This window comes from Phalangium opilio, unplaced genomic scaffold (assembly GCF_054372755.1).
Source record: "Phalangium opilio isolate 3A_F unplaced genomic scaffold, DU_Popi_V2 ptg001706l_1, whole genome shotgun sequence".
Taxonomy (NCBI): Eukaryota; Metazoa; Arthropoda; class Arachnida; order Opiliones; family Phalangiidae; genus Phalangium; species Phalangium opilio.
Genome location: NW_028324262.1, coordinates 51,522 through 123,610, shown reverse-complemented (window position 1 = coordinate 123,610; position 72,089 = coordinate 51,522). Strand labels below are relative to the sequence as shown.

Here is a 72,089-nt window from a genome sequence, read left to right as displayed (position 1 = left end):
TGGCATTTTGCTAAAAGACGAGACTAACTAATTAAATTCGGTCCTAACTGCTACGTAACGACGATTAGTTTTCACTACGGCCTTTTTTCTCGGTTCCTCAGACAACTCGGACCTTCTGCTTCAAAGTCATTCCCAAAGAAACCTTTATGTTTTCTTTATTTTGTTCATAGTTTAAGGTTAGGGGGCCGACCTTTATTACAATGGTTTCTTTTTTCGGTATTTGTGCCTTTTTAACAGGCGTATTGTTAAAATTGTAACACTACAGAAATTGTATTTCAAATGGGACCGGCAATACCGCAACGCTGAGCCGAAAAACTGGATGGTAATTGTTTGGACCTATAGGGTCAGGACATTGGAGGACCAAACATACCGTGGTGTCACGTGTCGAATGTTAAAGCGACCTTCACCACTATACATACTATGACCTGCTGCTCAAGCTGACAATCTTTGAAAACTCAACTTTGAGGAACTTCCGGTCTTTTTAGATATAAAGGGGCTTTCAGTGTCGCTAAGTAGTAGAATTACAGTAGTTGGTCTCGTTTCCTAGCAAAATGCCAACTTATTCTAACCAGGAAAAATTGGGCAGCAAGTTTATTTTGGGTGAAGGTCGCGGTAACATTCAACCATAGAGAATTTTACACATGTGTAAAATTCTCTCTGGTTCAACTAAAGGTAGTGCTTTATGCCGAACGGTCTCCACACCGACATTTGGGTGCGAGGACTTTCGTCATTTCGATAGTGCAAGATCGTGAACGTAGAAGAGACTGTATAGTCTGTAATGAGGATACAGACTTTGACATCGTAGAAAGTTTTGAAGCCAATCTCATGCTTGTAGTAGAGCGGTGGAACAAGAAGTTGCACTAAGCCATTCTACTGTTCGTGCCAGTTTACAAGGGCATTACTACAGGCATAATCATATCCCCCTACATCAAGCCTTAACGGACGAGAAGTACCTAAGACGGCAATACCATTAGTCTTGCCATGCGTCATGAGTTTAGTGGTTGCAAATGTAATGCAAGACACGGACAGTCATCTGGAAGAGTGCCTCAACCACAATGGTAGACACTTCGAATATTTACGTTGAGTTGTTTACTAAACAGTTTAGAGGTTGCAATTTGAGGCCCAGGTTCTAAGACTAATCGTAGGACTGTGCTTTAAAATATTTTGTTGCATTCACGCATATTCTCCTGTATTCTTTGTGTATCTTGCCACTCGTTGTCACTTAAATACAATAAAACATGAATTCTAAACATTTATTTACACCCTGTATAATTTAGCACGACATCACCCGTTGGCAGTATTGGGGGTTGTACATAAAGGAAGCTGTTGGTCTGATCTCGACAACACTGTATATGTATACAGTGTACGAAACAAATATTTTTCTTCCATATTTCAAATACCGTCGTTTTTAAACTTTTCATAAATAAAGTACAACACAATATGCTTATATAGACATCGTCTTCAAGCTCTTCTACTCATGATGCATTTCCTCAAAAATTCTCATTGATATATGTTTAGAGTGTACACAACAAATAAAAAAATTTATTCTACATTTCAAATACTGTCATTTTTGAACTAACTTCATATATAAAGTACAACATTATATGCTTTTCGAAAACTATGTTATTGGATATGAGTTCATATAATTAACTATACTTAAGTACTTCTTTAAGCTATTAGAAATAGATCAACCCCAAATGTATGTCGGTACAAAAAACATGAAATTATTCAAATTTTAATTACATTAAGACTGAAGGGACAGATATTATAAAAAAACGTCTTGGTTTGGACCAAGGCCGAAAAAACAAACGATATGTCTGAGGTTTATCAGTTGACTGAAGTTTCAGATATTGCAATTTCTTTTTAAATTACTTTTATTCCTTTAATCCTTAATCAATATTTAATTCAATCAACTTATTTTTACTGTTAATCGATCTATTCCCTCTAAATTAATTTCAAAAATTACATATCTACGCTTTTTCAAGAATAATTCCATTTTCCGAAAACATTTTATCATGAAATTAATTATTTTGAAGGGATTTCGTGTCGATGATTACTAAGTTGGAAGCACAGTTTTAATTCTTGTTGCCTTGACAAATTTTCAAGTTTGCACCAAAAAAGTTTAAATCTGTTGTAAGTTGCTGGGAAGACTGATGTCAAGAAATTATGATAAAGAATTTATTTTGCTCAAACTAATTTATAAACTTATGTTGTCTACTTAAGACAAAGCAACAACCTCGGTCCTGTCTTGTTTCTTTTAGTAGGTAGCTCTCCTTTTATGCACTGGAAAAATATGATATCGGTGTAAATATAACCAAAGGAAAGGGTAAAGTTTACATAAAAAGAAATACTTCTCAGTTCCGATGACTTGTTATTTCCTGAGGAAATAAAATGGTTGAACACATCATACCTTACCAGAACTGCCATGGACCGATCGTACACAAATTACATAAGGAGAAACTAAAACACTGGGGCGATGCCGCCATTGGGGTCTTCTCCCTCTCGCCTAGAAGCACCGCTAGAGGCAGTGCGAGTTGACTTTCCTCCCGCCTGTAGTGAACTTTGGCACCGTCTGACGATGGCCCTTGGTGCAAGGAAGAATACCCCAATGGTCTCCTCGCCCCTGTGTGTTTTCGGAAATGGTCTCTACGCCTGATAAAATCATTCCGCGTAATACGTAACCGGTGTACAATACAAGTAACGCCAACAATGTAGTAAGGGGTGATGACGTTCCAAATCTAGATTGAGTTATGGCCAAGAAGCTTTGAAGTTCGGAGAGGGAAACTGCAGTGCAACCTTTCCTTCATAGTCGCGACAAAAAAATGTAACATTTCGATATTCGAAGTTAAATGTATAAATTCGCGTCCCCAATATATGCATCCACTATCAAATATTTACATTTTCCTTTCGAGTTATATCAAAGATCGCTTGCTCTTTTTAGACACTTCGTATAATATTTCAAATATTCAATATTCGTCACCCAACACGTACTCCCTTCAAAATAATTAATTTCATGATAAAATGTTTTCGGAAAATGGAATTATTCTTGAAAAAGCGTAGATATGTAATTTTTGAAATTAATTTAGAGGGAATAGATCGATTAACAGTAAAAATAAGTTGATTGAATTAAATATTGATTAAGGATTAAAGGAATAAAAGTAATTTAAAAAGAAATTGCAATATCTGAACTTCAGTCAACTGATAAACCTCAGACATATCGTTTGTTTTTTCGGCCTTGGTCCAAACCAAGACGTTTTTTTATAATATGTTAATTGAGTTTATTTTATTAAGAAGGAAAACCCCGACCCGACCCGATTTTCCGGGGTTTTTTTCGCAACCCGACCCGGAGCCCGACCCGACAAAAATCGCACCCCGTACGATCACTATTTTTCAGTGAGGCTTGTCTCATTTCCTTTATAAAACTGAATTTTTTCTATGCTTTTTCTAAGGGACGCTAACCCTAAAAAGGTAATTTTTTAGGGTTTCAATATTAGAAACGGGTGTCAAGTCATATCTACTGGGGCTTACCGGCCCTGTAGAATTATCTTTACCCCATATGATTCATTTTAAATGTTAACGCTTGCAAAAAACGTTGTATAAAAGCTTTGAAAGCGAGAAGCCTAGAATTTTATTTTGGATGCAGAACACTCGCGTTTACCAAGGTCTGCAGTGCAGAGGATGTACCTCTACGCACATTCACAGTTTATCCGAAAAAGTTGAAAACATCATCAACTGCTTAGAAAACGGAGAATTATAGAAACTTACTACTGAAATTAAATAATCTGGTTGAATACTTTTTTAAAGTGAACCATTAGCTTTTGAGGTCTCATGGCTATCTGACCCATAATTTGAGGGGGCACTTGACATTGGCCCCGATGGATTGGCGTGGATGTGGTGTCCCTAAAGGCTCACACCGTCACAAAGTCAAGAAATAAGTCTCTTCCGATAAGCTCAGTTCTTTAATCCAGCACTGATTATCTTCCATTGAGCTCCACCGTCTTGGATTTGGTTTTAGTAAAGCTATACAGGGTGTTTCTGATAAGTCTGCCATAAATCAAGGGGCGTGTTCTTTGGGTCAAACTGAGTGGAAAGTGTCAAAGAACATGGGGTGTACAAGAATTTGCAACGAAGATATGGCCCCCCAAACATTGGCCCCTAAAACAAGAAAATATTCGAATATGTAGACTAAAACAAATTCAGCCTTATCAACTTGTTTAGAAATAATGAGACAATTTCAATAGTTTCCCTCTAACATCGTTATTGAACTTTCACCTGGCAGAAGTGTATTAAATGAGTAGAAGTATGCCTACTCTAGTAAAGTAAATTCAAAGTATCATGGTACCTTTCGGTTGGTATTACTTTTATTCTTAACAAGTTAACATGGACGTTACAGGTATTGTTCAAAATGTCCACCACCGGCGTTAAGACAAACATGAACCCGTCTTTCGAAAGATTCTTGGACATGTTGGAAGATTCCTGGCATGTTCCTGATTGTTTGACAACCTTCAATAATTCGTCTTCGCAAGTCTTCCTCATCACGGACTTCATTCTTGTACACGATGTCTTTGAGATGACCCCAAAGATAGAAATCGCACGGATTTAAATCCGGAGATCTGGCTGGCCACGCAACTGGTCCTCCACGCCCAATCCACCTCAAATTAAACGTAGCATTAAGATGTTCTCTAACTGCACGGCTGAAATGTGGGGGTGCCCCGTCGTGCATAAACCACATGTCACGAAGTAATGCTAACGGTATGTCCTCGAGTAGTTCAGGTAAAGTGTCTCTTAAGAACGTGAGATATGCTTCACCATTTAGTCTTGTTTGTTTTTTATTCACAAACGTAAACAATAAACGGTGGTTTGCTAAAAAGTCTTTGGGGTCATCTCAAAGATTTTTTTGACATCGTGTACAAGAATGAAGTCCGTGAATAAAAAACAATGCTGACAGTCATGACGCAAACGTAAAAACTAAACGGTGGTTTGCTATAAAGTAACGCGATGTTGTTGATAACGTCACTGTATCACTTCGAACGAACGTGTGGTAGTACAGTATGGCGTATACCAATGCAGAATATGCAGACATGCATCTCATGTATGGACTGGCGCAGGGCAATTCAGTGGAAGCACAGCGGCGATACCAGGAACAATTTCCGCAACGACGCATACCAAATCGTCGTACGTTCGAGGCTGTTGACAGGCGCTTGAGGGACATCGGACAAGTACAATCCAACAACGTTCGAGAGCGAGACAATCCAGAAGACATGGAGGAAATCGAGGAAGACGTCCTTGCCATGTTCGATGAGGACCCCTCGACAAGTACCAGACAAGTTGGACGACAATTACATGTTAATCACGTTTTGGTCTGGCGAATTCTCCGCGGACATCAGTTTCGCCCGTATCATATTCAAAAGGTGTAAGCTCTTAACCCGGCAGATTATCCAAGACGCATCGACTTTTGCGAGTGGTTTTTGGCCAGAGTAGAGGACAATCAATTTCCACGGGTCCTTTTAGTAACCGACGAGGCACATTTTTCCCGGGATGGAATTCTGAACTATCACAACCACCACGAATGGCGCCAATTAAACCCACACGCAACTAGTGTTAGAAGTCACCAACAGCAATTTTCTTTAAACGTATGGTGCGGCATTGTCGGTAATCATTTACTAGGTCCGCATTTTCTTCCACCCAGACTAAATGGTGAAGCATATCTCACGTTCTTAAGAGACACTTTACCTGAACTACTCGAGGACATACCGTTAGCATTACTTCGTGACATGTGGTTTATGCACGACGGGGCACCCCCACATTTCAGCCGTGCAGTTAGAGAACATCTTAATGCTACGTTTAATTTGAGGTGGATTGGGCGTGGAGGACCAGTTGCGTGGCCAGCCAGATCTCCGGATTTAAATCCGTGCGATTTCTATCTTTGGGGTCATCTCAAAGACATCGTGTACAAGAATGAAGTCCGTGATGAGGAAGACTTGCGAAGACGAATTATTGAAGGTTGTCAAACAATCAGGAACATGCCAGGAATCTTCCAACATGTCCAAGAATCTTTCGAAAGACGGGTTCATGTTTGTCTTAACGCCGGTGGTGGACATTTTGAACAATACCTGTAACGTCCATTTTAACTTGTTAAGAATAAAAGTAATACCAACCGAAAGGTACCATGATACTTTGAATTTACTTTACTAGAGTAGGCATACTTCTACTCATTTAATACACTTCTGCCAGGTGAAAGTTCAATAACGATGTTAGAGGGAAACTATTGAAATTGTCTCATTATTTCTAAACAAGTTGATAAGGCTGAATTTGTTTTAGTCTACATATTCGAATATTTTCTTGTTTTAGGGGCCAATGTTTGGGGGGCCATATCTTCGTTGCAAATTCTTGTACACCCCATGTTCTTTGACACTTTCCACTTAGTTTGACCCAAAGAACACGCCCCTTGATTTATGGCAGACTTATCAGAAACACCCTGTATACTCTTTACAGCCTTAAAATGGTTTTCTTCTTTGTAATTTGATATTTAGACTTATCGTATCTTTCGTGAAATTGAAATGAATTCTTCTATTCATTTAAGGATTCGACTATCTTCACAAGGATGAAGTTCTATAATATATTTTAGTCTTTATATTTTACAAATACAGTTTGTAATCAGCTATCCAAAGATTATCATATAACATTCCCTAGGAATAAGGACAAAATGTACAGTTCATACGATTTTATCGCCTGAAGTCTGGCATTTTTTTATTCAGCTACAATGTAGGTGAATTCGTTCTGAAATACACTTGCGTTATGCTAGAGAGACTCAATCAAGGTCTTTTAACGTACCGTTGTAAAACATAACCATAACGGTTTACTGAAAGACGTTGAAAGGATCAGTTAGTCGTCACTGTTAAAAAATTGCTCAAACTAATTTATTTTAGCAAGATTTTGGTGTTTAACATCTTAAAATGGATTCATTTGTTTTGGATGACTATTGTGAATCTCCATTTTGGGTATTTTTTCTTTTCATTTTTGTGACAATAGCTATGAATTGCTAAGTTTCATGCTTTATGATACAATCAGTTCCTATCTCCACAATTCTTATTAGTTGTATTAGCTTACCAAGGCAATAATTATAATAACTGATGCGTTCAATTAACAAATCTGTTATTATTTTTAATAGGACGGCAATTTAACATGGAACACGGATGATCCAGACTTCACTCCTTGTTTCCAAAAGACCGTCCTGGTCTGGGTACCATGCGCGATACTCTGGGTCTTCCTCCCTTTGGAAGTTGTGCTGATCGCCAAGTCGGAACGGCGAAGCGTCACTTGTTCTCATCTTACCATTACGAAAAGTGTAAGTCCTTATTGAACAATGATCACCTTCTCGACACTGATTATTCCTCCTCTCGGGAAATTATTTCAAATCCGAATGTCGAAAAAGTTCCTAAAACGTAGGTACTAGTTTTGATTTGTGTTTTCAGTTCTTGGTTTTGTTATTGGCCGCAATTAGCGTCTTGAAATTTGGAAAACAAATATACTATGGTGATTTCCAAGTCGTTGACAATTTGGCGGTCGTCCTTCAATTTGGAACTTACGTAAGAAATTTAAAAAATCCGTATTAACATTTTGTTGAATTAAATTTGAAGTCCCGTCTTGCAGATCTTGGCGTTATTCCTCATAATGTACGGCAGAGGCGGTGGCACGGTGTTGTCCGGAGTCCTGACAATGTTTTGGTTCCTCTTAACACTAACGCAAACGATCACACTGAGATCCACCATCATGAAATACTATTTGAAAGTAATTTAAGGTTTATTTTACGTTTTATCAGAGGTGGATTAGGGGAAGTTACGAAAGAGGCCGAATTTCTGGATGGGCAAATGCTTTATAAAAGCGATGGGGGAAGATAGAGCTACTCTTTATTTTTAAGCCCCCCCCCCAAAATGAGAGAGAATTCGCGAGGATAGCAGGGTAACGATATCGCCACCTAACGGATTGAAAATAGCGTCTGCTTTAGTATATGATGTCCAAGGCTTACTCAGTCAAGAGTCGTTTATAGTTAGAAATGGAACAATCGTCGGGAGGCGCGGACTTTCCCATTATTAAGAAGTTAATAGAACAATTAAAAAATGATCTCAGCTATTTTGTGACTTCCTCTCAGTAGCGTTGGTGGCTCATATTTTAAGTTCCAAAGCAGGGTAAATTTCTTTCCGTTTAACATCCGATTTCTTTGGTGGTATTGTCACGGGGTTTATTAAAGTCAAGCACTGGGTTGAAACTGATTTAAAGCGCGGCAAAGGCTTAGCTATCTTTTCCGATTTTTCGCTACTTTTTGTCGGTTTTTTATCTATGTTACAACCTACAGACTTATTTCTCATATTTTGTTTCACCATTAAATAAAAATTACATTGAGTTGATACTTCTTCATAACTTTTAGAGCTGTTAATACTCATAATAGGTCGCGAAGAGTTTTCAAGCTTAACTTCGGAGGCCATTTTCTCAATTTCCCGTGTTACTTCTCTTAACATCCACCAGGTAGAGACCTTAATCTTACTCCGTTGATAGAGGGGAGGAATTTTAACCCACCCAGCCGTTCCTCTTCCTCTCTCTCGTAAATAAAATGCCCCCACAGTGAACCCTATGGCTCGTTCATAACTTCCCCTAATCCACCTCTGGTTTTATAATAATAATATTTCCGCAAAGTAAAAACGTGAAATATTTCAGAACGATAGAGATGACTATTTCGGGTTGGTAATTGAGTCGGTAATTTATCCTTTAGTAATAATTACCCTCGTATTACACACACTGTCTGACACCACTCCGAACTTCGAGAAACATACGTTCGCAATCGAAGTCAAAATGGTAAAACTCCATACATTTTATTGTTTATATTAGTAGGAGTTCTAGTTGTCTTTGCTTGGCGTTATCGACTTAGCTCGCAGTAAGGTGCTAATGTCATACTTATGGCACATCTAAATCAAATTTTTATATTAAAATTCCTCAATAAAAAGAGATTATTTTCAAATGTTAAGAAATCAAGGGAAGATGATGCATCGTTTTGTTCACGCATGGTTCATTCATGGCTTACCAGGTAGGCCTAAGTCTTTTCCCGGCATTGGATATACTTGTTGTCCTTGCTTGAAGGCGTTATAACAGCGCATTTCATTGTATTTTTAACGAATTGCAGCGCCCTGTGGAATGGTTGGAAGAAAAGCCTGGTGCCTTCGGATGTGTACGACTTGAATGACTCGGAGCGAGCGCTGACTGTCTCGCGCACTTTCGAAAAACACTGGAAACCGCAAGCTGAGACCAAAAGTGACTGCGATCAAATGGAAATGAAAAGATTTTCGGAGGAACAAAATAAAACCAAATATCAAAGAGAGTCAATAACTTGGCCCTTGTTGAGGACAATCGGATCTTGTTTGATAGCTGGAATGATCTTTCAAGTTCTCTCCGACGTAGTGTCCATCGGTCCAGCCCTTTTGACGGGGTAAATAGTTTCAATGTTTCAGCTGTATAAGAAACGTCATAGCACCATAAGTGATTATTTATGGGAAATCAAAAATATGAGATTAAATTGAAACGAAACGAAAGAGACTGTGCATGGTTTTCACTTAAACCGTCAAATTAAGTTCCATTGTTGCTGTCAGTGTTTTTTTTTTATTTTATGCTCATACTGAAGGGTAGAGAAAGGTCCAATCACATGAGCAATAACATTTTTTTCTGTGGTTCAGGTGCCTGAATGTTTTCATTCCTCTGAATATTCTATAAAACCGATTTTAAAAGAGGTTGAAATTGCAAGTGGTTGGCCACGATGCAACGAATTTTGTAAACTTAGGAACCGCGAGTTAACCAGTTTACTAACTTGCTTTTTCAGTTCCATTATTGATTACTCGACGAGCGATGATTCTTTGTGGAAGGGGATTTTCTACGCATGCCTTTACGGTTTGGCCGGTCTTGCGCAATCTTTGTTGCAAGAAGGCAGCGCTATTTTCCACACCAAACTAGGACTGAGACTGAAATCTGCCACCATGCACGTTCTGTACAAAAAAGTAAGTTATCTTCATAGTGAGACAATGGTTTTTATAATGAAATTCGTCGAAGCAGACATTTTGCTTGACGAGCAGCGATCGACGTGGCCTGACAATGGGCGAAATACTGAACACGATGTACGTGGACGCCAACAGATTCCAAGTTGTGTCGCCGCAACTTAGTCTCTTGTGGTCGGTCCCGGTACAATTAGTACTGTGCTTCGCTTTCATGTATCAAGAACTGGGCTCTTCAGCCTTTGCTGGCATCGTACCTATTGTCATTCTTCTTCCACTGAACTATCTCAGCACCAAGAAATGCAAAGAATTGCAGGTAAATGTTATCAACTAAAACACCATTAGAGCGTAATCGGAACCATAAGAGTTCTCCAGTAAAACTCACCAAAGAAATGTTAAAGGCGATTTATAATAAGCCTTTTCCAAAAGATCGTATTCCAAAATATGTTGAAAGACAAAAATCAATGATGGAATGCATTCTTCCTTCCTCGTCTGAGCACTCGTCCCTGGTGGAAAGTAATTTATAAATATCACGTTGTATCAGAAGTAAATGAACCGAAGTTATCAAAGAATGGATAATTAACTAAATGCATTGGCCCTGTCGAGGGGGGTTGAAACATTGATGCATTTGTTCCCCATTTTCTACTGAGAAAGGTCGTGCAAAGAAATGTTAAAGGCGATTTATAATAAGCCTTTTCCAAAAGATCGTATTCCAAAATATGTTGAAAGACAAAAATCAATGATGGAATGCATTCTTCCTTCCGCGTCTGAGCACTCGTCCCTGGTGGAAAGTAATTTATAAATATCACGTTGTATCAGAAGTAAATGAACCGAAGTTATCAAAGAATGGATAATTAACTAAATGCATTGGCCCTGTCGAGGGGGGTTGAAACATTGATGCATTTGTTCCCCATTTTCTACTGAGAAAGGTCGTGCAATGGTTGATGGGATACTATCTGACGCGCCATCTGAGAGCGACCTTTGGAAATCGGGATTACAAACATTTGGCGTCTGCTACTGCTAGGCTTAGCTCTTCATGTAGTTTTCGATTTAGACTATGTCTGTAGATGAACTGAATTGTTTTTTAAATGGGAAATTTGCCGAAAGATATTTTAGCATTCCTTGCGAATGTTAAGCGGCCTTTTGTGCTTTCGAGACTTGATTCGTACCTAAAATTAATAGATTCTGATACTGCGAAAATCTACGTGGAAAATTTGGTCGCTTTGTACAACAAGCTTAAAATCCAATGTAAGCCTCAAACGCCTATGATTTACAATGCCATTTTCTGCAAAGGCTTATTGTCTTTGTTGCCCGAATCTTTGTTTTGAAGAGCAATTTCTCCTATTTTGCACGTTAACGCTTTATTTTTAGTTGCCACTTTGGGCAATAAATTAAAATTACATTGTGTATTCAGGTTTTCAGTTCTTACAATTTCATTCAGCCAGCTTTCGTTGCCAACTGTTGAACAAACCCCACCTATGAAGGCCGCCATTTTAATTCACTCAAGCAGACTCTAGTCTAAAGTCTCTCTCAACCGTTCGAGTGCGCCCTTTAAAAACGGCGCGATGGAAAGACGTCACGAAAAGCGCAAAAGAGGGTCGGGGTGGGGAGGGGATAATGGGCAATTGCCCTTAACATTAAAACAATAGAGTTTGACAACTTCGGTTCATTTACTTCTAGCCTAGAAAAACAAAGGCAAAAATCAGTTTGCAATACCACGTGTGGTTTCTAATATGCTAAGGTTGTACAGAACCCAACTATAAAGTTCTGAAGAGTGCCTTACAAACTTTAGCATTGCCTGCCCAATTCAATACTCGCGGGATACAGTGACAATGACACTACAAAGTGCCTTTTCTTGTTTAGCTTGAATTATTTCTCTTTCAATAAATCGTAGAAAATCAACGCAATCATAAATTTAAAGCCTTACAGTACAAGAAATTTCAGAATTTCGTTTACCAAAAAAACTAAATCCATCAACATACCTGTCAATTGAAGGTGTCACCAATGTCTATGGAAGTTCGAAAGCAACCTCACTGCATTTTATCGCTTCCTAGAGAGGAAAGGTTTTCTAGACATGTATATGTATACAAAAATTGCTTCTGAAGTCGTAAAACTGGTGGGTTGGGAACAATATATACTCATATGGGACTATCCAACAATGAGAAATTGTGTACTAGCTTTGTTTTACACGCAGGTCTACTAAATAAATAATCAACTGAGTACGTACTGGTATGTAATAACCACACGGAATAAAAACGCAAAGAAATTAGTAGTCTTTAGTATACCTATTCTTTCCTAAAGTTGTCGCTATTCATTGTTACAATAGTTTCAAGCGCTACGTCCTTTCTCTCTTGAAGCTGGCTGTTTAACAGCTATATAATAGGCCACGGTTGTACGAGAAAGAATTGCAACACTGATTGTGGTTAATGAAGTCTTGTCTATACATGTACACAATATGTATACGAAAAGTTGCGGGTCAGGGACGCTATATACTCACACGGGTCTATCAAACGATGCGAAATTCTTCAATTCTAGGACGAGTTTAAAAATGATTCTACACTTCTGAAAACTTTTATATTTCAAAATTTCTTTAGAACCCGACCTTCATACTGAACCTCTAAACGGTAGTCTTGCCTTGATTTTTGAACTATCAAAGCTGCCACTTTTACCAGTCCTCTTTACGAATGCTCTATCCATGGCATCATGTGCACCGCCTTTTCGTATGCATCAGATTATAAAACTAACTAAATAACCGGGTATCAGCGCATAACTCCAAACGGAGTAAAAACCGAGATACCTCAAGAGCATTGGGATAAACTAGCAAAGGAATAAACAGACTCGTCAAATATAGGCTCGAACTTGTTCAGTTCTAGACAGTGGCGTCGCTAGGCCTTTTTTGGGGGGCTATAGCCCCCCCAAATTCCAAACTTAGCCCCCCCAAAATAATCCGTAAACTCTACCAAAAAATTGCTGTTTGCAACCTAATATTCTGTAGCAATATATAAAAAAAATTATAATGATAGATTCGTTAACTTTCATCTCTGCAGAGATGAATTTCAATATGAAACAGTAAAATTTTGAAGAAAAAAAAACAGATGGAGACAAGTAAAATGTTTCATATTCTTTCGAAGGGAGTCCCAATAGTGTGGACTAAAAGCTAACCAAAACTAAAAATAAACTTAAGACGAGTGAAATTCCTTCATAATCGGTTTGTATATCTTTAAAATACGAACAATTTCACGTTGACACAAATTTACGGATAGTTTTAAAGGTCTACACATTTTCCAATGAACCCATTATGCAATTTTTTTTATTAATTTCTAATAATAACTAGTTTGCCCAGATTTAGCCCCCCCAAATTTCAAACCCTAGCGACGCTACTGGTTCTAGATCGTCGTCACATTGGGAAAGGAATCTGGGTTAGTACCGCAATAGTGGAATAGAAATGGATACGGATTGTGGGGTGAACTATTAATGTACACCGTGAACCTAAACTGGGAGAAAGGGGGTTGAAGGGGGTAAAATTGGTTTCTACTTGTTGCCTGAATAACTATTTTGCGCCCTTTCTCCGACACAAATATACTTAATTCAAAAATTAATCTCGTACTGAGTGAACAAGATTCTCACGAGAGAGAATTAAGTTCGTAGTGCGAGTTTGGGAAAATGTAAAGGCGCTTGATAGCCAAGTCTTCCCTCGCTCTCGCTGTGGTATAGTTAAGGTTTAGGCCTACGATTGTCAGTCTGTAATGCGCGAACAATTCACCTTTCGTATACTCCTCCCTGGTACAGCGGTAGCGCGCCTTGATGAACCTATGATCGCGAAGAGCAGATCGCCGCAAAGTTTCTTGTAAATACCTAGGTTCTGTTAAGGTACGGCAGTTTGCCTGATGTCCTTTACTAATGCGAATATTATCATTTACTACAGTGGCGGAATTTCAATGAGTGGTTTCTTTAAGTACCTAGATTATTAGATTAAGCTGATTATGGTACGCCTGATGCGCTTTAATGAGGCGAATATAAAATATAGTGTTTCTGTGAATGATTTCTTTAATTATCTCGCTTATATTAGACTGAACTGATGAAGCTGAAGGATAAGAGATTAAAAATGATGAGTGAAATCTTGAACGGAATCCGCGTCTTGAAATTGTACGCCTGGGAAAAGTCATTCCAGAAAATTGTTCTTGAAATCAGGAAGAAAGAAATTGCACGCATGAAGAAACAAGGCCTCTTCCAAGCAATAAATGCATTTATAACTGGTCTGATACCGGTTTTGGTAAGAACCTAAAAATAATGGAAGCACATAGAGGTGTAGAGATTTCAGCTACGTAATATACTCAAACCGAAATCATAATGTTTATCTCTATGGAGCTTAACATTACGGGGTGGGTAATGTTTTGCGAGTTAGACCCAAGGTTTCGCGACCAAGGGGGGGTACACTTTTTTACCAAGCTAACTTTAAGCATTAGCAAAGGCTGTAAAGGTATAGTATCTCATTTCTCGTAGTGTAAAGTTAAGTTGACCTTTTGTAGGCCTATAGGTTTTAGAAAAATCATTTATACCATGCGCTCAGATTTTCACATATGAAATCGTATAGACTCTATTCTTGTAAAAAATAAATAAGTACAAAATGAGCTTTTAGTATTTTAATTATTCAGGGTGGAACAGATAAGAAGAACACTTATTTCGAGTGAAATGACGCTTTACTACTCTTAAAATGAGGTCCCTCATTCTGATTTGTGACAGTTTCGTATTTCTAGCATTTATCGTACATTCAGAAAAGGTGTCTTTATGTGTGTTGTTACACCTTGTAAGGGTTTTAAACTTCAATTTGAACTCGAGTCATATACGTCCTTGATTTTAGCTGTTTGATCCAAAACGGCGCATTTATATCCGTTTTTCTTGTAAAATTTCGAATCATAACAAATGTTTGAACTACGCAATTAAAACCAAATTTCTCATATCGATTAAACTTAAATTCAAATTGCAATACATATAATAATTTCTGGTCCTTTGTGGGTGTGAAAAAGTGTCGTCAAGGATTGTGTATAAACGCAGTTTTTTAAGGACCGCGAAGCGGAACTCGTTTTTGTATAAATAGTTTTTAGCCACCTCGTTTGATGTACATCGATCCAACGATGAGGCTCTTAATCTCACTGGGTCTGAAGAAGGAGGTGCTGTTTTTGATGTTCTAGAATCTTTTTGGTTCGTCTTTTTAAAGGGAGATTGAAAAGCTAAAGGTCGTGATAATTCACTCCGGTTTTCGCGCGCATCTTTAAGGGCTACGTTTAGCACTCCAACCGGTCCCATTTTCAATAGCGTTCCTATTTTTTGAATTTAAAAGAAATCGAAGGAAAATAAAGAGGATTTAGCAAATATGACGGAAATGTTTCCACACCAGTTCTATTTACAATAGCGCTCTCCTACTGCAATCGAGAGAAATTTTGAAAGACGTTCTTTCAAAGGGGAGAGAATTATGATTTATATACGGGTATAATAGTTCAATGTGGATCCACTGCGAAAATATTAATGATCTAACACTACTATCTGTATGTTTTTTATGAACACACAAAGCAGTAACATAGCCTTACATAAAATGGAAAATTTCATGCTCTCTTTAAAATTTCTCGCACTTTAAGCCATGACCATTCTAAGAACCCAAACAACTTTCTATAAAATGAAACTTTCGGAGTTTATTCAGGGAAAGAACTTAGAAGAAGTTATTTATAAGATGCGATAAGTATGCCTGTGTAAAAGTCTATGTTGTAAACTAGGACTTTCTGTACCTGTATTAATTGAACGTTACGTGTGTGCAATCATTAAAGACAGCGCGTCGAGGGGCTATTCACTAATGACAATTTTCCGTCATAGGTGAACTTCATTGAAGCTTTTGAAAGGAATAGGAATTCATTCGGGGTTCATTGGTGAATTAAAGTGGATGAGAATTACGGATTACGGGTAATCATCGAGGGGGTACTCACTAAAAACTCGTTTCAGATTTTAAACGGGATTGGGATTAAGGGTTTCGTGTAATCAAGGCTCCGGCTACGACTTTAACTCATGTGTCGCACACTCGCGGTCATTGACTGAAGCTCCGTAAGCCCTGCACCCGCCACCGACAGAACCATTTTACGTCCCGCGTTGTGAACGATTCCACTAACCGCAAGTTATTTCGGGTCGCTGTCTCGAAAAGACTTTCCTTTACCCTTTAATATTCACTAATCTTCGCGCCAGTTATTTCTTTGTTTTGTTTTTGGCTTTTTATTACGTTTCTGTTTGTAAATATTTCCGTTTGTACATATTTCCTCACCCGCTTTGTACCCTCGTACTGTTCCTTGAATATAGTACCATGGGGGGTGGGGGTCGTACCCAAGCCCTGGTTGCTTCACGACCCTTTCCTTCGAGCCTTATTTAAAAAAAAAATCATTTTAGTACCGTTATAGGTATGCGCGTCGAGGGGCTACTCACTAAAACTCATTGGCAATTTTGAAAAGGATTGGGAATCAGGGTTATCTAGAGGTTCCGGATAATCATTTTAGCCATATTAAACTGCGTCGAGGGGCTATTCACTAGTGAAAATTTTCTTTCATTGGTGATTTTTATTGATGCTTTTAAAAGAGATTCATTGGTGATTTAAAATGGATGGGGATTGGGGATTAAGGGTTGCGTCTGGATTACGAGGGGCTGCTCACTAGCATCTCTTTGGTGATTTTAAACGGGATTGGGATTATGGCTTACTTAGGATTACGGTGATCTTATTATCGTTAAAGGTTGCGCAAAAGATTACTTTGCCGTTTATTAAGGATTCGATTGATTTGAGTTTTTTAAATTAATACGGATTCATTTAACTTATACTCATTACAATGGTAGTAGAATATTTCACAAGAACATATTCTCGATAGGTGGAGCGATGGGGCTGCTCTAATCTGGCCGGGGTCATCTGGTTTCTCCAATATTATTCACTCGACTCAATAAGGCAGATGTCTCTGAAATCTCTACTCTTTCGCCAGTCTCAAGAAAGGCGATCAGAGACCTGCACGGGCCGAGTTTTTCAGGCCCGACCCAAGCCCGGCCCGGTTTTAGCAATTTGAATAAGCCCGAAACCCGGCCCGAGTCCGAGTACATAGTTGGTTGTTCGGCTCGGTCCGGCCCGGCCCGTTGCATGCATTAACCAAGCCCGACCCGACACATTGCATGAATTGAACAGGCCCGGCCCCTTACACTTAGTTCAGTTGTAATTTTTATATTTTTTTACATAAAATCAATAATTTGAATTCATATTTGCTTTAGCGTCGTGTATTTTTCATTTCTTTTGAAAATTGTTCGTTACATTTGTCCTTAGAAGTTTATACTCATTTAAATTATCTTTCATTTGAACTTTGGATTAAATGATAATCAAGTTCGGCCCGGCCCAAATTTTGAAAAATGAACAAAAGCCCGGCCCGGCCCGTTAATTTCCAAAATTTTAAAATCCCGACCCGGCCCGTTAATTTCCAAAATTTTAAAAGCCCGACCCGGCCCGTTAATTTCCAAAATTTTAAAAGCCCGACCCGGCCCGTTAATTTCCAAAATTTTAAAAGCCCGACCCGGCCCGTTAATTTCCAAAATTTTAAAAGCCCGGCCCGTTAATTTCCAAAAATTTAAAAGCCCGACCCGGCCCGGCCCGTTAATTTCCAAAAATTTAAAAGCCCGACCCGGCCCGGCCCGTTAATTTCCAAAAATTTAAAAGCCCGACCCGGCCCGCCCCGATACAATTTTCAAAAGTGGAAAGCCCGGCTTGAGCCCGGCCCGTGCAGGAGTCTGAAGGCGATAACGCCACATGAGAACACGCTTGCTGGTTGTTGCTCGAAAACTCTCTGTTAAACTATTCCGTGGCGCCACTAACATGCTTGCAAATCTTTTAGACACCAGTTTTACCTATCAGAACTCGTCCAAGAGGGCGGAGCTAAAACTAGCCTTTGGTAACTCCATCCCTCTACTTTAGGAGCAACTAGTTGCATTTGTTTTTTACTTTAAACTAAACCACAGCCGAGATTTGCTTTTACTGCCATATGGATTTTAAATTAATACAACTATTTTTTCTTAATATTTAGATTACTTCACCGTGTTTTGCCGTGTACGTATTAATTGACGACGATAACGTTCTCACTTCGAGGAAAGCTTTCGTCTCCTTTCAGTTGTCACGATTATTAGCGACGTCAATGCTTTCTCTTCCGGCATTTATTAATACCCTAGTTTTGGTAAGAACGGTGTGTCAGGGAGGGTCAAAAGATAAATCTACTATTTTCTTCTATATATTAACTGCCTTTTGCTAATGAAAGGTTTTAAAGTTTCTTTATTTTTGAAAAAATGAAACTAGGCACTGGTGGAAGTAATATAAGAAACTTCCCTCTGGTACTGGTAAATGTGAACAAATTTTTTTTCAATTTTGTAACAAATTTTTGGGCGGCTCAAATTCCTTTTAAAAGGGCTCAATGTTTATATTAAATATCGAGGTTTACGATAAAAATGGTTTGAATATTGCAGGAATACGTGGATGAAAGATACGGACCTATATATACACACCAACTCGGACTGATAAACTTAAGTCAATGCCAATTTTAGGTGTTGCGAAATACAATACCATCGGGGAGTAAACTTTAGCAAGAGTTACAATAATCGCGGTATAACAAACCTTGAACCATCGGATATTAAAATTCCTAGTTTCGATTGGGAATTTCATTTAACAAGGGCAAAAATAATTTTGAAATACTCCGTGTGGTATACCAATCTGATTAGGTTTTACAGCACGCAACAATGATCTAAGGCTATAAAGTTACGAAGAGTGCCACATAAACTTGAGAAATGCCCGCCCAATTCAATACTCGCTGAATACACTGACCACGACACTATAAGGTGCCATTTCTATTTTAGCATACATTTTTTCTCTTTTCGTAAATCGTAGAAGACTGTAAAAACGCAAAGAAAACATTACCTATTTTTTCCCAAAGTAGTCGCGATTATTGTAAAAGAATTGCAACACTGGGTAGATAACCGGGGTTGTTACAGCTTGTCTATACATGTATGTATATATAAGAGCATAAAATCTGGTTCTGAAGTCGTAAAGCTGGTGGGTAAGGAAAATATACACTCATATACGGGACTATCAAACAATGCGAAATTATTCATTTCCAGTAGGAGTTTAAAAGTGAGTCTACACTTCTATAAACCCTTATAAGATAAGTGTCACAACTCCTTTTAGAAACCCAGCTTTATACTGAACTTCAAAACCGTCTTAGCGCCTAGATTTTTGAACTGTCAAAGCTGTCACTTATACCAGTCCCATTCTTAATAGAATTATCCATGCGCTGCCTTTTTACATGCATCACAGGTCTACTAAATAACTTATAGGGAATGAGAAGCTTCGTTTGAAAAACCTCTGATTTATATAACAAAAGATAGACTTAATTTCTGTGAATTCAAAAATATCAAGCTTTTAATTCACCTATTTCTGGTTATTTGGCAATATGCATTTGAAAATGCTTCATATGAAATTATTTGAAATCCACCTTTTATGAAAGGCTAAAACGTTTCCCGTTCTCAAACGTCACAGATATATTTTTCATGCGAGATGGTGCCACTCTATCAGACCCAGAGTTTGGACTGGCGATAAGCTCGAGACGCGTATAGGATTCCCGCGCTTTTTTTCTGACGTCATAGTGATGTCATAAAACGAGCAAACAAGTTCGACAAGACAAAATTGTTGATATATCGAAACAGAGTTTTCGATTTAAACAATACCTTCATTATTTGTGTTTTTTCCGCTCGGTATTTGCACCACAATTCAGCAAACTACATTACCATTTCCAATCCGTCATCACTACGCCCAAAATAATAGAAATCAAAGGTATAGTAAAAAGGCCCAGGTGCAGCTCTCGTGATTGTATCCAATTCCGGCGACTCGAAGTAGAACGGCTTAAAATGGGGGGGTTAGGAAATTGGGGTCACGGTTACGACCTTGCTCATTTTCTCCTGCTTAATCGAGCCTTTTTTAATATTAGGTTTCATTCGATTATCAAGAAAGGTGTGAAATTATAGTTGGCGTCATTAAATAACGGCAACATAATTCATGTTTTAGCACAAAACATTTTCCCTACAAAGAGTTACTGTTTTTGGAAAATGAATAGTACAGGATTGTCGCTTTGACCTTCCCTTTAATAAAAACATGTCAAAATAGCATAAATCCGCTAAGTAATTCCTTACAGACACACGTCTCGGTAAAAAGAATTGCAAACCTGTTGAGTCTTGGGGAAACTAAGCATTACGTGGAGCATGTGGCTAGGGACGCCCAATATGGTATGTCAAGCTATCAGGTACTTGAAAATCGAGATGGGTCGCTTATATTTGTCGGCAGCTATTCGTACACACGCAGATGAATTTAAGCTCAAATATATTGTGGGCGAACTTGTGTGCGGAGAAAGAGATAATTGAAGAACATTAGTATAAACAAAGAAGTCGCGCAAATCAAGATGTTCGTGTGAGCTAGGTGTGGTTGGTGTCTTGGTGGTGGTGAAGATGTGTTAGTTTCCTTGTTTTCAAACTCGCCAAGGTAATATACGAGATGTTACAATGGTTGGATTACTTTAAGTTCTTCTTACTCGCTTACTCAAAGAATTATATTTAAAACTCAGTATTTTTAATCCAAATTTGAACGAACCACAAACACACGCTTACAGGTGATAATCCTAAAAGCTTGTTAGATTTCACACTCGTTGCTAAAAAGCTATTGGAAATATTTTTATTATATACACTTTTGCATAAATCGTCTTCGAATCGTCTTCAATACAGCTGTCGATCATATTAAGTTAAAACTTGAGGGTGTTCGCAATCTAACCGGAAAATTCTTTGATTATGCCAATGTAGTTTCTTTTCCAATACTTCCAAGAGCTGGAAACGGATCTTATCTCAAAAAGTATTCCGACAAACAGGTTTCTTGTGTGTCACACATTATAGCGCCAGTGTATTTTTTTCACTTGACTTAATTTGATTCAAGCCACACTTCTTTTTCGTGCATTCTCCGCTGTTGACAGCCGGCAAACCGTGATTGAAATAGCTAGTCTTGTTATTAATAAACGGTCTGGTTATTATGCAAACGGGACATAACCAACCACACCTAGCTATAGGCAAATTCCCATAGTCGCTTTAAACCGTGGGTCAAAAAGTAGACTTAGCGCAAGAACTAATTTTAGAAAGAAACCCCGCAAAGACTTACTAAGACTTTACGTGGTTTCCAGATTTTTTTGAAGTTTTCTCAATTAGTAAATTTTACCAATTTTAACATCAGTTAATTTCCATGTAAATTTCAGCAATTGAGATTCAGAAGGCAACGTTTCATTGGAACCTGGAAGACGAAGCAGCGGCGGCTCTTCAGGACATCAATTTGAAAGTGTCCCGTGGTTCCTTGGTTGCCGTGGTGGGTCCTGTTGGTTGTGGCAAGTCTTCCCTCTTGTCCGCTCTGGTTTCCGAAATGCAGAAGGTGGAGGGGGAGGTGCGAGTGGCCGGGAGAGTGGGGTACGTCACTCAACAACCCTGGATCCAGAACGCCTCACTCAGAGAGAACATTCTCTTCGTCGACGACATGGACCTTGAAAGATACAAGAACGTCATACACGCATGCGCCCTACAACCGGACCTTGAACAACTACCCGCAGACGACGAAACGGAGATCGGAGAAAGAGTATGTATTATTGAAACCAAAAATGTTGTGAGAAAACAATTCATACTTACCGAAGTGAAATCAGGCGATAAAGGAGATGAAGTCATTGTTAGAAATTTTTTTTGTTTAATCTGGCTTTGGCAATCCTCGGCAATGTCCGTTTATTTATGCAGGAAGAGGTAGAAAAGGTGAGGAATTGCCCACGCTTTTAGAATGAAAAGCGTAGATCTGAATTGCCATAATGGGAGAAATGGAAATCTTGTTTAAAACTTATCAAGCGCCATCAGATTTCCTACAAAAACTCGCACTACAAACTCGTGAGATCTAGTTAAAGAGAAAAAGCGACCGTAGTCTATAGTTTCGAAATCTGTACAAGATTTTTTGTTGAAAATAGTACATTTTGTTTAAGAGAGAGGGTACAAAATGGTAATTCAATATAGAAGCAGTAATCCTCTTGACAAGAGCAAACTTAGTTAACCTCTTTCGACCTCCTTTCTCCCATTGTGGGAGTTTAGGTTTACGGTGTGAAACACCCCCACACATCTCATTTTATACCCCTCCCTGCCATTTAATGACGGTAATGTTTTTAAACAGAGAAAGGTTGTTATTGTCCCAGTCTTCTTAAAGAAGTTTAGAAATAAACATCGAACGCTGGTGATAAAATAGGTGGAGGGAGGCGGAGACGAACGAACATACTATATTTAATTTCATAGAAAGTAACACTATAGCTTGGAACCGCTATTAATCTTGAGAGGTGTCGCGCTTCCCCGTGTTAACAAAGCATATAGTGGATCCTGTAGGAGTGTGGGATGGAGTCGCAATCTCTACACTTCTAACTTAGCCTCTTCACCCTCGGCAACGAAGTCCTCCCAGCGTCCTCAACGTTTCGTTATTTTCGAACTGTACGTAAACGACGGGGGTGCCCCTTTGTCTTGCACGGGGCCACCAATCATCACTTGCGCTCTACCTTAACTCTTTTCTTTATCGGTGGATGTTACCGAACATGTTCATAGTTTCATAGATGACTGCTTATGTTAGTAATGTGTTCGTTTACTAATTATACTTTATAGGGTATCAACTTGAGTGGTGGTCAGAAGCAAAGGGTCAACGTGGCCAGAGCAATTTATCGCGATGACGATGTTTATCTCTTTGATGACCCTTTGGGGGCAGTTGACTCGCACGTGGCCAAACATCTCTTCAATGAAGTCATCGGACCGAAGGGATTGCTTCGAAATAAAGTAAATAACGTTACTCTTATATTTACTATGAAACTGCTTAGCGTCCCCAAGAGTAATTTGGTAGTTCTTTGCTCAGTCGACAAATAACAATTGTATTATGTTTTCAATTTGTTACAGACGAGAGTTTTGGTGACTCACACCTTGAGCTTCATCCGAGAAGTAGACGAGATCTTCTTCATGAACAACGGACGAATAATCGAAAGTGGAACCTATGACGAAATCATGAGTCGCCAAGGAATGGCCAGAGATTATTTCGCGCAACACACGAGTGAAGTGAGCGACGAGAATAAAGAAGATCCGTCGTTAGTAAATTTGGATCTATATCTTCACTTTCTACAGCCAAAAGCGAAAAGCTTCAAGTCATAGAAATTAACCATGTACTGTACAAAATAACAGATCTAAATTCTTTGCAAACAACAGCCATGGGGCGTATACTGTTTGTAGAGATAGCCCTTATTTTAAATCTTTTGAATTGATTCTTTAGAGTTGAACCATGGAGGCTGTCCTGTAAGAGGAGCGGTCAGTGCAAGCCTTCCACTGTACAATTTGTCTCTCCCCACGTCTCGATCAGCTTGAGCGGTGGCTGGAAGTAGCTAAAGGTCAGAACTGTTATAGTTTATTGATTAAACTCTAGTTGTTAATAATTAAGTTTATTCATCGAGCGTCAGGTAGCAACTGACTAGTCATATAACAAAATCTCTCTCAAGAGGGTTACGCCCCCTATCGTCTAAATACATGTATTCTTTACGAAGCTTATCAGATAGATAAACATTAATAGGTCAAATAGTTTTTTAACTAATTATCTTATGTAACATCTTTCCTTTTATACTATTTAGAATTTATTAAATTAACTTTCCGCTTTTCCTTAAATCTAATATATATATTCTTGTCCATATCTTGTTGGGGGTACGCTCAGACGACCATATTTGGTTCTAGGTCCTATCTCCTGTCGTTGCTGTGTGAATGCTGATACGTGTTGAGGTGGTCCTATTCTTGGTGATGTCCGTCTTCCGTGGTGTTGCTGTTCGTTCTGGTGGTCCTCTTGTTGGGTGGTGTGTGGTTGGACTGTTTGCTGGTAGTCATCTTGTTGGGTGTCATGTGATTGAACTGCTTGCTGACTGTTGCACGGCTGGGGCACTGTTTTCCTCGTCGTGCTTCTTATTGACTTTTCTTTATCGTGTCCTTTTCTTGGTTGTCCTATCTTCGTTTTTACCCATTCTCGTGCACTTGGTATTACGTGTTGCAAAGTTGTTGGATGGTTGGATTTATTTTCTTTTCCTTGCGGCGATTGGTAGTTTTTTGTTTCTCGTAAATGCGTTCGTGTTCGGCGAAATACTTTGTTGTCGTCTGTTAGAATTTGATACGAACGGGGCTCAGGTCCAATAGCGGTGATTTTCGCCGGTAACCAATTCCGATGTCCTGCCATGTATCGTACTTCTTGACCTATTCTGAGTTTTATATATCGTTCTGGTCGGGAAGTGTGGTTGTAAAATTTTCGTATTTGTTGTGGTTGGTGTCCTTATCTGTCGCCCCATACACAACTCTGTTGGTGATGGTAAGTCGTTCTTTGGTGTTGTTCTGTACTCCATCAGTACATATTGCAAGTCTTTGCCTTCTTGTTGGGCTTTAATATAGGGATTTTTAATGGTCTGGATAGTTCGTTCCGTCATTCCATTTGATTGTGGATAATGCGGTGATGATGTAACATGTTGAACTCCCCATTGATCTACACTCTAAGAAATGGAAGTGTTAAAAAGGTGTTAAAACGGTGTAAACACCGTAAAAACACCCAAAAGAGTGTTTTATTACCTGGGGTTTTTAGAGGCCAATTTAAAGTGTAAATTCGGTGTAAAATAACACTATTAAAACACCGTTCGAAATTAAACATGAAAAATTATATTACTGCTGGTTTCTTAAATAAGGTCTTTCATTTATTTTTCATTAATGTTTTAATATTAAAGTCAATACAAACAGTAAAAAATTATTGAAAAACGTACTTGTTAAACCTTTTTTTAAAGATGATATTCATGAAAGAAAACAGTTTTATCCTTTAAATAAAATTAACAAAGAAATTGGTAATCTGGCGGTGTTGTACCTTCATAAAACTATGCTAAACGTGTTAGGCGACACTCTTACAGGTGTTAAGCGATACTCTTAAAAAACGAGACTAGGTTAGATACTGGCCTCACAGTAGGGCCGGCTTGAGAAGCCAAAGTGGGGCACTTGCTTTTGTGACATGTTTTATCATTATTTTGAGAAAAATTAGAGTACTAAATGGATTTTTTTTGTAAAATCTGTAGTGCAAATTAGATTAAACGCGTTTCTGGTGCTCGAAAAACTCTTAGTGAAAAGAGATTATTAAATTTAACAAGAACGTCTATGTCTACTGCTTGAATAGTATAGCCTCCAAAACTAATTTAATACCCTATGCATTTGTGCGAAGTGAAAACTTTCTGCCTTTTTCAGAAGTTTATAAACCCGTAAAAATGACTTTATACGCAACAACCCTCGCTTAAAGAGGTATAGTTCTGCATGTGAGAACTTTCCTCCCTATAGGTGATGAAGTTCTCTCAAGGAAGAACCCTGCTATGAATATAGCATTGATTGCTAATAATACTGCGGAATGGCGGATAATCAAAATTTAATTAAACAGGAAAACTATACTCGATATTTGAGTTATGCCTCATGAGTGGTCAAAATGTAGCTACTATAGTTTTTTTTACGTCATCGGTTTTGCTCTTAAGTCTAGGAAAAGTACTAGAATTTCTACCAAAAAATCTCTCACTCTTAAAGGTGTGAAGCGACACTCTGAAAGGTGCTATGCCGCACCCTTTAAGGATTTGCACAACACTAATATGAGAGTAAAAATTCACTTTCAGTGCGATATAAGAGTTAAAAAGGTGTTAAACTGCACCTCTGTTGCACAATTTTATACTTATCTTTAGCACCAATTGCTCAAATAAGTGTTATTAAACCCTTTCAGGGGTGTAAATGTACACCTGTAACGGTGTCAAATTTGGACCCATATAAACTACTTTTAAAGGTGTTAAATCACACTCCAATTTCTTAGAGTGTAAGAAATCTTTAAATGCCGACGAGTTAAAAGGTGGACCATTATCCGAGATGAGTCTTCTAGGCGCTCCACGTTTGGCAAAATGGGGGTTTAAGAACTTGATTATCGCTTCATTATTAGTTGTTAGTTCTTTCGCCTCTACGTATTTTGAGAAATAGTCCACTAAGAGTATTAGGTTGTGCGAGTTTACTTTAAACAAATCCGTGCCCACTGTTTCGAAAGGAAGAGTCGGTATTTGATGCGGTCTCATAGGCAGTGCAGTGTTTGCTCGCTGTCGGTTATTGCAGATTGCACATTGCTGAATGTATGTTGTGATGTCCTCTTGCATTCTTGGCCAGAAAACGTTCAGTTTGGCTTTGGCTATGCAAGAGTTCCTTGATGTGTGGAATGTATTTGTGCCATAGCATATTTCCTCATACCGGTAGGTATAACTAGGCAATGCCCTTTGTATAGGAGACCATCTTCTGTGTGGATTTCACTTTGGTATTGCCAGTATGGTTTTATTTCTTCTGTGATCTGCTTATGTGAGCTCGGCCATCTTTGATTAGTTAACTGCATAAGTGCTTGCATGACTGAGTCTGCTGCGGTTGCCTGTTTGTAACGTTCTTGGACTGTTGCTGGCAATGTGGTCAGTGCAAAAAGAGCCGTTGTCGTGCCTTCTAAAGTGTTGATTGCCGTTTCTTGTTGCGGTGTTCTCGATAACATGTCGGCAATGTATAGTTGCGTACCCGGGACATAGATCAATTCAAATTGGTATCGAAATAATCTCATCCCCCTTCTCTGTAATCTTGGCGATATCATGTGGAGAGGTTTCTTTATAATCCCGAGTAGTGGTTTGTGGTCTGTTTGAATCTTGATTTTTGTACCGGCTATGTAATAGTGGAAATGTTCGCAGGCGTTTTTTTTAAGTGTTATAGTTTATTAATTAATTATCTTATGTAACAAGAACCATAAAATTTTCAATTGGAGATGCTATACGGGACTAAGAGTATACGGCCCCCTTTTCGGAGAATTGTTCTATCAATGCTCCGAAGTGCGACCACCGACAGGGAATGTTCTCCACTAGCAAAAGGCACACACACCTTACCGAAAGATTATGTTAGCGCCCATAGAAGTACCTCTCCTAGATACTCCATAGGTGAGAGTTATTTTCAAAATTGACCTTTAATTACATCTCAGACTGTGATCGGTACGCGGGGGCTAATAACTGGCTCACTTACTGCTCCTCTATACAGAATCCATGGCTGAACATGCTTTGCTAATTTATGAATTTTGATATAAATGATATTTTTGTAGTACGTTAGATATCAAACTTGAGAGATCTCATCTTGCATCCAAAGGAACAGTCTCGGGTGAAGATGATGCAAAGCTCATGACTAATGAGACGCTCAAAAAAGGAAACGTATGTGCTCTTTAATATATCTGGAGAGTTTGAACGTTTCTTGGCTTCTTGAGAACTAAAATTCTCTACACAATCTCGTCATAATGTTAATTATTGCACATTTGCAGATATCCGTATCACAATACAAACAATATTTTAAAGCCTACGGTATAACATGGTGTGTGATCCTCGAAATAATAGCCGCCGGTGGTGTAGTCCTTAATTTCGGGTCAGTGTACTGGCTGTCTTTATGGTGCGCGAACTCCAAGGAAGATTTTCAAACGAATCCAGACTTAAAGGCAATCCGTATATCGGTCCTAGTCGTTCTTGGTCTAAGCCAAGCCATTACCACGTTTTACGCATTCATTATCAACGTCTTTCGCTGTCTACGAGCGGCGAACTGTCTACACGGGGAAATGCTCGACAGCGTATTTCGTTCTCCCATGTCCTTCTTCGACACGACTCCTGTTGGGCGGATACTCAATCGTTTCTCCCAAGATATCGACGCCCTTGACCAGCAATTACCTGTAATGTTATATCTCACCAATAGGGGATTGCTATTTTTTCTGGTTTTCCCGTTAGGAATTGCAACATATTTACCATTATTCGTTATTCCCTACATTGTTGTTGTCGGTGGATACCTTTTACTTCAGGTAGGATTTTACTTTTCAGTCTCCTGTCATAAACACTAAACATAGTCACACTGAAAAACCCTTAAAGCGATGTGTAATGTAAAATCATGGCCTATATCAAGCTAATCTTCGATCAGATAGAGCTCTACTGGGCATGCGCGAATTTCGTACCTTTATCATTACATTGGGAATGTATTCGAAGAATCATTCCATGCTTACAATCATGTCTAATTGCCCAGCGACTACTCCATGAAATACTAACACAACTACATCAAAATATAATTCTGGACACGCCCTTATATAACGGATTGCGCATCCTTTTAAAGATACGGGAAATAGGCCTTGGCTCCAGGACTGTAATATCGCATTTAAACTTATGATTTTTCCATATCTTTGGCAGCGTTTCTTGATGTCGAGCAATCGTCAATTCAAGCGGTAAACGAGCTTAAGAAATTCCTTCTTGTTTTCCCACGTGGGAGGATCTGTGGCTGGCAGCACTGTTATCAGGGCGTGTGACGCCGGAGAGCACTTCGAAAGACACTTCCTGAAACTGATCGATGAATTCACTGCCGCTAACTACATGATGAACATGGCGAACAGGTAATTTTGTAATTGTATCATTAAAGCCTATTTAAATTGCGTCTTTTTCGTCTTGGAGCGACTGATGTACCAGAATCTTTTCTACATTTTTACCTTTGGACTAAAAACCGCTAGGGATGAAAGCAAAACGTGCCTTCCAAGTCGATATTAATTTCTCCAATAAAGTTCTGTTTCTTTCCAGATGGCTGACAGTACGGTACAATATCTTGGGCAATTGCTTGATGTTTTGCACCACAATTTTTATAGTTTTGAGCGAAAGGACACTGTCAGCTGGTTTTGTAGGATTGATCTTGGCTAATGCTGATAGGGTGAGCGCTATCAACGAAAACCAAGCAAATTCCAAATCTTTTCCACTAACCAAAATCTCAGCCAGTTTTTCGTTGAACTTTTGATACTAGTGTGATTGTGACAAGTTGGGAAAACCAAAATATTACCTCTACGAGTAAAGATGAGGACTACAAACTTATTTATGTAGATTTGAAATTATTGCTCATAAATGATAATCAATTTCAGAAGTTAAAATTAATGAACTATTCAAAGCATAGAGAATTTACAATTTTACAGTAAAGCAGACGAAATTTTCATCCAATAAGGGTATGTCTTGCACCCAAGGCAATCATCCAATGGGGAAAAAACAGGAAATTAGAGTATAAATTTTGGCGAGATACTCCGTTAGGTATTGGTAAAGGCTCAATTTTCTACTCCTCAACAGTATACCCTTTCTGTTCAAAGCTAGATTCACATCTGGGTTGGCGTGCAAACACTATCCTCTCGTTTCACCAAAACAATATTCTTAGTTTGCCATCATGACTGTTAGTGTTACATTATACAATAGCTGATTTGTGACTGGCCGCACTGAAAATGCTCGCGCTCAAAAATTAATGGTAACTCCGAAGCTACAACCCCATTACAATAAGAACTTTAACTTATCTAGTAACGACCATGAATCTAACCGCTAATATAACACCTTAAACTTTTTATTTAAATGTGTATTTGACTTTCGGCGCACTCTGAGTCGTTATTGTCTCTTCACGGACACGCAAAAACCAAAACCACAAATTAATTCATTTCACCTCGGCCCTCAATAATTTACTTCTCAGACTAATATTACAGGAAAAGGTCAGGGTACCTAACATAAGACCTAAAATTAACGGCCTTGTTTAGAAGATATCGAAATCATTGATAAAAGTTACTCAGCCACACTGGCCTAATGTATCCAGCGTTTTCTTCCCGCCAAAAAATGTTACCTATATGCGACCTACAGTGAGAAAAATAACACTTCTCCCGGCGCTTACGTATTTCCGGTAAAAAACCGGAAAAGGAGATCAACCAATGAAACTTTGAACTGAAAGGTAGTTTGTATAAGCAGACGACGTTTTAAAAATGCTGTGAATGTTTGCGGTCGGTTCACAGTCGTATTTTATCTTTGAAATTATTTTAATGGGTTAAGGTTGGCGCAATAGGAAGTTTAATTTTTCGCATTAAAATGGCAGAATTTTGGATATTTTTTACAAAGCCCAATTGAAAGAAACTCATTTAAATTCAGAGCGGAATAAGAATTTTTATTCCGTATGCAACGTTCAGAGACAGGAACTATTTATGGTGAGAGAACCAAACTTTATCAAAAAATTAGAGCTAAGCAACAACTTAATAGGCCTAGTCTTCTCGAAAACCTTACTAAACTTTTTAATAATGCGTCTAAAGTGTTGAAATATGAGTTAAGAAATGATGTATTATAGTTTCCAATCCAGTATTACTACTCCTAGTACTTTAGGCTAGTTAAATATCCACTCCAGTATTAAGTACTCCTTGTACCCCTTACTTAGAAAATTGCCAACGTGCTAGCCACCACTCCTCATGATGTAGTCTAAGAGATTAGACGTCCGTAACTTCTTTATTTGTAACTCTCTTAATTAATAATAAACAACTGTTATATTTAAGTGTAGTTACTACGTGATTAGAATAGAACCTACGAGCAGATTATTCAAGAGCTACGATAAACGTAACATGGTGTCAGAAGTCCTACATTCTTTCACGTAAGGAACACGCCGCCTGTTTGCTAAGCCTTGGTTCTCTTTGTTATGCCGGTGGAAGAAAGAAGAAGAGATTCGGTCGCCGCCCATGATAGTGATGCTGAGAGTACTGCGTCTGCGATCCGTACTATATTAGCTCCACCACGCCGAGGAATGGATAACCTCAAACAGCCCGCACCTTTGGTGCTTGAAGGGAACTTAGCCGAAAATTGGCGCCGCTTTAAGTCCAGATTCATGACTTATTTACGGGCTTCCGCATTGGATGACCTGGAAGAGGAAAGACAGGCCTCTATCCTGCTCCACGTGATTGGCGAAGCCGCCGTAGAGGTTTATGACACTTTTACGGTTAATGAAGACGAAGGCGCCGGTTCTCTCACCGGAATTCTAAAGCAGTTTGAAGATTACTGTATGCCGAGGAAGAATATCAACTTTGAAAGACATCGCCTCTTCACATACAGACAAGGTACGCAAAACATTGATCAATACGTTACGGAATTAAAAAGACGAGCAAAGTCTTGCGAGCTGGGAAGCTTAGAAGCGTCCCTTCTCACTACATGCCTCATTCTGGGCATTCGAAAGGAAAGTCTTCAGGATAGACTATTACAAATAAGCGAGTTGGACCTAGATAAGGCCGTACAAATTTGCCGCACAGATGAAACATCTCGCCAGCAGCTGAAAGAACTCCAAGGCGAGAGTGCCACCAAATCGCTTCACGCCGTCCACAAGCAACAGAATCAGCGGAAGGTCGAAGACAAAAGATCTCTACCCTCGCAGAAGCAGCGTCCTCCTGCTCAGGATTTTAAGAAAGACTGTTCTTACTGTGGTTATAATCATCCACCGAGAAAATGTCCGGCGTTCCGGCATCTGTGTAAGAAATGCCAGAAGCCAAATCACTTTGAACGTGTATGCCTGAATACCGTTTATCGAGTCGGCATGTTAGAACAGGACAATCAGAATGAACAGATGAATGAAACAGCACCAGACGTGACCGTTAGCGGTAACCAGCCCGATACTACATTCTTTCTACAAGCAGTCGAAACGGATGGTCACGAAACAACGACTGAGTGGACCGAAGAAATACTAGTTGAAACTGTTCCTATACGATTCAAATTAGACTCGGGGGCGGAAGTTAGCACCATTCCGTTGAAGATGTATCAAGAAACATTCAGCCATCTTCAAGTTCATCCTCCCGTAGCTCACATTAAAGATTATTCAGGCTCCAGGCTTAAGGTTCATGGACTCATGACTGTCAAGGTTTTCCTGCCTGACAGGAATTTCAACGGTAACATAACGCTATGGGTAGTCGACACAGATGCCACTCCCTTATTGTCGTTAAAAGACTGTTTAACGTTGAATCTAATGAAGCGAGTATACGATGTGTCCAGTACCAAACCAAAGTCAGTAGAAGAAGTTCTGGAAAAATATCACGACGTGTTTTCCGGACTGGGATGCATGACGGGCAAGAAACACAAAATAGTTTTGGATCCCGAAGCAATACCTAAGATACACTCGGCGAGAAAAGTACCACTAGCGCTTCAAGAGAAGCTGAAAGCCGAGTTAGAAAAAATGACCGCCCAAGAGGTTATAGAAAAGGTCACGGAACCTACTGAATGGGTACATCCCATGCTGATTGTTGAAAAACCCAATGGCGATCTCCGAATATGCCTAGATCCTAAAGAACTTAATGCAAACATCAAGCGCGCTCATCACCCAATCCCGACGTTGGAAGATTTAATTTCCAGACTCCACACTTATAATATTTCTCGGTTTTGGATGCCAATTCAGGGTTTTGGCAACTTCCCTTAGACGATGCTAGCTCACGTATTTGCACGTTCGCAACGCCGTTCGGGCGCTACCGATTTAAAAGAGTTCCCTTTGGAATCTCGAGCGCCCCAGAAGTCTTCCAAAAAGAAGTCGAAGACGTGTTTGAGGGTGAGTCGAAAATAATGAACTACTTTGACGACATACTAGTCGCTGGAACTACGTTGGAGGAGCACAACCTAAATCTCGAACTAGCGCTACAGAAAGCAAGCGAAAGGCACATAACCTTTAACCGGAGCAAATGCAAGTTCGGGTTGACGGAAGTCTCATACGTAGGTCACATCTTGACCGCGGAGGGAGTCAAACCCGACCCCGTCAAGGTGCAGGCTATACAAGATATTCCCACTCCAACCTCCAAGGAGGATCTCCATCGCCTTTTAGGAATGGCCACCTATCTGGGTAAATTCATTCCCAACCTTTCTGAGTTGACGGCACCCCTTCGCGATCTCCTAAAAGATACCTCTGCCTGGGTATGGGATGCCAATCATGATGTGGTCTTGCAAGATCTGAAAAATGTAATAGCCGAATTACCAACTCTCCAGTATTTTAATATACGCAAGCCCGTCAAGCTTTCAGTCGATGCCTCTCAGTCAGGCCTAGGGGGAGTTCTATTACAAGACGAACGCCCTGTTGCGTACATGTCTAAGGCAATGACAGAGACTGAGAAGCGTTACTCCCAAATTGAAAAAGAATTGTTGGCTATTGTTGTGGGTTTAGAAAGGTTTAACCAATTCACCTACGGACGAGAGGTATTGGTGGAATCAGACCACAAACCCCTTGAAGCCATCTTTAAGAAACCACTAGTCACCGCGCCACCAAGACTACAACGTTTGTTACTACGAACTCAAAAATACAAGATCGCTGTCATGTATACGCCGGGAAAGAATCTCAAAGTCGCTGATACTTTGTCACGAGCATACCCTGCTCTTGATCCTCGAGAAATTGAAGACCTACAGGCTAGAGACGACGTCCAAGTACACAGTATAGTAGCCCAGTTTCCAATGTCACCAGCTAGAAGAGCTCAGTTCGCGGAAGAAACAAGAAAAGACGAAAACCTGACGCTACTTATGAAATATATGAGACATGGTCGTCCCGCAAAACTCCATACGGTGCCTGAAGAGGTCAAGAAATTGCTATCTGTACTGCCAGAACTTAGCCAAGTTGAAGGAATCATATTAAAGGGTCAGCAAATAGTCGTTCCCTATACGTTGCGTCAGTACGTCATGAAGCTCGCTCACCAAAGCCACCTAGGTGAAGAACGCACAGTGGGCCTAGCCAAAGAAGCTGTCTACTGGCCAGGAATGGTTCGTGAGATACAAGCATTAGTTCAGTCATGTCCTACCTGCTTGCGCCACCGCAATTCCAATCAGAAAGAACCGTTGGTTCACCATGAAATACCGTCCAGACCTTGGTCCAAAGTCGGCACGGACATGTTTCACTACGATGACAAGGATTATCTGGTATGCGTTGACTACTACTCCAAATATTTTGAAGTTGTCAGAGTAACAGACACAACGAGTACAGGAGTGATCCTCAAGCTCAAAGATCTATTCTCACGTTACGGAATCCCCGACACCGTAATATCTGACAATGGACCACAGTATTCGTCTGCCGACTTCGCAAAGTTTGTCAAAGAATGGGCATTCCAGCACGTCACGTCAAGTCCCCGATACCCTCAGTCCAATGGGTTAGCGGAGCGCACAATCCAAACCGTCAAGAAGCTACTGAAGAAAGCCAAACATAGTGGTCAAGATGCTCACTTAGCACTTCTAGATTTTCGCAATTCTAAAAATCCTCAACTAGGATTTTCACCAGCCCAGATGATGTTAGGCAGAACTCTACGCTCAACACTGCCTATCGTAGAAGCTCACCTTCTTCCCCACACCGTCCCGCCTGAAGAAGTCATGTCAAAGCTTCAGCGTTATCAAGACAAGGCCAAAGAAAACTATGATCGCCACACTAAACTCCAATCTCAACTCCATCCGGGCGACTCAGTCTTCATATATGAAAATAACGAGAAAATCTGGAACCCTGCCACCGTCGTCGTTCAGCACGACCAACCACGGTCCTACGTAGTCAAGACGAACCAAGGCAGAACCTTACGAAGAAATCGAGTTCAACTGCTACAACCACGAAGGGCTCCCGCGATAGACGTCCCGAACTGTGATCTTCCCACTGATATACAAAACCCCTGTCCAGCGCCACCTACTAGTCCGTCCTCCTCTCCAGAAATTCCCAAGGATACAATGAAGAGTACACGAAGTGGTCGCCAAGTCAAGTTGCCTCGTCGTTTACAAGATTATGAACTTTAGATTAGTCAAAGTTTATTAAAAAAAAAAAAAAAAAAAAAAAAAGGAAGATGTTGAAATATGAGTTAAGAAATGATGTATTATAGTTTCCAATCCAGTATTACTACTCCTAGTACTTTAGGCTAGTTAAATATCCACTCCAGTATTAAGTACTCCTTGTACCCCTTACTTAGAAAATTGCCAACGTGCTAGCCACCACTCCTCATGATGTAGTCTAAGAGATTAGACGTCCGTAACTTCTTTATTTGTAACTCTCTTAATTAATAATAAACAACTGTTATATTTAAGTGTAGTTACTACGTGATTAGAATAGAACCTACGAGCAGATTATTCAAGAGCTACGATAAACGTAACATAAAGAACCAACAGAAAAACTTAAAGATCAACTCATTTTTAACGAAGCCTGTTGAGAAACCCAAATTATTTTTAAATAAGCAAAAGAATGAATGTGACGCAAAGAAACCAAAACCGTTAATACGATTTGGAACTATCGTCACTTTCAAGTTACCGATATATTAATTTCAAAGCCCTAATAGAGGGCGCCGTCTACTATCACTTTCACCCGCCTCCCCTCCTCTCGACTATTCGGAAGAAAATGCTGGATACATTAGGCCAGTGCGACTGAGTAACTTATAGGGAGCTAGTATATGATTCACTCATGTAAAAACTCAACTACACAACAAAAAAGTTCGACGTACTTCGAGAATAATTTAACAATTTCGCCTGATGGTAGGATTTTACTTTATTTAACTAACCCAACCAACACTGGTTTCTGACTAATTAGGCCAGTGAAAAAATTCTAAATCCGCCGCAAGTTGGTCAAAAATTTTTTTCAAAATTTGAAAATTGCATGTGCATTAAGACCGCTACGCGCCTAAACGCATTCTGCCCTCAATCATGAAAAACTACTAGGGGGTAAATATAATAACAAGGACTCGCGCCTTAAATCAGGGAGCACACACTGCGGAAATATAGCTATGAAATTTTAAACATCCGCTGAAACATTTACAATTCTCATACCAGGATAGAAAAATATTTGAAGCAAGCTCCAATTTTAAAAATAAGCAACGATATTTTGCAGTAGAGGAATCTAACTCTCCTATCGGAGCCTACGTTAATCAAGGCCCGCGCATAGTGTTCTGGCTATGGGCGGCATTGAGAGTACGCCCCTGCTTGTTTTTTGCAGTTGATTCTCGAAAGGGGCGCTTTTAGATAGTAAATGTCAAGGGATTTTCCATTTATTTGAATTTGTTGAGCGGGAAGATTAGAGGGATCATGCATAAAAATGTTTGGACTAAAATATTTATTTAAATATAGGAAAGTCATGCATTTCTTATATATTATTATTATAATAATTATTAAAAAAAGATGATAAAATTTATAATAATAATTATTAGAAAGAAAAAATTTATAATAATTGTTATTAGAAAGATAAAATTTATAATAATAACTATTAGAAAGAAAACATTTATAATAATTATTATTAGAAAGACCAAATTTATAATAATTGTTATTAGAAAGACAAAATTTATTTTGTATGGACAATAAACCAAAATTTCATTCATTCATTATTATTAGAAAGGTAAAATTTATAATATTTATTAAATTTGAAAGATAAAATTTATAATTATTAAATTAGAAAGATGAAAATCATGTTATTTTTATTAGAAAGTTAAAATAATTATAAGAGATAAAATAATAACTATGTAAGAAATACAATAATAATAATTATGCCCTTTCCACCCAGCTGTTATAACGCTCCCAGGCAGTTTACGTACGCGCCTTGTTCTCTCTCTCTCCCCGTACGAAACATGATTTGGATTGCGACACGTGTTCCAATCACCCGCGAAAAGCAGATTTTAAATTTAAAACCGTAATCTCAAGAGCGCACCAAGCGGCGACAAGCGGCAAACTAAAATGCCAAAAATAAATCCTCGAAAGCTAGGATGCGCGGGCCTTGATTAACGTAGGCTCCGCTCCTATTCGCTGTCCATTTGGCCATTAACGGCGTGCGTGCGAGTTTTTCACGTGGCGCAGCTGCTCTATTCAATTTTAGGGTCAATTAACTGGACATTAATCGTAATTAGGGAAAGTGTAAGTTTTTACTTCTCTGCGTGACGTATGTCATGGAGAGGGTCTAATTTTGACGTGTCTGTCTGTTGTTACACCTCAGGGGACCGCGTTCGCAGTTGGCAAATCAGGGCAAATGTGTTCTCAATTTCCATACCAGGAATTTGGATTCCACTTACAATGGCTATAACACCATTGTCTAACACCACCATCTTCTGGTAATTTGTCCATCCCACGTGAACACCAGACTGTAGTTATTGGCTTCTATACACCACAATCATCCGGTCTTTTGTCCATCCCACATGGACACCAGTCAGTACATACTGGCTTCTTTCTCCATCAACATCGTTAAGGTTAAGACACGCGGCGATCGGCTAGGGTTACGAGAAACTTCTAGCCTCCCAACGGTGGGGCTTCCACCAAAGGTTTACGAAATTGCGCTGTTTTTATCCATAGCTAAGATTTGAAACCTTTATATACTATACCGATGTGAGTAAGGCAAAGCAACAGGCGTATCATTTCAAGCGTCAATAATAGTCAAGTCTCTCAAGTCTGTAATGAAGAGACATTAACGGTTCAGAGTGAGCCGAAAAATAAATACAAGTTTAAATAATAAAAAGAAGAAAGCATCATGGTGGCAATTAGATCAGTTAAAGGGCTTATCCTAGTCGGGTTGAAGCTTCGGAGTTTTCATTCATGTTATGGTGCGCATTGACTTTCATTGCGTCTAATCACAAGCCAGCTTTGGTGATATTTAACTTTAACACTCATGCTGACAAACTGAGAATATCGTTGAGGTGAAACGAGACAATAGTGTTTATACTGCAAAGCAGTTGTGAATGTAGCTATGAGAATAAAGGGTTAACAGTTGACGCGTAGACAATTGGGCCTTTTCAAACACATAAAGGTTATATATCTCCTAAAGTTATACACTTCATTTCCTGTTTTTTCCCTAATTGACTTATTTTCATGTGTCCAAGACATATATTTATTGGACGTAAAATTTCGTCTGCTTTACTATATATTCGCTATGTTTGGAATATTGCTTTAATAATTCGTATATTTTTACTTCAAAAAAGAGAAATAATTCTATATCTAGGTTTATAAGTTTGTAGTAGTAGTCCTCTCGACTCGGAGAAGTAATATTTTGGTTTTTCCAACTATTTTTATCAATGATTTCGATATATTCTAAACGAGGCCGTTAATTTAAGGACCGTCTAATGTTAGGTACCCTGGACTTCTCTTTTAACAGAAGAAACTATAAACGTTCGATCTTTTCTTTTTTATTCTAAAGATCAAAGTTTGGTCTTTATACAAATGTAGTATAGTTTAATTTAAGTATTCACACATTTCAAATATTAATATTAAAACATGTTCTTTTAAAATCCAACTGAAACAGAGCTTTATAGCTACGAAACTAATATAGCCATCGAAATTCCGAAAAATATTTCCATGTTTTCGTTTTTCATTACGAAAAAAGATAATATTAAGGCTTCGCAGGATTTCTTTAACATATCAACACAAGGCGAACTGCTAACGCAGTACGGATGGACACACACAGACACACTCCTAGACGACATTGCTACTCTTTCTGTATTAAATTTGAGTTGAGAAACAAGACTACCTTAAATACATTAAGCGCAGTATGAAGTCTTATCTAAGAGAGCTATACCGCTCTCTCAGAATATTAAAATTAATATAACTAAAATTAAATATTTTCTTCATTATTCACCTTATTGCGCGTTACATCGTTTTTAAAAAGAAAAATTGAACATTCTTGAGTGACTTGACTAATAATTAAGTTAGAAACAAAGCATGCGCCTGTTGTTTCGCCTAACTCAAATCGGTAGTATATAAATATTTCGAACCGCAGCTATAGATTAGAACAGTGTATTTGGTAGGTTAGACGTTTCTAGTAGCCGATCGCCGCGCATATCTTTACCTTAATGATGGTGAAGTAGAGACCAGTAAGTACAGACTGGTGTCAATGTGGGATGGACATAAGGCAGATGATTGTTGTATTTAAACGCCAGTATAGGTACAGACTGGTGTCCAAGTGAGATGGAAAAAAACCCAGAAAATAGCTGTGGTTAGAAGCCAGTAAGTACAGACTGGTGTCCTAGTGGGATGGACAAAACCAGAATAATGTCCAGTTTAGACGACATTCAGGACAGACAAAGCCCATAAGATGGTGCAGTTAGCCAGTGTAAGTGGAATAAAATTTTCCAGATTTCCGGTAACTGTGAACACGGTCCGGAATTTGAGAATGCATTCGCTCCGATTTGAAAACTGGGAACTCGGTCCCCGGGGTATAACAAGGGACAGACAGACACTTTACATCCCCGTGACATATGTCACTCGGAGAGGTAAAAAGTCACTTAAGTGGCAAAAAATAAGAAGGTTAAAATGTTACTTAATTAACGAAGAATTTTTCCAAATTGGAACTGTATTTAGGGGTTTGAATGGGAGATTTATATAGCAAAACGAAGCCAAATATCACTGTTGTCAAGTTTATCGACAGTGTAATTTTAGGTTGGGCACACGTGACTGCTGTTATTCCTTTATGTTTCTTCGTAAAGCTAGTTTGGCAGCCATTCTAGTAGGTTTTCAATAATACGTTTAATAGACGTTTCCTGACGAGAAAATTACAAACGTTTTAACTCTCCCAGTGACGATGACGTGTAGTACCCCTGGAACAGTGGTAATAATTTGGGGAAAAGAGTTTGATCTGATACCCTATCCCCTGCTTGTTCGAGACTTTTTGTTTTGATATACAGTGTGGAAGAGATCAGAGCAACACCTACCTTTGTGGAAAACCCCCAAAACCCCTGACGGACTACTTCACTGCAGTACATTTTCGAGCTCGTATACAGGGTGTGACATGTGTCATTGTATGCAAATGAGAACGTGCAACAAGTATCATAGTGAATATCGTTTAATGATACGCACTTTGAAACGTTAAAGACCTACGATTAAGCTTAGGAACTAAGGCATCACACTACAAATTAAAGGGCTGTTTGGTAAACCCATCAGCGTAATTGTTCGATGTGCCTACCGTCGTGGTGTAGGCACTCTTCAAGACGATTGTCCATGCCTTGTATTACGTTTCCTAGCATTTGAGAAGTGATTCGTTCAATTGCGCTTCGAATTCTGGCCTTCAAGTCGACTACATTTAAAGGTTCTGTTGCATACACCTCCCCCTTAACATATCCCCATAAGAAGAAATCAAGTGGGGTTAGGTCAGGCGATCTTGCTGGCCACGGAATTGGTCCACCTCTACCGATCCAACGGTTTGGAAAGTGCTCAGTTAGCCATTGGCGAACATTGACCGCCCACTGTGGTGGCGCACCATCCTGTTGGAACCACAGGTCCCGCATCACTGCTAATGGTAATGCGTCTATCGCATCACTAAACTCGTGGCGCAGGAAGTGCAAATAAATGTCACCAGTAATGTTGTCCTCGAAGAAGAAAGGTCCGATGATTCTGTTCCCCAGAATGCCACACCAAACATTTATCTTCCATCGAATTTTATGGTAATGTAACCAGTATGGATTTCGTTGGGTCCAGTAATGTAAGTTATGTCGGTTTACCGTACCATCCCTGTGAAATGTCGCCTCATCAGAAAAAAGAACCTTTCTTAAGAACAATGGATCGGCTTCAATTAGCTCGCGCATGGTAAGACAGAAGTCTTGACGTCTTAGGTAGTCATCGTCCGCTAAGGCGTAATGGAGGTGGATATGATAGGGCCGGTAGTGATGCCGATGTAAAATGGCAAGAACGGTTGAATGGCTTAGACCAACCTCTTCTCCGACCGCTCTACTACTAGTATGAGGATTGGCTTCAAAACGTGCTAGAATGTCGACTTCCCTATGATGATTACCAATTATACGGTATCTTCTACGTTGACGGTCTTGCACGACGAAACTCCCGAAATCTCGTAGGTTGCCTCTAATGTTCGTGAAGGTTCTTCGAACCGGCCTTCGTCGGTTTGGGAAGCGTTCGGCATAAAGCAATGCCGCTTGTTGAACGTTACCGCGACATTTACCCAAAATAAACGTCATGTCCAATTTTTCTCGGTTGGAGTAGGCTGCCATTCGTCTACGACACAGGACGTTTATACGAACAGTGAAGTAGTCCGTCAGGGGTTTTGGGGGTTTTCCACAAAGGTAGATGTTGCTCTGATCTCTTCCACACTGTATATACTTTTGAACATATACTATTATGCATTCAGGTCGTTATCAGGTCCTATTTATGAAAGATAATACATTGGATTATCTAATTGATTAATGATAATTTCCCCGGAATTTTGAAAAGAAATTGTGCAGGCTTCTCTGTTTCGTGGAACAACTATTTATTTTCTACAGATTAAGTACTAATTTAATATTTTGATCTAACAGCTTCTGCAATATCTGAAACTCTTCATCGTTTCCGTTACGGGTTTGGAATCAAATGTCGTCTCCATAGAAAGAGTTGACGAATACTGTCGTTTGGAGTCCGAGGCCGAGTGGAAGAAACCAGAATTTGAACCCCCATCTGATTGGCCTCAACGAGGGCTAATCATATTTAAGAACTACTGTACCAGATACCGAGAGGGATTGGATTTGGTCTTGAAGGACATCGATGTCAGGATCGAAGCCAGAGAGAAGGTGGGCGTGGTGGGGCGGACAGGAGCGGGAAAATCGTCGCTGACGCTGGCGCTCTTCCGTCTCATCGAGGGGGTGTGCGGTCAGATTGTCATAGACGGAGTGGAGGTGGAGGGGTTGGGATTGTCCGATTTGCGTTCGCGGCTGACCATCATCCCCCAAGAACCCGTCCTCTTCTCGGGCACGCTCAGACTCAACTTGGATCCCTTTGGACAAAAAGATGACCAGCGACTGTGGGCTGCCCTTGAACACTCGCACCTGAAATCCTTTGTGGCGTCACTCGAGTAAGGACTGGATCATCCCGTGGCCGAAGGAGGTAACAACCTCAGCGTCGGTCAGCGTCAGTTGGTCTGCTTGGCTCGAGCTTTGCTGAGGAACACCAAGATCCTGATCTTGGACGAAGCCACGGCCTCGGTAGATATGGACACCGACGATCTCATTCAAGAGACCGTCAAGAAGGAATTTTCCAACTGTACTATCATCACCATCGCGCACAGAATAAAGACCATCTTGGACTACGACAAGTTAGTTTACCAAACTAATAAACAGGCTTAAAATGATTGGCCAATTTGTCATCGTTTATCTCTTCATAGGGTGATGGTTCTTGATCAGGGCCGAATTACGGAATTCGACTCTCCAAATGCCCTCTTGAAGAATGAACAATCAATGTTCTACGATTTGGCCAAAGATGCAAAAATAATCTAGATCATCTTTAAATTAAGCACCTATGCCTTACTTTTAATATTATGTACAGTTCGATACGATTCTAACGAACTATCTTTATCACTTACTTTATTGCTAATAGAGCAACGTCACTTTGTGTTGTTTACTTAGTAGCAGGGTTGTTTGATTTAAATCAGTTTGATTTAAATCACTGATTTAAATCACTGATTTAAATCATGATTTAAATCAAGCGATTTTTTTAAAAAAATCATTTGATTAAAATCAAGAATATATTTTTATTTTAAAAAAATGTTTTCTAAGATTCCAAGAAGTAGTTTAAGAAACTCGAGAAGAAAGTTAACTAGAAAAGACCTAAAATTAAAAATAATCATGGTTTTGGTATATTTCAATGTAAGTTTTTCGCAGAACTCCAGTTTGTCTTGCTGGAATGGCTAGGAAATGAAATAGCGGTCAAGCTAGATTTTTTATACAAGCATTTGAATAGTAATAATATCCAATAGCAGGGTTGTTGATTTTTTTTGATTTAAATCGGATTTTTTTTATTTTAATTGATTTATTTGATTTTTTTGATTCTTATTGAACTAATAGATAGTAAATTACCAACATGAAAACTTTTGAGCCAAAATTAACCAAAAGCAAAATAATCATGACATTTAAGCGGCTATTGGATATTATTACTATTCAAATGCTTGTATAAAAAATCTAGCTTGACCGCTATTTCATTTCCTAGCCATTCCAGCAAGACAAACTGGAGTTCTGGGAAAAACTTACATTGAAATATACCAAAACCATGATTATTTTTAATTTTAGGTCTTTTCTAGTTAAGTTTCTTCTCGAGTTTCTTAAACTACTTCTTGGAATCTTAGAAAACGTTTTTTTAAAATAAAAATATATTCTTGATTTTAATCAAATGATTTTTTTTAAAAAAATCGCTTGATTTAAATCATGATTTAAATCAGTGATTTAAATCAAACTGATTTAAATCAAACAACCCTGTCCAATAGCTGCTTAAATGTCATGATTATTTTGCTTTTGGTTAATTTTGACTCAAAAGTTTTCATGTTGGTAATTTACTATCTATTAATTCAATAAGAATCAAAAAAATCAAATAAATCAATTAAAATCAAAAAAATCCGATTTAAATCAAAAAAATCGATTTTTTTGATTTTTTTGAAAAAATGAAAAAAATCAACAACCCTGCTTAGTAGAGATATACGTCGTTATTTTTGGTCAATCTAAGCAACTTGGTCCATAGATAGGATTAATATGTTTTCTCGAGTTATTCACACTGTTATTTTTTCTAAAACATATTAGTATTTCAATTTTTGAAATAGCACCGTTTATTCGTAGAAAAAATACTGAAAAAGGCACTGATAAAATTTATACACTAAATTATGGCGTAAACGAGGAATTTAATACATATATCTATTATAATTACAACAATAATTTTTACATAAACGTTAAATCAGAAGTGGATCATATTACAGCTCCCTAGAAGTCAGATGTTCGTTTGCTCTACCGAAAATTTTCTAACGATCGCGCTACCGAAAAGTCCCTATCGAAGAATCGTTGACATCCGAAAAAGAGGAATTCTAAACATGCTACTTACCGCGTTCGTTACCTCTCTCATCGGTGAGAGACGGATCGGGGTTTTCGGTATAGTCACCTGAATTAAACACGCACGTGTCTACAGCGGACAATGTTTTATACAACATGGTACCTTTACGAGCAATAAAACATTGACATGGAAATATTAAACTTGTTAATTACGATACAGTGTCATTGTTTTCAAATTTCTATCCTTCTTTGGTAATGAGTAAAGCGTTGAATGATAATTATTACAAAATGGTGGATGGATTAGAGACACTGTCAACATAATTGACACTTCAAGTATCATCGATCTAGTCAGAATCGAACCACTTCGACAAGACCCCGTTAATCAATTGGTAGATCATTCGACGTTATGACCAATTGTCATTTTATACATTATGGCCAGTAGTTATTCCATTTTCTTACGTTTCTTATAAATTCTAGCGATTCTTTATCTATATCAGAAGTAAAGCATTCGTTTTGTTTGTAAGAAGTATTTATTTGCATTATACAGGGTATTACTGGTAAGTTTGCCATAGATTTAAAGGGATTGTTTTTTGGGCCAGATTGAGCGAAAAGCGTCAAAGAAAATGGGGTCTAAAACATTTAATTTCGGAGGTACGGCCCTCAAACATAGAAAACTAAAACCAGGAAATTCGCACACGCGGGGAATAAGACATATCAGAGTGTCCATTTTGTTTTGACAATTTCCATAGCGTCCTATCCAAGAACGTTTATGAGCTTTTATCTAGCAGAAGTGTACGTTTAAAGATACAAGTGTGCCTAAGCTGGTATTGTAAAGGTTTTTCAAAGTGTAATAGCATAAGAGTGGACATTCTGAGCAGTACCTTAAAACAACAAATAACGATGTTATTGGTACGAATAAAAGAAACATCAACTTCAAACTCTTGTGCTGTTACACTTTGAACTACTCTACATTTCCAGCTTAGGTGCACTTCTACCTTTAAACGAACACTTCTGCTAGATAAAGGGTTTATAAACGCTTTCTGGCATTAGTATACACTAGTGATCGTACGGGGTGCGATTTTTGTCGGGTCGGGCTCCGGGTCGGGTTGCGAAAAAACCCCGGAAAATCGGGTCGGGGTTTTCCTTCTTAATAAAATAAACTTAATTAACATATTCTAAAAAATTATACATAGTAGCTATGTACTATGTAATCAGGGAGCACAAATCCAAAGGAGAGTCAAAGTTAGAAGGGGGAAGGTACGGGCACCATGGTTCTCACGCGCACCTACCTCGCGCACACGTGATCCTTTGAGAGGGAAATTCAAAAAGGGTATACCCGAAAATACGGTTAGAGAGAGAGGGGGGGAATTTGATTTTAGTGGGTAAAATTTCTGGGGATAAGTCTTTATCGGAAGAGTAATGAAAGTTTTCGCCTCATCCTCTCTCTTAACCAAGAAAACTCTAGAGCAATCCTTAAAAATGTCTAGAATTGTTTCTATAAAGTAAATGCCTTCAAAAAATCTCTCGGACTGTTATTTATAGTTAAAATGTTTCTTAATAATTTTGGTGAAACAAATACATTGGAAAACTTAATGTAGATCGAGTTTATTTAATTATAAGCACTTAAAACGTGCTGTAAACATTTACACTTTCGGCCCGAAAAGGTCAGGGAAAACCTGGAAAAGTCAGGGAATTTGGTTCTGAAAATTCCGTGGCAACCCTGTATTATAACCATATTTATTATTTTTCTGTGAATATTAAGAGGTTAAAAATAAAACACTGGAAAGGGTCAGAAGATTAAAAACATGAAACAAATTTGATAATAATCGTCGCCGAGGCTCTGTAAGCACGCACGCGGCACGCGCGATTCACGAAGCGGCACGAGTATCGGAGTATCGCCGTAAAACTTAAGCCTCGGCCGTAATAACGTAAACAAACTTCTCTGATTTTTTTCTCTCTCGCTTGAGCCGATTGCGCATGTGCGCCACGCTCCTAGAGAGCCAGTGGCACTGGTAACATTTTTGAAAGGGGGGCTGACGGAGAATTTGGTCTCTCCGGCTCTCCTCTATTTTGTGCTCACTGATGTAATGCAAGAAATTTATTTTCAGTAATTTAGTTCCAAGTTATCACTGCTTTACTGAATCCAATAGTAGGCGAATCTGCCATATCATTGCTATCTGATAGAACGTCGTGGAAGGGATTGGGGTAACTAATTGTCCCTGAACAGGCGCAACTTCTATCTGTAAAGATTTCAAATTGTCCTTGTCTTTTGTCTTGGGCAGTGGCTGAATGGGGTTTCAGGTACTCCTAAAACTCTTCTACCACTTTTTCAATTTTGAAATCAATTGGTCGCAACTTAGGACACAATTAATACATAGGCTTTTGGCGGACAACAATGAAATTGCCGAAATATATCAGTATTCTACTGGCTTTAGAAGCCTCGAGACAGAAAAAAATTAAATATTCAAGCTCGCCCTAATCAGATTCGAGTTCCTATCTACTCTATCACAAAGCGCGACCATCAATAATATCTTACCCTCTACTACGGGTCCACCCCGAATTTTTTAAAACCCGACTTCACCCCGTACGATCACTAGTATACACCTCTATTCAAAGTGATTTTTAACACCTAACAGGATTTAAAAAGCACCTTCAGTGAAGGTATTATTTTGCACCATTATCAAAGTTGCTTTATGACATGCTCTGGAAGGGTGCTTTTAAACAACAATAAAGGTGCTACTGGGGATGCATTAGGAAACACCTCTAAAGGTGTCAGATAGTTATTTTAAACAGTGGAGTATAAATCGCAAATGTTTTTCTCTAACATCCCCTTTTATCTTCGCGAGAAAGTTTCGAGAAGGGAAAGGGAGGATTAAACGTAAACACTCGACTCTCGTTCGTTTCCGATATTAGCACCGCGATCTCTTTCAACATCTATCGATTCTCGACGAGAAATCGACAAATCCTGGCATTGTTGACCGTGACTGACGACGTCGCGGTTCCGAATGAACTATCCAACTCGCGGTACGATTATTTATACTTTCACTAACTTCTTTTCGTCGTTCCGTTATTTCGGTTGAAAGACCTCCGATTGTTCTCCGGGTAGAATCGGGGGTCGGGGGTGTTCGGTATAAGATCGACGAAAACATAACCGTATACGGTTGGGCCACCGCCTGTCAAAACGCGTCTATGACGTATTTACTGTTCCCCGGCGCGATTTGTTTAGCTAAAAGTTGTATCGCTGATTGAGCGAGGGGATTTGAAATTGACTAAATAATGCGAATTTAAATTCATCGTTCTAATATGTTTTCCCGGACAATATAAATTTGGAATTAGTATAAACACCGAGGTGTTTCGATGATGCGTTCCCCGACAAAATAAATTTGTCACTCTTTCGTTATTGGCAATTTCGCATAATAAATCGCCTAAAATAAATCGTCAGGCAGCGTCAGTTGGTCTGCTTGGCTCGCGCCTTGTTGAGGAACACCAAGATCCTGATCTTGGACGAAGTGACTGCCTCGGTCGACATAGACACCGACAATCTCATTCAAGAGACCATCAAGAAGGAATTTTCCAATACCATCATCACCATCGCGCACAGAATAAACATCATCTTGGACTACGACAAATGACTTAAAATCATTGGCTAATTAGATATGCCTTAACTCTTCATAGGGTGATGGTTCTCGATCAAGGCCGAGTTACAGAATTCGACTCTCCAGATGCCCTCTTGAAGAATGAGCAATCAATGTTCTACGATTTGGCCAAAGATTCCTAAATAATCTAGATGAATTTTAAATTAAGCCTATGCCTTACGTTGACTGTTGTCTACAATACATTACGAGTCTAACGAACTACCTTTATCTTTTACTTTATTGCTAATAGGGCAATTAATTTTTATTTGACTAATTTTTATTAATTATTAATAAAATTATATAATTTTAGATTTGTATCATACTCCCTTTAACGTAATGAAACTGCCCATGAACGACTGACTTACTTAATACTCTCTTTAAGGTTATGAAGCCTTGGCCTTAAAAATTACTTCAATTTGCATAATATATTAACCTTTCCAACTTATTTGAATTTCTCAGTTAACCGTATCGTAATAAATTTCCCAAAAGTCCCTACTAATGCTGTGGAATTGAAATTTCCTAACCATTTCTTCAATCAACCTTAGCAAAAATAAACGAAAATGTAAGTGAATGAATGAATAAATGTTTCAATGACCCAAATAATCCCTTTCGAATCAGGGAGGAATCCGCAAGGGTTCACAGGTCCAAAAAATATATACAAAATTTGTAACAATCAAATATACCGACAATAACAATATCAATATCAATAGCTAAACCAAATTGGCTAAGGACAAAGAATCAGGTCACAATAATAAAATAAATGGAATATACATAAACATACAAAATTATGCAGCCGCTAATTATGAAACAAAACAAAAATAACCCAAATGCTGGTGAGATGCAGAACGGATCACGAAGAGCTCTGGAGGCGTAAAGACGCCCATCGACTTAAAACCAATTTTGTGACCTCAATGACGCCATTCGCAAAATCACCCCCAAGAACCAGCCTATCCTCAAGGGTTAGATTCCCAAAATTCCGGTACAAATCCCTCGCGGGAGTAAGGACCAGACACACCATAAGGATGTGTTCCACGTCCTCTCGCGCTGCCCCACAAAGAGCACAAACAGGGTCTGCGTTCCCAAAAACACGAGCACCTGATCTGGCCAAAAAAAGATAACTACTCGAGATGGAGTTATAAAACTGCTCAAGGGTCTACCGCTCCTTCAAAGCGTAACGAGTCAGGCTCGGATGCCGACTAAGCTCCACTCGCGACCGTTCCTGCGAAGTTTCGACCACCACCTGATCTATAACCCTGTACCAATCCCACAGGGAGTCAACGTCGCGCCTTGACACACCGGCACCATAACGCTCGTGTAGGCGTTCCACGCGCTGTAACCACGAAGTCTTACGGGGCATCGCGCGGATGTAAAGGTAGACGCGCTTAGCAAGGCGTGAGTCGTCCATATACCAAAGCCTCCCCAGAAAACGCAGCTTCCCTCTCCTCGAAGGTCGACCAAGCCATTTCCCCCTTATCTGCCGCATGGGCAGTCAAAACATTTTCACCTAAAGCAGCCTTTCCGGCAGAGAACTGAGCCTGATCGAGACGACGATACGTCGTGGCACTCCGACACAGCACCTCATTCGCATAAGTAAGGACCGGAACCGCCACAGTCTTCCACGGCGTCCTCATGACACTACATTTATTGTACGAGCGATAGCCCTTGTGTTTAATGGCTCCGGCCAAGCGATTAGCTTTCGCAGCCTGGTAGGTATCCTGGCTCCTCAGAAATACACCCTATTTGTCAATTTGGCCCCCAAATATGTCACCTCCCCTACCTCCAATAGAGCACCACCTTGAAGGGAAAAAGGACCCGGCGATTCCCCCATAGGCGCGTTGACAGATAGAACAACGCACTTTTCGGTTCTAAAGGTTAACCTGGCAGCGGGCGCAAACAGCCCACAAAAATCCAGAATACCCTGCAAATTCACCCTCGATTATGCAGCTACAAAAATGTCATCAGCGAAGAAACCCCCCGATATCCTGAGTTCCACACTCGAGGCGCCAGGGAGACAGAGGGAAAAACCGCAATTGGACGTTCTAAAGGCTCTTTCCAGGGGCTCCTAGTATAAGGCAAAGAGGAGCGGCGATAGGGGACAGCCCTGTTTCAAACCGACCGCACTAGGGAGGAACTCCGTAGCTAACCCACCAAACCAGAACCGATGTTGTACATACGTATAAAGGGCAGCTAGCAGAGCAACGAACCGACCAGGAATTCCCAATGATCTCAAGGTCTCCCATAATTTTGGACGGCTAACGCTATCATACGCCTTGCGGAGGTCAAGGAAAGCTAGGAACAGAGGACGCTGCTCAAGTCGAGAAATGTCCATCAACTGCGTCACAATAAAAGGCTATCAGCCCCCCTTCTATCCCTACGGAACCCATTCTGCATCTCACCAAGAATCTTGTCTGACCGCCCTCGACAAATGTTCCTAGCCGAGCTTTTAAGATCGCGATAAACAGTTTCGAAAGACACTGCGAGACGGCAGTTGGACGGAACGATGATAGGTGTTCTATGTCTTTTCCATCGCCTTTAAACAAGAGTTTAATTTCAGTTAACCCCCATGATTGAGGAAAAGAGGCCCGGTCTATAACATCAGTAAACAGGTCACACAGGACCTGTCGTGAACGACCCCCCAGATATTTTAAAAGTTCGTACAATATAGAGTCTTCACCCCCAGCTTTCCCCGCAGGAAAAGCTTTTAGTGCAGCATCAACTTCTGGTAACAAAACTGCACTGCAGAGAGAGTCACTATACTCCACAACCCATTCCCCTTGAGCAGGCAGCAGCGGCATTAAGGCATGGTACTCAAGGAAGCGAGCCTCCTCCGCCCGGAAGAAATCAGCCACCCTCGTTCGTACGTCCTTAGGGCAAGACAGAACCGTAACACCATCCTCCGCCTTATTGGACGCCACGACCAGATTCGCAGGTGGCGGATTAAACAGCCGCCAAAATTTCTTTCCCGCCTATCGTTTATCGGAAAGGATATCACGTTCCGTCTCCCGGTTTACGTCACCAATTTTACGCGCTACGAGTTGGGCCACGTCCCTCTTAAACGTGCGGTACGATTGCCATAGCGTATCTAGGAAATGAGGCGAAACAGCACTGTTGGGTAGACGAGCATCACGAGCTGCCCTACGATACCTCCTGTTAGCCTCCTTACGTCGCTCTATAGCCTGTTTCACCTCATTGTCAAACCAATGTTTCAGGGGTCGTCGCGCACCTCTCCCCGCAGAAGGGCCGAGCTGGTACGACCGACTGGAAGTCATCAAGCGTCGTCACCTTGTCACGAAGTAATGCTTCATTGACTGCCTTGCTATAGACCTCGACTTTGCGCTAATCGTTCGTTCGCCACCGCTAAGTGGTTGACACAGGAACTACACCCGCGCTACCCCGCAGGGAAACGTTTAAAGTCAAGGTTATTGCGTTATGATCGCTTCCCAGGCTTAAAAGACCGTCCTCATCAACCTCCATTCGCGATAGAAGAGACATAAACCGCTCATTACAAAGGGAATAGTCAATGGTGGATGACATTCCTCGAACCGACCATGTGGTTTGGCCAGCGCACTCTTCAGATAGGGTATTTACAATCGTCAAGTCATGATCTAAAACCCACGAAACAAGTCGGCGGCTCGTCAAATTGCCCCGCCCATCAAGGTCAGGAAGATGAGCATTATAATCGCCCATAATGCAGATCGGCCTACGACCATCGGCATTGAGTTGAGCTAGGTCTCTCGAGAGACACTGAAAAATACCTCTATTTCAACTGGAATCCTCTTTGTCCGTCGCGAAATACACGACGGCAAGAAGAATCTCAAACGCGACACACCAAATTTCCACCCACATATGCTCAAAACACGACCGCACAAGCCGACAAGGGGTAGGATCCGCGACCACGACACCCAAACCGCCCCCTTTTTTGTCATCACAACGTCGATTAAGCCCAAACCAATGAAAGCCAGGGCAGGATTCAGGTATTTCATCGTCGCGGAAGTGCGTTTCCGCAACAGCAAAGACAGCAGTGTTTGTTGTGAGCATCTGAGGGTAAAGTTCCGACCATAGTTCGCGTTTACGACCGCTTTGTACATTCAAAAATGACAGTTTAAAACAACTCTTATTTACACGTCTTCTGCGGCGTTGATTCCTTCTCCCTCGCCAACCTCAATGAGCACTTGCCTCATCAGAGGTCCCGGCCAAAGGGCGCGAATTTTTGCGCTGATGTCCAAGGTACCGTCGGCGTGACCAGAGTTCTTGATGATTTGAATTCTTTTTTATAAACACTGCCTCGAAACCAGGTTTATCCTTCAGAGTAGGGGCGCGCTGAAGAATGGGCTCTCTCGCACTCCCATCCTCAAGTCTAATTTTTACAGGACGCGGCTTTCCGGGCTTTCCCTTGAGACGAGTACAGTACACGCGGCAATACGTACACACCCCGCATTAAGACCCAGGGTCGATTCAAACCAGGGGGCAGCTGTTCCCGGCTCATCAGACGCCCCGTCATAGGAGCCAAACACTACGACATTACTCGCTCTACCTTGGCGGTCAGTGACTTTCTTCAGGACTTGTTGAACGGTGGAACTATACTGGGACTTAGGCAGAGCACCCACTTCAAAATGTGAGTGAACATTGGCCTTAGTTTCCATCAGTTCTCGAGAGAACGACTCAAGGTGCTCAGTAAAGGTAAAGTACAACAAGCTTTGTCCCTTTCGCTTCCATGTGCGAGACCCTGGTGGATAGTACTTTATAATATCCCCAATTTTAAGCAACTTTTCCATTTTCCCTTTATCGAAAGTTAACTTTTATCTTCTACATTTGATAACATCAATGAAATATTATCTTATCGCCATATAATTAATCTTAAATATTAACACTTGCAAAAATGTTGACGATTTGTCAAGAATCAACGCTTGGCGCGCCATGGCCGTAAAATTGTTTGATGACGTAAAGTATCTAAACCCTCCTCATTCCCGATTGGCTGCCAAAGAAACGGGAAGCGGAGATGACATTTTTCTGCACAGATTACACGGCGTGTACAGCTAAAGCTAAGGAAGGCCGGGCCCCAGCTTGTAGACTTCTTATTGTTATCTATGTGCTTCTGGAATCATCAATCATATGAATTTCTTGCAAATGTGACAACTCCAAGATTTTGTACCAAGTTTTGCTAAAAAACGTTAACTCTTTTGTACTATAAGTAGACTACTACCCACAAACACAAAAACAGTAGAGCCCCTAAAAGTTGCTTAAATATTATCAGCTAAAATTAAAAAGGCTTCGTAAAACCACTTTCAACAACGTCATCGCTCAGAAACCAACTATGATTAAGAAATATGCGAAATTTATACAAGCATGAGAAGTTCAAATACTTATGCTAATTTATGTGTTATCTGATGAATAAAATTACAGGCAATCGAATGCAATCAATGCAGAATATTCATTGGAATTCTGATTACAAATTATTATCTGAAGATGAAGTTTCACATTGAAGACCACTACGGTGGGGTGGCGTAGCGGTTAGCGCTTTCGCCTCGCAGCAAGAGGATCCCGGGTTCGATCCCGGACTGTGGCACCGGGTGAAAAATCTGGGAAGAAATCCTTCTGCGTAGAGTTTGCAAGTTCTCTCCCCGCTTGTTAAAGGAGTTTTCCTCCGCGGTCTAACCCGGTTTCTCCTTTCCATCAAAACTTGCAGAGGTTAACGGTAATAGTTAGTATAGGGCGCTGTCGGTTAGCTGTGGCATAGGGGCTAGCCACCACCCCTCTATGCATTGTAAAGGCGTTAGGTAAGTGGCAATAAGTCGCAAGATGACTTGGTCCAATTAGCTAGCTGAACTTTTAAATATTTTCAATTAGGAACTTCATTTGTTTATGCGGATGCCTTTTCAGGGATAGAGTCTATAAATTCGTTGTAGATATTTTACTAAAATTTTGCGCTTAATGAGGCTTGGTTTGCACCAAAGTTTCTCTTAAAAAATGGGTTTTGAGTTGAAATTTTGGTATAAAACAAGCCTCAAAAGGTATATAACCGATATTATACTAAGGTCAAAAATATCTGCTTAGGAAAAGTCTGAATCGGCAAATAAGGTAATCCTTAATAAGACTGAGGCATGCAGAGGTTTAACAGTAAAAGAGTATGCCAATCTGTCGGACAACGTAAGTTCAAAGCAAGAAATAAATTTAAATTAGCGAATCGAAAATTCTACTTTTTTCCGAAGATTTCTATTTAAAGTGTATACAATTTTTGTGCAGATTTTGCACATTGACGGAACATTTCTTGCTCTTGGCAGAGTTGCAGGGTTCGTACGAAATTTTTACATTCAGAATCCCTGACTTTTCCAAGATATCCCTGACCAAATTTTCGCAATATCCCTGACCATTTTAAGGTGTTTACCAGAGCCCACTTTTCACACTTGGCTCATATTTAGCATTACTCGAAGCCGGGTTCAATATACCAAACGAAATCACTGACATATCCCTGACTTTTTAGGAAAATGTTTTAAATCCCTGACTTATCCAGGTTTTCCAGGTTATCCAGGTTCCGTACGAACCCTGAGTTGTGGAAAACCCCATTACGAAAACTCGAATAAGTCAGCCTATTTTCTTTGATTATGAGGAAGCCACCATTATTTCTAATCCACTCATAAAAGAAACCCCAAGTCTGCAGTTCTTAATGATAGACTGGAAAGTAAGAAAATTTTACATTTTTTCTCTAATTAGTTAAATGTAGACATGGCCTATACCAGGCTTAACCCGATACCGATCGATACCGGTGCAAACATGAACCAATACCGATATTTACTCACTATGATCCAAAACCCGATACCGATATTTTTTGTAGTACAGTATTAAAAATACTAGGAAATAATATAAAGAGTAATTTCATATATAGTACTTAGTACTATATACTAAGTACAATGTTTAGAGGTACTTTCAAAATAATATCACGGCTTGTCTTTTTTAACTAGTATATGCTGAGAGGCCCTTTTATTCTTGTACTTCTAGTAATTGCTAGTCATTTATTATTGAATTATTGGAGCAAAATGGTAAACTAATTCAAAACTTAAAAAATAATTGGGAAACTAACTTTTAGCTTTCTTGTCATTTCAAAATATGGTGATATAAAATATTACATTTTATTTTTATCAACAATTTTATAGCTATTTTCACTTACTACCCTAGTAGCACTGCCGACGTAGGGCCTACATGGTCGGCTTTGTGTGTTACCGACGAGTTGGTAAAAAGACACTAATAAGTCGGGAGAGTAATGGTTTGAAAGTCGAAATGTCCGCCTGGAGGGACGACGGCCCGCCGGTTTTCCTACTGTTTTGAGGCTACTATAAAACGACTGTTGGCCGACTACATGTCGGCGTCATTATGCCTACCTAAAGCCGCGCTCAATCCGACGATTTCGCGGCTTTTCAGTATAGGAACGGTAAATCGTCGGTAAAGGGCAGGTTGAGTAAGGGTTTGAGAATCGAAATGTCCGCCCGGTGGGACGATGGCCCACTGGTTTACCGACTGTTACGACACGAATGAAATACGACCCTCATCCAACACGTTTGAGAGTCGACTTAACCGCCTGTCAGCAAGAGGTCCGACGCTTTTGCGACGATCAAACTTTAACTCGAGGCCCGACGGTTTTGCAACGATCAAGCCTGAAATCGAGGCTTCATTCGCTTATAGTAAAGGATACTGATACCTAGTATTGAAATTTCTTTAATACATTTTCAACGAAAATCACTTTAGAATTTGTACTTTGAATATTTCAAGTAACATACAGGTTGAGCATCAATTATAACAATTTCAAATATTAAACAATGTATTCGATATTGCACGACTAGTCTAATGGAAATATTAGCTGCCTAGCTAATTGGTTTCAACAAAAAGTAAAATTTTTCAGGGCGAGTATAATATTTACATCAATTGAAGCATTTATTAATATTCATTGTGGCCAGTTACTATCTCTTAAATACAAAAATCTTAATGAAAATATTATTATACGCTTCCAGATTTTTTAAGGAAGAAGAAAAACATACAATTCTAAAGGGTATTATTTCACACATTTTTCCTTTAAAATGTTTGAAACCGCATAAAAATTCTGTAACTAAAACAAATGGAGATCTATTTTGGAATTCAGTATTATTTTCACAACCAAAAATCTCTAAAATACTTAATATAAAAGGTTTTTGAACTCCAAGCGCCCCAAAACACTTGCTTCTTTTATATTCAAACAAAGAAACTGAAGGTATACATAAACGTTTAAGTTTTGGTTCCCAGCAGATGAGAAGCTAGGTGAAAAGCAAAGGCTTATGCATAAAACTGGCTCTAAGAGGTAGATTAATTGATAATTCAATAACAAAATTCAAACCTACGGTGACAAACGAAGACGATTCTAGTTTATATAGTGTGACAAAGAACCTTAGCGATGAAATTGAAAGTTAGCAAGCCAAGAACTAATCATTTTCGACCACAAAAATCTCGTTTTAACATTCTAATGACTCAGCAGCGTCAGAGATACTGGAAAGGCTGACTTGCTTAAGCTTTCGCACTAGCAGCGCCCTCTTCGATGATGACGTACAGGCCGTTACCTTAGTTACGCCAATAGAACAGAGGCGTGTCACCTGACCCGAGAAATTACAGGAGGGAAAATTCAAACTAGAAAATCAGATGTGTTTTCTTGCTTTGCAGTTTTTTGTAAGGTTAAGTTTCTAGTGTTGCCAAAAATATAGTATTATCAACTTCTGATTGTGGGTCGAAATATAGTATAAGTTAAATATATAACAAAAATATTTTGGTGGCATATGCGGAATAGTAAAACTCCAAAAAAAACCGTCCCACGGAAAAAGAAGGCCTACCAACAACTTCGTTTTTCATTTTACTCTTTTTAAACGTCTTTTTAAACGACTAGCGGGAAGGAGTTTGTAATCAATTGGCAAAAATGGGTTACATGTTTAGGACGGTAGGCAAGCCTACTTCAAACCACCACAGTTCCAACTGTCTGATAAATGTCGGTTACTAAACGGCCTAAGAATAACTTTGCTTTTAATTTTACTCTTCTTAATCGTCACAATACCGACTAGCGCGAGGGAGTTGGTAATCAATTGGAAAATAAATAAGTTGGAATTTACTAGACGGTGGGCAAGCCTACTTTAAACCATCTCAGTTCCAACTGTCGGATAAATGTCGGTTACTAAACGGCCTAAGCATAACTTTGCTTTTATTTTTACTCTTCTTAAACGTCACAATACCGACTAGCGCGAAAGAGTCGGTAATCAATTGGAAAAAAATAAGTTGGAATTTTCTAGACGGTAGGCAAGCCTACTTTAAACCATCTCAGTTCCAACTGTCAGATAGATGTCGGCATAGCCAACTAAAAGAAGTAGTCGGCTCCATGAGTCGGAAAAGTGTTGGAATAAGCACGGTACAGCCGACTGGACCGTAAACCGACTATTCGACCTTTAACCGACTATTATGCGGAAGGCTTGTGCTACTGGGGTACTTGCTAGATAAACTAAATTCAGGTACTTTTTATATAAACGAGAAATCATCACGATTGACAGTCGTAGAAATGAGATATTTTTATCATCAATACGTTACTGAAATACCTAAAAATGTAGCGCCATATAACGCTTGGTATCGGTACCAGTTCATTCCTTGTTAAATGTAAAAAATATTGAAGGTAATGCTTTAAAAATGAAGGTAACGATTAGTATAAATTCTAGAGATGGGCCGATACCGATCCCATATCGGTATCGGTACCGATATTTGACTTTAACCGATATATCGGTATCGATTAGAAATGAACCGATATTTCTACCCGATATTTTTTGAAGAAAAATATCGGTTCATTATTAACTGATACCGATATATCGGTTAAAGTCACATATCGGTACCGATACCGATATGGGATCGGTATCGGCCCATCTCCACAACCTATATTATAGCATCTATTTTCTTATTGATATCGGTTAATATATCGGTATCGGTTTAATATCGGTTTATTCGAAGGATCGGGTAAAATATCGGTATCGGTACGTATCGGTTTCGCAAGTATCGAATGATATCGGTATCGGTTAAAACTGGTATCGGCCCATCTCTAATAAATTCTACGTATCATGGATTCCCCACTACGCCAAAAAGGTCGCCGCAACCAAATATGCGTTACACTTGCAGATGTTAGGTACTTCTAAATTAAGTCGGAAGGAGCTGGGTCTCGAGGGAAAAGAACCTATAGCTCTGCAGAGAATACAATTATAATTAATGTAACCATGAGCATATCAAACCACCCGTAAGCGTGAATTCACAATAAGACCACTTGTAATCACCATTGTACAAGGGCGCCAGAGAGAAATTTGAGGTTCTACGCCGCCTAGAGGAAAAACGAAGCAATTCTCTCCTTCCCCATTCCCCCTACCACCTTATAACCCGGAAATCTAAGCAGTCATCTGCTTCTGCAATAAATCGGGTAATCGGTTTAGTACTGACTTTTAAGATTTAAAATGTTACTTTAAGATTAGGAACAATAAATTATCTCGAATTTTTAAAGAAAATGGACTCCTAGTGATAATGGTACACACTACAACTGGATTCTTATGATTAGGATAAGTACAAAAGAGAAAAGTGTAGGTTGCCGCATGCTTTTATTACGCGAACTTCAAAATCCACGTTTTTATATTTTACCTCAAGTATTAATAGAGGTAGAGCTTATAATAGGTAAGTTTAAGTTATATATTAATCCTTGTATTTATTCCCAAGCTGACGGTAGCATCCCTTGCGCGATTTGAATAAAGTTTTCCATTTGTGCCACCAGGAAGACTTGTCTCCCGAGTTTTACCTAGACAATGCCCATGCCTGTGGCTAAATTCCCGCCGATTCACGCTTACGGGTAGTTTGATATGCTTATGATGTAACGTAATACTTTTTCATCAAAAAATACCAAATCCGCTAGAAAAATGCGGTGAAAAAAACTTCTAACGACGAATTGGAGTATCCCCATGGAACCTGTATCCTTATGATCCATGGTGTCCCCAATTATCAAAACTTTGTTACGAAAATGATGTTTTTGGAAAGCACACAAAATAGCGAATCTATACTTTGTTTTTCATTTCAGTTATATAAGCTAATACATAAATAGCTTTACAGAAATGTCGTCCTTTTCAAATAACATTCCAATTGAAATCTCTCAGTTGGGGTGGTGCTAAAGTTCGTGAGATAATTTGGAGGGTTGAATGCGAGAGGATAGCTGGAATCCACCAATTTGGCTGCCAACTGCGGCAAGATTTAAGAGGGGGTGACGTTCCACTTAGCCAATTTTAAGTTCCCCATTTACGTTTGAAATTTCACTATTAAAAGGTATCGTTATTTTTTTGAGACCCACTGAAAGAAGATACACCAAAAACAGGGTGAGCCGTTCTACCGTGGAAATGTATAAATACTAACGACTTATGGATTCCCATCTCTCACTTTCCTCAAGTCATTTCGCTTAGGCACCCGGTCAGCAGAGAAATAAATTGGGCTTATAACCCCCCAAACCTTGTGAGGAAGAGAGAAATTCGTATTTTCTCTCTTTGGGCATTGGTGAAATTTTAAACCTTATCACTTATTCAGGCGTACTATGGATAAATAAAAATTGTTTTAAAACGTAACACAGTAACCGATATTTATTCCGCATTTCACAAAATACCGACTCGTTCAATGCTTTTCTGGTTTAACGTTATAATATTTCAGATTGCATTGTGAAGAAAGTACTGTACAGGGTTTTATCAGCGGGACGGCTTTATTGTCCAGGCTGTATTGATCACCAAATTGTTCAGAACAGTTAATGTGGCTTGTTACAGGTGGGTCCCTTTACTTCTGAAATACAATATATATATATATATATATATATATAGATTTTCAATTATTCTGGATTCTGGGCTCGAAATGGAGAGGCATTTCATGAATTTTCATGAAAATAGCAATATTAGGAACTATTTTGTCTCTCGGTAACTGCGAAGTGATTCGGAAATGGCGTAGAACGTTAACTAAAAATATTTTCAATTCAATCGTGGCGAAAGCTTGTCCTGAAAAACAGTTGAAATTAATTTGTAGAAATGAAGTTATTAATTATTGAAAGAAAGGTGTTGCCGAACCGATGCAATTGCGGGGACCGGCTGCAAATGGGATGTAGGCAAATGGGTGTCTTCCTTCGCCGTTCTCCGGGTTGAATCTGTCGGGGTCGAATATTTCCGAATTGGGGAAATACCGGGGGTCGTGATGAACGCCTTGTATCAAAATCACGCACTCCACACCCTTTTTAAGTATTTTATCGCCTAGAAATTTGCAATAGAATTATTTTATACTAATGTACCGAAATAGAAAATGTTGAATATTTTTCGAAAACTAAACGATAGTGGATTTAGACTTCGGAAGATATATTGGAAGAGGTTTTGCAAATGGAATTGTAGGGATCATTTTCATAAAAATTAATTATACTATTAACATTTAGAAATACGAAAGTATTAATTACAAAATGCACTTCCAATGGAGTAATTACGAATAATAAGCGGAAAACGAACCTAAATGTAAATCTTCAGTAACCTGGCGACCAACTATTGGAGCTGGAGGACACAGCCTTAGTGATTCCTGCAAATTGTATTGTTGGCTTTCACTTAATATTGGAAAATTTGAGGTACAGTTGCTTTAATCAAAAGTATACAGAACAAAAACAAAAAGTACACTTCGTTGAAACTTGCTGGCGCCGTGAAATATGAGAAGTTCTCCATTATGCCAGAATAGTGTCGACCCCCCCCCCGAGCTGCGTATGATTACCTTTCCGACCGTGGCACAGGGAACAAGCTGTAAATAGGGTCATAAAGTGGCAGATGCAAGTTCCTTATTACCAAAAATTAACGCTTGGATCAACAGCTTCATGTACTACTTTCTATAAACCTCTGATGTCTAGAAGCTCTTCCTTGATTGGTTAGTTCCTGTAGTGGGTTGAGGGGAAGGTAGTTTTACTCCTCAGTTAATATGTTATCTACAGCCAACGGCAGGGAATTGTTAATGAAGTGTACTTGTTGTTTTTATTTCTATATACTTTTGCTTTAACTATTTAACAAAAATTAACCTTTATGACTTTTTCGAGATAGGTCAAATGTTTCAGGTCGTTGTATTCAATGTCTCTTTCGATGTCCGTTCCACAGACGGAAGTCAACTCTTGGTACACCTTTTCTTGAATATCCGGGTAAAGACCGAGCATGTATAGGGTAAATGTTGTAACAAAAGAGGAGCTGTCGAAACCCTGCGAAAAAGTCATTTTATAAGCTTTCTTATTTTAAAGCGCGCTTGGTCTATTACCCCTCCAATGATAGTCAGGAATTCGTCTCGAAGTTGTTTATCGCTCATTAATTCCGGATTTTTCTCGAGCATTTGTAAAATGATATCCGCGAAGTTCACCTTTCGAACGTATTCATCGGGTCCTTTCTTATTCGCCTTCTTTCTCAATGTCTCCGTCTGCGAATGGACTCGCAATTTTATTCGGAATGTTTCGAGTTCGAATTTCCAAAATTGTCTACTTACTTGGAATGTCTCATTAATTACTTTAACCGCATTTGCGACTTCTTTTCCCTTGGGTGTCATTTTGAATATGTTATCCGATATCAACCATGGTCGAACTAAACGGTAACCGAAGCTTTCTGCGCATCTAATGTTAATGAATATTTTCAGATAATTATTAGGCGTGCATTTCTTTGGTAGAGACTTGAAACATTAATATTTTATGGAATTTCTTCGACTCTTAGTTTGAAAATAATTTCCGATAGCCCAACATTGTAACCATCGCTTATCTTCACAAAACGTTTTGAAAACAAAAAAATTAAAGCTGAGGAGTCGAAGTACAAAATATTAATTCACTTTGGACGGAAATATCTCACTGAATAGGGTTATGTTTCTGCCATATTCTGATATTTGGCAGTAGAATTCTGTAGAAAGGATTTTCACTGTTTTTACCTTAGTATAGCTTTGAAAGTTATATCAATGCAAAAATTTTCATTTTCATTTTCATATTCGTAGCCAGTAACTGCGTCTATAAAAGAAAACGAAATTTAAGTTGAATTCTATTTAAGCCTTACAGATGTATAACTGTAAGTACACCAACATGTTGAGGGCTTTTCCGCAAAATTCAAACTTACCACAATCTAAGCCTAGCCAAACATAAAATTAACCTAATTTATAAACTAAAACCGCTTTTATAACTGCGCATTGCGCTTTTGGCTAGTTAACAATAACATAAGTTCATATCTTATGAATTTACGCGATATCACAGAGCAGATTTGTAGCTAACATCTGCATTAGAGATTCTCAATTTACCCGCGATTATGTAGAATGCGCACTTCGTGATGGACTCAGTTATGTCTAAAATATTGGAGTCTGATTTTGAAATGTCTTCTTGAAATTGAGAGATCATCCTTTTGACGTGTTTGTTCATCATGGGAACGAACTCCTTGATACTCCCGAGACGAAACATCGGATTAAGCAATTTCCTCTGTTTCCTCCAAAGATCTCCATCGCTGGAAATTCGGCAATTACATTGCTTTTATAGAAAATTCCCTAATGGTTTTTTATTCTTACCTCGCTATTAAGCCATTTCCTACAACTATGTGGAATAACTTGTAAAATTCGGCTTTTCTGATTTCTTTGTTACTTGTTAGCACAACCTTGAAATAAGTGGTCAAATCGGCGGGAGTTAGCGGGGTCAATCCCAAATTTGTTGCCACACTTTGAAAGGACCCTTACCTTTATTAGCTCTGGGTCAACTAAAATAACCTTTTTCTGATTGCAAATGTTGAAATGAAAAAGTCCTTCTTGACGAAATATCGTAGCCATTCCCAATACGGTTTCCAGGAAATCTAAAATTAGCAGAATCCATTATCAGGGCTGCTCAGATTCAAAACGACCAAAAGTCACAAACGTATTGGCTGTGAAATATGGGAGGTCCGATAGTAAATGCCATGTTTCATTAGTTTTTCAATTGCAAATTTATTCTACAGGGCCGATCCCTCCATATTATTGTCAGTTCTTAATCAGTTTGGAACAATATCCAAATTATCAGTCTCTGTGCTCACGACACTATACTGTCATTTCGTAAGATTTTAAGTTTTTAGCCACATCGTATGATGTACATCTACGATTAGGCTCTTAGTTTGACCTGCCCTGTTGTTGCAGTAGTAGTAGTAGTAGTAGGGATGTCACAGTCCTGCCTTTGGCAGTATCAAATTTTTCGTTCGTCATTTTTGAACGTCGAGAGAAAATATTTTTCATTTTAGTTAACAGGCGGATTTTTTAACTTGACCAAGGGAGAACTTTATTTTAAATTCTTCCTCACGGAGAATCGAACCGTGGACTTTTCGCTCGAAAACCCAGTACTAAGTCATGATCTTATCCGAGCCCTAGAGATACTAATAAAAACTGTCTTTGTAGACAAAGACGGAAAAAGTAAGAGATAAGTGTGGAAAATTAATTCCCTGAAGTACAGCCTCAATTTTCACTTTTGAACACATGATTAACAACATTAATTATTTTAAATAATTCTTATCTTGGTTTTTTCACCAAAATTACGTACAAAATAATACGCGTTTTCCATTAATTTTCTCTCAAATATTTACAATTTGGTTGAGCCCTATAAGGAGAATAAAATGTACAGCTGATAAATAAAAAACCGTATCAAAACAAAAAGTGTTCGTTCATTTTTAAGCTTTCAAAGTTTCAAAAATTGACGTAATGTATAGCTCTCAAAAGATCACGATCAATCTTCAGATCTTTTCGACACTAACATCAACATCACAATCATACTGCCTATGTTACTTTCCGCTTCGAAATATTTCCCTTTTAAAAATATAAAAAATTAAACTCTTAAATCTCATTTTCTTCTGATATGCAAATATTTGAACCTTCTTAAAGACCATGTCAGTCGAAAGAAAAACGTAGTATCAATCTAGTATCCCTTAAAAGGTTCTTGAAGAAGCCTTTTTCTAGAGCTAATATCGAGAGAAAAATACAAGGGTAAATAATGTTGAAAAATATTTTTCGCAAATAAAATTTTGGTGAAAAAAACTAAGATAAGAATTTTTTAAAATAATTAATGTTTTATAATCATGTGTTCAAAAGAGAAAAATGAATATCTGTTACTTCCGGCAATTTTCTACACTTATCTCTTACCTTTTCCGTCTTTGTCTACAAAGACAGTTTTTACCTCTCCGAGTGACGTATGTCACGGAGAGGCTCTATTTTCGACGTGTCTGTCTGTCTGTGTGCCTGTGTGTCTGTCTGTTGTTATTGACTTACACCCCAGGGGACCGCGTTCGCAGTTTTCAAATCGAAGCAAACGTTTTCCCAAATTCCGGAACGCATTTACAGTTCCCGGAAATTTGGAAAATTGTATTCCACTTACCATAGCTATTATCCATTACCTGTCTAACACCACCATCCTCTGGCCATTTGTCCATCTCATATGGACACCAGTCTTTACCCACTGGCTTCTATTGTCCACCATCATTTTGGCTCTTTTTCCATGCCACATGGACACCAGTCTGTACACACTGGCTTCTACACACCACCATTTTCTGGTCTTTGTCCATCCCACTTGGACACCAGTCTGTACACACTGGCTTCTACTCCATCATCATTCTTAAGGTTAAGACATACGCGGCGATCGGCCAGGGTTACGAGAAACGTCCGGCCTCCCTAAGGTGGGGCTTCCACCAAAGGTTCACGCAATTGCGCTGTTCTTATCCATAGCTGCGATTCGAAACCTTTATATACTACCTATTTTAGTAAGGCGAAGCAACCGGCGTATGCTTCATTTCAAACGCCAATATTAGTCAAGTCTCTCAAGAATGTTTAATTGTTCTTTTTTAAAACGATGTAACGTTCAATAAGGCGAATAACTAACAAAGAAAATATTAAATATTAGTTATATTTATTTTAATATTTAAGATAATCTCTTTTCTCAATTCAAAATTAATACGGAAAGAGTTAAAAAGCAGTCTATGTTACTGTCTGTGTGTGTCCGTCCGTTATTACACTAGTGCCGCAGTGCGCTGCGTTAGAAGTTCGTTTTGTTTTGATGTGTAAAGAAATCCTACAGAACCATAATATTCCCTTTATCCTTAATATAAAGTGAATATGATGAAATATTTTTCGTAATTATGATGCATTTAGTGCTTTTGTAGCTTTAAAGCTCTGTTTCATTTTGATATTCCAAAGATTGTTTTTAATATTGTTATTTGAAATGGCTGTTTATATATTACTTAAGCTATACTACATGTGTATATAGAATAATCCTTGGTTTAGTAATTTCATGAAGAAAGCTAAGATCTAGACTCCGGCGGGTATATCTAGTATTACCCGCAATAGGCTTAATGAAATAAAGAGTAAATAATTAAGGCCTGAGGTGAAGTAAACTTTGGGTTTTAATTTTCGTGTCTGAAATGAAGAGACATCAACGATTCAGAGTGAGCCGGAAGTTAAATACACTCTTAAATAATCAGGTTAAGATTTTATAATAGAAGAAAAGATCATGGTGGCAATTAGATTAGTAGGGCTAAGCTACAGAGTTTTTATTCTCTTTATGGTGCGCATTGACTATCAGTGCGTCTAGCTACAATTTAGCTTTGGTATTATTTAACGTTAACACTCATGTTGACAAACTAAGAATATTGTTGAGGTGAGACGAGACGATAGTGTTTACACTGCTAACCAGTTGTGAATGTAGCTATCAGAATATAGAGTAAACAGCTGAAGCGTAGACTTCATTTCCTGTTCTTTTTGCCATTAACTGATTTCCATGTGTCCAAGATTTATCCTTATTGGATGTAAAATGTCGTCTGCTTTACTGTATATTCGCTATGCTTGGAATACTGCTTCAATATTTCGTAAATTTTTACTTCAAAAAAGAGAAATAATTCCATATCTAGGTAAATAACTTTGTAGTAGTAGACCTCTTGACTCGGAGAGGTAATATTTTGGTTTTCCCAACTTGTTATTTTTTTATGTCGTTAAATATGACACTTTTCATAGCAGAAATGCTCAATTTCTAAAGGAAGATTTGTTGCCTTGTTATATGTATACACAGTTTTTTACCACTCCGAGTGACGTATGTCACGGAGAGGTTCTAATTTCGACGTGTCTGTGTGTGTGTGTGTCTGTCTGTTGTTATTGACTTACACCCCAGGGGACCGCGTTCGCAGTTTGAAAATCGGAGCAAACGTGTTCTCAATTTCCGGAAATTTCGAAAATTGTATTACACTTACAGGCTATTACTCCATTGCCTGTCTAACACCAACAGCCTCTGGTCTATGCCCATCCCACATGGACACCAGTTTATGCACACTGGCTTCTAATCACCACCCTCTTATGGTCTTTGTCCATCCTACATGGACACCAGTCTGTACACACTGGCTTCTATTCACCACCGTCATCTGCTCTATGTCCATCCCACATGGACACCAGTCTGTACACACTGGCTTCTAACACCACCATCTTCTGGTCTTTGTTTTTGTCCATCCCACATGGACACCAGTCTGTACACCTGGCTTCTACTCCATCATCATTCTTAAGGTTAAGACATACGCGGCGATCGGCCAGGGTTACGAGAAACGTCTGGCTCCCAATGGTGGGGCTTCCACCAAAGGTTCACGCAATTGCGCTGTTCTTATCCATAGCTGCGATTCGAAACCCTTATATACTACCTATTTGAGTAAAGCGAAGCAACCGGCGTATGCTTCATTTCAAACGCCAATATTAGTCAAGTCTCTCAAGAATGTTTAATTGTTCTTTATCAAAACGATGTAACGCTCAATAAGGCGAACAACTAACGAAGAAAATAATTAATATTAATTATATTTATTTTAATATTTAAGATAATCTTGTTTCTCAACTCAAAATTAATAAGGAAAGAGTTAACAAGTTGGGAAAACCAAAATATTACCTCTCCGAGTCAAGACGACTACTTACAAACTTATTTACCCAGATATGGAAATGTTTATGAAATATTAAAGCTGTATACAAAGCATAGCAAATATACTGTAAATCAGACGACATTTTACATCCAATAATGATATACTTGTACACATTAAAATCATCCGTTGGGGGAAAAACGGGAAATGAAGAGATAAAACTTTGGAGGGATATTACCTTTACGTGTTTGTAAAGGCCCAATTTTCTACTCCTCAACTGTATGCCCTCTATGTTCAAAGCCATATTCACAACAGGGTTGCCATGTAAACACTATCCTCTCGTTTCATCTCAACGATTTTCTTAGTTTGTCAACATGACTGTTAACGTTACATAACACCAAAGCTTATTTGTGGCTACACACACTGAAAGTAAATGCGTACCATAAAAAGCATGAAAACACGAAGCTATTATCCGATTACGATCAGACCTTTCACTGGTCTGGGACTCTGGGCTGCGTTCAGCAGAGCTCACCAAAAAAGACGGCGGATTTTGGAAATGTTTACCGGTGAAGTCTGTCGTCATAGCTTTTCTCCGGTCATCGGCGTTTTATAAATGACGCTAGCGCAATAAAGCGTGCAAGGTACCAAGGCTTAACAAAAATTGTATGATAACATATTTATAGAGATAGATAACAACTTTTATAATTAAACTTAGAAACTAACATATCTCTTAAAATTCTCGCGTGATCAACTGGTTTCACGCCAATTAAATAGCTATAGTCCCATAAAGCTATTTGTATTAATTCCTCCATGGTTTTTTCGCCAGGCTGAGAACTATGCGTTTTACGTCACGTTATCCAAAGAGCCGACTATTTCCTTTGAAGACCGCGCTAGCTCAACGCTAAGCACCGTGACGTCAATATTCAAAAACAAAATCCCGTTATGTAGGACACTGCTCAAAGCGCTGGGCTCTGCTGAACGCGGCCCAGATTTCCACCATGATTATATAATCTAAGCCTAATTATTTAAAAGTGTATTTAACTTTCGGCTCACTCTGAACCGTTAATGTCTCTGCATTACAGAAACGAAAACCAAACGTTTACTTTTTGGTTCATTGGCCTATTGACAAATAAAAGTTCATTTGACCAACATAGTAGCGTTGTGCTTGTATTCACTTTAGAAAGGATTATTCTATATACAGATGTAGTATAGCTTAAGTAATATAGAAACATCCATTTTAAATAATAATATTTAAAAAAATCTTTGGAATATCAAAATGAAATAGAGCTTTAAAGCTACAAAAGTACTAAATACATCATAATTACGAAAAATATTTCCACATATTCACTTCATATTAAGGATAAAGGGAATATTATGGTTCTGTAGGATTCCTTTACACATCAAAACAAAACGAACTTCTAACGCAGCGCACTACTGTAACAACGGACGGACACACACAGACAAAAACATAGACTGTTTTTTAACTCTTTCCGTATTAATTTTGAATTGAGAAAAGAGATTATCTTAAATATTAAAATAAATATAATTAATATTTAATATTTTCTTCGTTAGTTATTCGCCTTATTGAACGTTACATCGTTTTAAAAAAGAAAAATTAAACATTCTTGAAAGACTTGACTAATATTGGCGTTTGAAATGAAGCATACGCCGGTTGCTTTGCCTTACTCAAATACGTAGTATATAAGGGTGTCGAACAACAGTTGAAAGCAAGAACAACCGCAATTGCGAAAACCTTTGGTGGACAACCCACCCTAGGGAGGCTAGACGTTTCTCGTAACCCTAGCTGATCGCCGCGAATGTCTTAAACCCAACGATGACGATGGAGTAGAAGCCAGGTGTGCAGACTGGTGTCCATGTGGGATGGACAAAAACAAAGACCAGCAGATGGTGGTGTAGAAGCCAGGTGTACAGACTGGTGTCCATGTGGAATGGACATAAACAAAGACCAGATAATGGTGGTGTTAGAAGCCAGTATGTACAGACTGGTGTCCATGTGGGATGGACATAAACAAAGACCAGAAGATGATGGTGATTAGAAGCCAGTATGTACAGTTTGGTGTCCGTGTGGAATGGACAAAGACCAGAAGATGGTGGTGTGAAAACTCAAGTAGAGGAGCCATTTCCGTGACTGTGAATGCAGTTCGGAAGTGGCGAACACGTTTGCTCCGATTTGGAAACTGCGAACGCGGTCACGTGGGTGTAACAACAGACACACACACAGACACACACACACACGATCGTTACAGAACCTCTCCGTGACATACGTCACTCGGAGAGGTAAAAAGCAGTCTATGCTTTTGTCTGTGTGTGTCCGTCCATTGTTACACTAGTGCGTCGAGTTAGCAGTTAGCCCTGTGTTGATGTGTTATGAAATCATACAGAACCTTAATATTCCCTTTTTCCATAATATAAAGTGAATATGTGGAAGTATTTTTCGTAATTATGATGCATTTAGTACTTTTGTAGCTTTAAAGCTCTGTTTCATTTTGATATTCCAAAGATTTTTTTAATATGGTTATTTGAAATGGCTGTTTATATATTACTTAAGCTATACTACATCTGTATATAGAATAATCCTTGGTTTAGTGATTTTATGAAGAAAATTAAGACTGAGACTCCGGCGAATATATCAAGTATTATCCGCAATGGGCTTAGTGAAACAAAGAGTAAATAATTGAGGCCTGAGGTGAAGTAAACTTTGGGCTTTGATTTTCGTGTCTGAAATGAAGAGACATCAACGGTTCACAGGGTTGGCAAAAATCCGGATAATTTGAATAAAATCCAGACCAGTGGTTTTTATTGGATTAAACCGGATTTTATTGGATTTATCCGGATTTTTTTAAAAACACGAGATACTTTATGTTTTTTTGAAGGCAAAGTACTTCTGTTGAGCTCTTATTTTAGTTTTGGGGCACTCCCCGACCCCTAGCCCCGATTCCAATATAAAATAGTCTGCTAATTTAACTGATAAAATGTTTTCATGAAATCAATTTCTTTCCTGAGTGCACGAGCCTAACACTAACGCGGCTCCAGTGGATCCCTTACAAGGGGACTTTCCTTATAAACTCCGGGTTTGGCTTGGCAAAGGCTAGTGGGCGGGATTTATACATGCACGTATAAATTCCGCCCACAACTGCCTCTAGCTTTCCCAAGCCAAAACTGGAGTTCGTAAGGAAAGTCAACTTGTCCACTGGAACCAACGCTATGCTTTAAGTTCGAGTAATACTGGAAAAATATTGTAAGCTGTAACTGGACAGTAACCGGTAACATAACTATTAGTTTTATCATTCATAATAAATAATCCTTAGTTGTCGCTTCATATATTTTTGCCTTGTTTCTGGTTGTATTAGAATTATTTTTATGGCACAAAATTGATTTTTCCCCATTCATAATTAAGCCGGATATTTTAGGTGGATTTTTTTAAGTGGATTAATCCGGATTAAACCAGGTGGTTTAAACCGGACTGGATAGGTAGTTGCCAACCCTGACGGTTCAGAGTGAGCCGAAAGTTAAATACACTCTTAAATAATCAGGTTAAGATTTTATAATAGAGGAAAAGGTGATGGTGGCAATTAGAATAGTAAAAGGGCTATTGGTAAACGGGTAGTAGCTACAGACTTTATGTTCTCTTTATGGTGCGCATTGACTGTTAGTGCGTCTAGTTACAATTTAGCTTTGGTGTTATTTAACGTTAACATTCATGTTGGCAAACTAAGAATATTGTTGACGTGAGACGAGACGGTAGTATTTACACTGCAAACCAGTTGTGAATGTAGCTTTCAGAATATACGGTAAACAGCTGAAGCGTAGACTTCATTTCCTGTTCTTTCCCCATTGACTGATTTCCATATGTCCAAGATTTATCCTAATTGGATGTAAAATGTCGTCTGTTTTACTGTATATTCGCTATGCTTGGAATACTGCTTCAATATTTCGTAAATTTTTACTTCAAAAAAGTGAAATAATTCCATATCTAGGTAAATAAGTTTGTAGTAGTAGACCTCTAGACTCGGAGAGGTAATATTTTGGTTTTCCCAACTTGTTATTAATATCTGTTACTTCCGTTTTAATATTAATTAAAATAGTTTAGAAGCCTTAGGAGAGAAAAGGTTTTTGGGCGTTGCATTTCGTTAGTTAAAGCTGTTCAACTGACCAAGCATCTATTACATAACTTCAATCCTGACTGCTTGACTTGACAGTCAACGTTATGTCAAACTCAAATTGCTTTCCCGTCAATTTCACAAGCACATCAAAGAGCAGGCGGTAGTTATACCACAAAAAGATTCCATAAATCTGAGCACCAACAGATGTCTTAGACTTGTGCACCAATTGTGTCATATGCTTATCAGTAATCTAAAGCTTAATTACCTGCCATCGGTAATTTAGCTTAATTACCTGCCATCGGTAATCTAGCTTAATTACCAGCCATCGGTAATCTAGCTTAAATACCTGCCATCGGTAATCTAGCTTAAATACCTGCCATCGGTAATCTAGCATAATTACCTTTTATCGGTAATCTAGCTTAATTACCAGCCATCGGTAATCTAGCTTAAATACCTGCCATCGGTAATCTAGCTTAATTACCTTTCATCGGTAATCTAGCTTAATTACCTGCCATCGGTAATCTAGCTTAATTACCTGCCATCGGTAATCTAGCTTAATTTCCTTTCATCGTTAATCTAGCTTAATTTCCTTTCATCGTTAATCTAGCTTAATTACCTTGCATCGGTAATCTAGCTTAATTACCAGCCATCGGTAATTTAGCTTAATTACCTGCCATCGGTAATCTAGCTTAATTACCAGCCATCGGTAATCTAGCTTAATTACCTGCCATCGGTAATCTAGCTTAATTACCTTTCATCGGTAATCTAGCTTAATTACCTGCCATCGGTAATCTAGCTTAATTACCTTTCATCGGTAATCTAGCTTAATTACCTGTCAACGGTAATCTAGCTTAATTTGGGACCGTCCATAAACTACATGACGCAAAAAAAGGATTTTCTGACCCCCCCCCCGTCCCCCAGATCACGCTTCGTCACGTTTTCTCAGACCATTCCCCTAAAAACCACATCACATTTCTTTAACCCCCCACCGCACTATGATTTGTCTTAATTTAAAAATTTAATTTGATTAATTTCTTGAGTGATATGCCGCCCTACTCAAAAATATTTTGCTCGGCTGAAAATTCAAAGTTCTCTTCCGTTTTAAGCTTTTTCCCTCTGATTGACCTTTAAAATTTTAATGTCTGGATGTGCTTATTTGTAAACTACAAAAAAGTAAAATAATATAATTCCATAAAGCTTAGTTAAAGGGGCACACTTTATGGGTTTCGACACTGTCACCGAAAACAGATTAATCGAGCTTGAGATTTAGAAAATTTCCCAAAGGAAGGAAACCATTTCAATCGACAGGGGGATTTGATTCATCCTCACTAATAATAGGGGCGAATAAACAGACATAAGAGAGTTTAAGCTGTTTATTTTAAATGCGCTATTTAAATTGGCTATAAAAAGGTGTTAATAGTAGATAATTGCTTAAATTTTCTACTATTTAAGCGATGATGGAATAACAATTTTGGTAAATTATTGTAACTTAAGACTTAGGAATGTTGTGTTTCTTCTTCTATAACATAAGAGAGCCAATCGGCCTCTTACTGACTTCGAAACAAAATCAATGCTAAATGTGACGTCACGCATCGAAGAACCCCTCCCTCCCCCTTGTCAGGGACCGTCTC

The 72,089-nt window shown here is 39.0% G+C and overlaps 2 protein-coding genes, 1 long non-coding RNA gene and 1 pseudogene across 3 annotated transcripts in view; 3 read left to right on the top strand and 1 right to left on the bottom strand.

The window, feature by feature from the left end:
* Positions 1 to 1,559, top strand: part of LOC149582342 (uncharacterized) — a 6,197-nt gene extending 4,638 nt beyond the window's left edge. The window contains exon 4 of the long non-coding RNA XR_016380619.1: positions 1,278 to 1,559. This is a non-coding gene — a long non-coding RNA (uncharacterized LOC149582342). The remainder of the gene's footprint in view (positions 1 to 1,277) is intronic.
* A 29,175-nt stretch (positions 1,560 to 30,734) lies between these two features.
* LOC149582341 (uncharacterized) lies at positions 30,735 to 32,492 on the top strand. Its single transcript, XM_089864161.1, has one exon. The coding sequence runs from the start codon at positions 30,735 to 30,737 to the stop codon at positions 32,490 to 32,492; it is 1,758 nt and encodes a 585-aa protein (XP_089720287.1).
* A 6,582-nt stretch (positions 32,493 to 39,074) lies between these two features.
* On the top strand, positions 39,075 to 42,234 carry LOC149582340 (ATP-binding cassette sub-family C member 1-like; annotated as a pseudogene).
* Positions 42,235 to 59,294: 17,060 nt separating this feature from the next.
* LOC149582339 (cytochrome P450 4V2-like) lies at positions 59,295 to 61,845 on the bottom strand. Its single transcript, XM_089864159.1, has 8 exons — positions 61,749 to 61,845; positions 61,389 to 61,464; positions 60,960 to 61,083; positions 60,738 to 60,893; positions 60,508 to 60,681; positions 59,957 to 60,023; positions 59,531 to 59,710; positions 59,295 to 59,461 (listed from the first exon to the last, which is right to left on the bottom strand). Exons 1-8 carry the CDS (start codon positions 61,843 to 61,845, stop codon positions 59,295 to 59,297), a joined length of 1,041 nt encoding a protein of 346 aa, XP_089720285.1.
* Between the last annotated feature and the right edge of the window lie 10,244 nt (positions 61,846 to 72,089).

Bases quoted from the DNA above. Each gene is read 5' to 3' on its own strand.
- LOC149582341 (XM_089864161.1), top strand. From the start codon at position 30,735: ATGCCGGTGGAAGAAAGAAGAAGAGATTCGGTCGCCGCCCATGATAGT.
- LOC149582339 (XM_089864159.1), bottom strand. From the start codon at position 61,845: ATGATCTCTCAATTTCAAGAAGACATTTCAAAATCAGACTCCAATATT. The intron at 60,894-60,959 runs GTAAGTAGACAA...GTCCATTCGCAG, and splicing joins TAATTAATGAGACATTCCAA to ACGGAGACATTGAGAAAGAA. The intron at 60,682-60,737 runs GTAATAGACCAA...ACTTTTTCGCAG, and splicing joins TCCTGACTATCATTGGAGGG to GGTTTCGACAGCTCCTCTTT.